The sequence below is a fragment of the Equus asinus genome, chromosome 20 (genome assembly GCF_041296235.1).
Source record: "Equus asinus isolate D_3611 breed Donkey chromosome 20, EquAss-T2T_v2, whole genome shotgun sequence".
Lineage (NCBI taxonomy): Eukaryota > Metazoa > Chordata > Mammalia > Perissodactyla > Equidae > Equus > Equus asinus.
This window is the reverse complement of record NC_091809.1, coordinates 88,305,383-88,377,471: the sequence shown is the minus strand read 5'-3', so window position 1 is coordinate 88,377,471 and position 72,089 is coordinate 88,305,383. Positions and strand designations below refer to the sequence as shown.

The 72,089-nt window shown below is 38.9% G+C and overlaps 5 protein-coding genes and 1 pseudogene across 5 annotated transcripts; 2 read left to right on the top strand and 4 right to left on the bottom strand.

Moving 5' to 3' along the window:
• Positions 1–6,341: 6,341 nt before the first annotated feature.
• LOC106830383 (olfactory receptor 51I2) lies at positions 6,342–7,280 on the bottom strand. Its single transcript, XM_014839962.3, has one exon. It carries the CDS (start codon positions 7,278–7,280, stop codon positions 6,342–6,344), a length of 939 nt encoding a protein of 312 aa, XP_014695448.3.
• Positions 7,281–23,019: 15,739 nt separating this feature from the next.
• LOC106830173 (olfactory receptor 51I1) lies at positions 23,020–23,964 on the top strand. Its single transcript, XM_014839593.3, has one exon. The coding sequence runs from the start codon at positions 23,020–23,022 to the stop codon at positions 23,962–23,964; it is 945 nt and encodes a 314-aa protein (XP_014695079.3).
• Positions 23,965–31,858: 7,894 nt separating this feature from the next.
• On the top strand, positions 31,859–32,809 carry LOC106830172 (olfactory receptor 51I2-like). Its single transcript, XM_014839591.3, has one exon. The coding sequence runs from the start codon at positions 31,859–31,861 to the stop codon at positions 32,807–32,809; it is 951 nt and encodes a 316-aa protein (XP_014695077.3).
• Positions 32,810–40,307: 7,498 nt separating this feature from the next.
• On the bottom strand, positions 40,308–41,251 carry LOC106830171 (olfactory receptor 51Q1-like; annotated as a pseudogene).
• A 7,103-nt stretch (positions 41,252–48,354) lies between these two features.
• Positions 48,355–49,302, bottom strand: LOC106830170 (olfactory receptor 51Q1-like). The gene has a single exon (XM_014839590.2). The coding sequence runs from the start codon at positions 49,300–49,302 to the stop codon at positions 48,355–48,357; it is 948 nt and encodes a 315-aa protein (XP_014695076.1).
• Positions 49,303–61,036: 11,734 nt separating this feature from the next.
• LOC106830168 (olfactory receptor 51J1) lies at positions 61,037–61,990 on the bottom strand. Its single transcript, XM_014839589.3, has one exon. It carries the CDS (start codon positions 61,988–61,990, stop codon positions 61,037–61,039), a length of 954 nt encoding a protein of 317 aa, XP_014695075.3.
• Between the last annotated feature and the right edge of the window lie 10,099 nt (positions 61,991–72,089).

Below are 72,089 nucleotides of genomic sequence, written 5' to 3'. Positions count from 1 at the left end.
CCCCTTTATTTTTCCCAATATACTAGTATCATCTATGATTTCAAGTAAATCTCAAAGCAGACAAAAACTAAAAAAAAACATGGATGCATATGAATGATGTTATGACTGGGGATTGTGTTATTTGAGATCATAGGTATCACTCAATACTTTTTAGATGAATAATAGTTTTGAATATCTTTAAACATTAAAAATTAAAGAAACACAACAGCTATGACCAATATTACACTTTGGAATAAGAGCATCCCTGAGTCCTATAAATGGAACACACATGTTTGCTGTGCTGACTCTACAATATAAATCATGTAACACCTGAAATTCAGAGATTTAAAAGTAGGAGAAAAATTTTTTGGGAAAAAAGAATATGTTGCCATCCCTTGGGCATGACTGGGATGAGGATTAGCTTTCTCTAGGGAGATGGTAAGCACTCTAAATAGAAGGCTAATATGTACTAGTAGTTGATGGTGGAGAAAGTTGCCTTCAGCAGCATTGACAGTTTAGCCAATGATCTGCTGGAATGTGGACTTTCCTGGCCTGTAGTGAGCAACCAAGTAGAGAGACTTCAGCATACGCTGGAGCAGAGGAGAGGTGGTAGATGAAGGTTATCAGGAAATTCACAAAGCATAATCCCTGGAGAGTAATAACGATAAAGGGAGAGGAACTCTCTGCAAATTCATACAAAGCTCACACAAGATAGACCACACAGGCCTGAAGACACCTGATTGAGGTAAGCAGAATAGTGTAGGGACCTTCACAGGCAGTGGACAGGTTATGGCATAGTTCAATTCTGATAGATGATTGGGGAAAACAGACACTGGGGCAGAAAGTTATTTTTTTAAAGAAACACCCTTTTCTGTATTTTCTTCATTACATAATTTTCTAAAATAAATCTACAGAGACCCAATGACATGATCATTCTCCACACATAGCATCAGTATAGATTCCAATCTTAACAAACCTGTCATGAATGCCAAATTAACAAACCATTACCAAAAACAGTAGACTAAAAACCTAGAGATAACATTTTCAACAATACTAGGTGACACAGAAATCTCAAGTATCCTAGAAAAAGGTGGGTGTAGTCAAACGACTGAGGGCAATGAGATTAGAAATTGTATGGTGGGGGTCAATGCAGTAAAGGTGAATAACAAACCTTAATCCAACAAGAAATAAAAACCCTAAAAAACTGTACTCACCAGCTCTCAATAGGAGAAACTATACCCTAAGCAGAAACCTGAGCAGATGGCTTTGAGGTTGACTGGTGAAATTGGGAACAATCCCTACAACGTCCAAGTCCTCATGTGCTTAAGAGGATCCAGCAGTGCTGTGATGGCCCTAAGCATTTGAGAATCTCAGAAATGTTCAGCAAATAAGCTTTCCAAAAGGATGTAACCTCAGCCTGAAGGAAACCACATAAAACAGATAAAGATCACTTGAGTAAGAGAGAAAAAAGGTTTTGATGATGGGTTTTCACCATCATTTCACTTTTCAGGCTGTAGAGGAAGCAGATGCAAGGAAGTGCTACAGCAGCTAAAGCAAACTCCTCAGGCCTGTAGAGCCCCATGGCTGGAACAGAGGGCGGGAGCAAAACATCCTCTAGAAACAGACTTCCTCTGAGACTCTCAAGTGGCCTCAAAGAGAGGTGCTGCTTTACCTTTTGCACAACAACAGAGGGAGCCCAAGAGCCAAGAGGCTGGCCATGCTACCCTGTTGTCCCCTCCCAGTCCAAAGAATACTCCTCCCAGTCACCCTGGAAAAGCACCCTTCCCTTATATGGGGACAAACATTGAATATAAGCTCACTCTATGCGCAGTTATGAGTAAAAGTGAAAGAAAACAATCAAGGAAAAATATTAACCCACAGCCCTGAGAGTCATGCTTACAATGGGAATCTTCCTTCTTCTAAAAAAAAAAAACTTTTTATATTCTAGTGCTTCAGTATCTACACCTGAATATTACAAACCACATTGCTGACCTTAGTATTTTTTAGGCTTTTTTTAAAAAAAATTATGTGTATCTCTTAGTCTCAACTACAGAATTGAGAAGTCACAGAATAAGGCAAGAGAACAGGAAGAGTGAGTACCACTGCATCACTGAAAGTATTTCTCTCATCATTCTGTGCAGTTTTCCCTTATTTCTTTGTTTAACAAACACACATGGAATGACTAATGTGAGCCTAGCTTTGTGCTCAGCACCAGAGATGCAGAGACGGATGGGGCCTGGTTCCTGATAACAAAGAGCGTGTGATGTAGGGAGATGTTTCATTGCATCTGTCTAACTAGTTGAATATGGATATACTGAGCTAAGTTCAGAAAAAATAAGGGATCACTGCACAAAATGGTGCTGGAAATTTCTTTCAGTGACACAAAAGTACTCACTTTCTAGCTCTTAGTTGGATAAGAACCACTGAGGCACAAGCACACATACACTGAATATCACCTGTTTATATTGACTGTAGATGATAGAGAAATATTATGAAGAGGCAGAAAATTAAAAGCTCTTATTTTCTTAATATAGAAAAAATAATCCATTATGTACACGTGTCTATATATGTATATGTTTTACTGCTGCCTAATAAATATTGATGAATTTCCTAATAGTATTGCAAAACAAAAAAAGCTTTTCCTCTCTGAAATTAATTGTATTTGTTTAAACTGGGAAAATAAGTATTTAACTGATGCACTGACATCTAACTAAATGGTAAATTATGATCTTGATTATAATATTTTTGTGTGGGCTGAAGAGTAAGAGGGTTCTTTAAGAATCATGTTAAAAATATACCGTGATTGCTTTAAAAATAGTGCCAAATTTTTCAGTTTATACCTAAATTGTGTCTTATTTCTCTCCTTCCTCCTAATAACCATATAGTTGTTTTCCACATTATTTGTAAAAACTTTCTTGTAGACATTTGGATTCCAAAGGTGGTGCCGTGTTTCCTGTTGAATGTAACCATCAATCTCCATACCTTGTGAATAACAGACATGAGACGTATTTCCAATCTAGGGCCTGTTACCCAGTTACACAAAGTTTTGAATATACATGTTTAGCAGGAAGTTCTTTGTTGGAGTTTCAGATTTATTTTGCTTGCCTCTTCTACATTTAGTAGAAGACTTCTTCACAAATTGCTGCCACTTGGATTTTTGTGTTAAATCGCACAATAGATATTTTCACACTGCCATGTCACATATAGAAAAAGCCACTTTGCACTCTATCAGTTCTAAGCTGTTTAACATTTACAGAAGAATTTGTCTCAGTCAGAGACGTTGCGCTTGGCTGTTAAGACTAATGATTAAAGTTGACTCAAAGCCATTGTTGCTTATAGTCTGTCTTTCATTGTGAAAATACAGATTATCATCTAGGAAACTTGTTCTCCTAGCGTGTAATATAGGATGTTTGTCTTAAATATATAGCCTCATGGTTCTCAGCGTTAATTCTATCCTGCCACACTTCTGTGAACATTGACCATGTTCCAGCACTAACACTCCTGCATTGCACTGCAGCCGTTGAAAACGTGGTGTAGCTTAATAAGGAGGAATTTAAAAGGAATATGCACTTAGTAAACACATTCTAGGAGACTTTGACATACCCCTTCCATCCTTTTTCAGATCAGTTTTTCTCATAAATGCTAATGACAAAATTCCATAATCAGTGGAAACCTAACATCATGCCTGCCACATTATAGTTTTCAATAAATATTGTTGAATGAATAAATAAATAAACGAGTTGTTATATTTTTTATAAGCAAACTAACAAAAAGCAAAGCTTATATGAAAAATAGATTGCCACGGGAATTATATTCAGTCTCCCAAAAAAACTTCGTATTTTTTTAGACGTGGGCTTGAGTAAAAGAGAGTGACTATATGTCTCTGCTAGGAGGAATGGAGCTTCAGAAACACTTCAGGGAGAAATTTTCCTTAGCACTGTGACTGACAGTAAATAATGTAGGATCAAATTTGTCTAATAACCAGTTCTTTTTTTTTTTGCATTTCTATTAGTGGAAATCAGTTTTTCATCTAAATTTTTAATAAACCCTGCCACAGACAGATGTTTTGGATGAGTGATACATGACTGCAGAAATTTATAGAAGTTTTGTTTGGGGATTATACTTTCCATTGAGGAGTGTTGTAGGCTTATGCAAATATCAATAAAATATCAAATGTTTAGGTGGTGTCAGCTGACTTCGGAGTTACGTACGTAGAAAACAGACTAAATTAAATAATCACTTAATGGATAATTTACCTCTTTTATTTATTTTGTTACATGTATTTGATAAACAAGTTTTCCATGGATAGTGGAAGAAAAGAAAAAGGAGAAATAAAACACTTTATAATATAAATATGAACACAAACCACATATACCTTCCCCTTCGAACAAATCCATGGGACCAAATCTTGGTTTCTGACATTCATGTCAAGTGACTGCTTGCTTGGCAGTCCTCCTCTTCCTCTGCAGAGGGTAAATCCTTGGCAGTGACTCTTGATTAGTTGAGGTTAGGAGATTAATAATTTACAAAGTAATTACCAACTTTATAAGCTCTTTATTGTTTCTATAAAACCTGAAAGCATTTATAAGCACAAGTCTATAAAATATGGGTTTGTGCTTTTCATTCCATATTAAATTCTAGTTTTATTGACTTTTCTATGACTCTTACTATAAGGCACAGAGATCCAGAATTCTATGCCACCATGACTCTTATTCTAGTTTCTTCTCTTTCTAACTTCATTGACCCACACCACATGGGCCCTGGACCATGAGATATGCACTCATGACAAAGCAAAACAAAAGCATGACCTTTGTTATGTAAAGATCTTTTTCCATAAACTCCAAAATAGTTCCCTTGCAAGCTTAGCTGAACCATATTCAGTATTTCATTTTCTTAAGTTAGAGGCAGACCTTAGGGACCTAAAACAAAAGAAGTATAAAAATTTATTTTCTCCTTTTTTCTAGGCCAAAATGCAAATATTTTACTGTTTCAATAAGGAAAAATGTTGAGTTCAAAGAAAAGCTTGAGTCTTTTGTTGTACTTATAGACATTTTTGGAAACCTAGATTTCAAATACTTACTTTATCTCCATTCAGAAATAGTTCCCTCCCTCTGGCACCTGACAATTCTCCTTGATATTTCCTCAATAGAGTTTCGTACAGGGAGAAACGCTTGATAACTTTATGCTCTGATACTATGAGGTCTGGTGCAGTTTCCCTGGTGAGTTAGGTTAGACTTTGTAGGGAATCTCTTTTATTTTAGTCTAGATGTAAGCTCAGACTTAGTCTGAGAGCACCGAAATCAGGCCAAAGAATTTCCTATTGTAGCCTACCTCTCTGGTATCAGAGAAGGAATATACAAGGCAAATCAGTCTAAGTGAAAGTCTGAAAGAACCATTTTCTAGTTTCTAAATCATAAATGCTCTTCTCTGCCTATTTCAGGCATTTTTGGAGTTGGAAATCCTAAAAGGACACAATTGCTGGCATTTGTTATCATGTCAATGTATGCAATAAAATAAAAATCCCAAGAAGGAAAGAGAAAGAGAAATTATGCATCTAATACAATGTCAAAAAAAAAAGTTTATGGTTCAGCAGTTTAACATGGTTTTCTTTGGGGGAGGATTGAGTGGTGGGCAGATAAAAGAAGCAGAAAAGAATCTGTAATTTCTTCTGGACATGAGTTTTCCAAGGTCATATTTGTTCATACAGCTTATGGCAAGTTCTGAAAGTATATCACATTTCACTTTGTGAAGTTAAAACAACTCAAGAATGTTTGGGAATGAAAATGGTAGTGAAAGGATAGCAATGGTAATGCTAATAATGATGCCAGTTAGACAGAGAGGCGGTATTTGTAGCGGTTGGGGACAAATACTGACCAATATTGAATCTCATCCGGATCACATATTATCTATGTTAATCTGAACAATTTGCTTTATTATCTTTACCTCATAAGATTGTTATGAAGATTAAACAAATTAATGCACATAAATAATTTAAAACAGAACCAGGAATTTTTAGGGACTCAATGTATTATTATTATTAAATTAGTAATATTTATTATTATAGAAAATGATTCCTGGCTTAAATTAACTCTTCTCTATAAAATTCTAATTACTCATTTACCTCCAACATTTGTCTTCTAATAATGCCATTGATGTTTGCTGAATGTACTAATCATTTGCTTTAAGTTTTGCAGCTCCATTTCCTGATCTTTTACTTTTTTCCCAGTATGTATTTCTATCTTATTCTTGGTAATGATCTGATGATGATGATGATGGTAAAAATGATGACAATGATGATGATGACACCATGGATAATAGCATATGGCTACAATAACATCAGGTTTTAAAGCCAAATATGAAAGTCATATCTTGATGCGGTGAAACATGCGGACAATGGCTCGGCGGATCTCCTTTGTCTTGGCGCTATAAATGAGAGGGTTGAGCACAGGAGGTACAAAGAGGTAAATATTGGACATGAGGACATGTATGTAGTGTGGGACATGCTTCCCAAAGCGGTGCACTGTGGAGACCCCAATCATTGGCACATAAAATGCAAGTACAGCCAAGATATGAGACACACATGTGTTGAGAGCTTTGAGACGTTCGTCACGAGAAGCAATAGCCAAGACTGAGTGCAGAATGAGCACATAGGAGATGAAGATAAAAAACAGGTCCATGACAAAGGTGGATACAAGAACAAAGAGTCCGTAGATGCTGTTGATAGTGATATCAGCACAGGCCAGCTTCATCATGTCTGGGTGCAGGCAGTAGGAGTGGGAAAGAACATTGGATCTGCAGATAGGCAGCCTTTTGATGAGGAAGGGAAGAGGAAAGAGGGTGATGAAGCTGCGAGAAGTCACAGCTAAACCCATTCCAGCAATGACTTGATTGGTGAGCACAGTGGCATAGCGCAAGGGATCACAAATGGCCACATAGCGGTCAAAGCTCATGGCCAGCAGAATACCCGACTCCATCATGGAGAAGGAATGAATGAGAAACATCTGGATTAGGCAGGCATCAAAAGCAATGTTTCGAGCATCAACACAGAAGGTTCTGAGCACAGTGGGCAGTGTGGCCATGGACATGGCCACATCACTGAAGGATAGCATGGACAGGAAGTAGTACATGGGCTCATGGAGACTCGCTTCCACTCGCACAGCCTGCAGGATCACTGTGTTGCCCCCCAGGGCCACAGCATACATCAGACAGAGGGGCCCTGCTAGCCAAGAGTGAGAGCTCTCCAAACCAGGGATACCAGTCAGGAGGAAGGAGGCAGGGTGAGTGACATTGAACAATCCCATGGCAGGAGGAACCCAAGGCACTTTTTAGGGTCAGACCTTCTCAACTGAAGACTTCTGAGAGTTGTACTTACTAGAGGACAAGAAACCAGGGAGTAAGAGATGCAGCAGGTGGTGCCTACACAGTTGGAAAGTGATATATTCATGAAATTACTGGTTTGAGGAAAATGCAGGCAAACTTCTCTTCTTCGTATTTTAATTATCAGGCCCTGGGCTGGGCTAATATTTCCCGCTGTTTTATGGAAGGAAGAAATTGACAAAAGCTTCAAGCATACAAATTAGTTACAAAGAAAATGTTTAAACTATATTATCCACAGTTTTAATGTGTTTTAGAAGCATCATTGAAGGGAAATGTGTTAAGTACAATTCATAGATATTATGAAACAACATGAGGAATTTGAGTTAATCAGTAACTTTTGGAAGTGCTTAAATATTTACTTAAAAATGTTGCTTAATTCAGATGTGTCACTGATTACTGACAGAATTTCCCAGAGCTGGTTTGAGTTATGGTGTGTGCTTGGTCAGGGAGCGGAAGGGGCAGTGGGCTGTGGAGGAAATTGACTGCCTGCGGACATCAGCCTTTCATTGGCAGAGTTGCTGCAAAAAAGCAACAAAGAAATCATATGTTTGTGCAAAGGCACAAAGCTGGGGTTTTTTTGGGAAAAAATATGAATTCTTCCCTAAATATGCTGTAGGTACACTAACACTCAGCCTGTGGGATAGTATTGTTCCAAATACAGACTTTCACACCCTTACACAATCATATGTACTCAGAATATCCATTATTCACCTAGACACATTCGTGTATCTTCAAACCAGCCTCATTCTGGATCCTCTTCATATGCTTCCTAACCCTCACCCACACCTCTTTCTCTCTTTCTCTCACAATCTTACTCATTATTCAAATATATTTGACACCCTCTCTTGAACTTTATACTCTTTAACATGCACATGACCGGTCATGCTCGTACTCTCATCCACATGGACATATGTACAGCAGTATATATGCCTAACACTCAGGTGTACACGTAGATTTGTATACACACACAACACTCTACCTACATATCTATAGACTCCTACTTTCCCACTGTCATTAACCCATTCACCCACGTAGGCACTATCTTTCCTGGATGGATTGCATTTACCTCCATTTTCCTAGAGTGGCACTAAACATATTACTTACTCAATTCCTAGAGGCTAACCCACAACGATTTCTTTGTGAGAATGACTATATTTTTTGATTTCCTATCATCCTGATGTTTTTGAAATCCTTTCCTTCCCTCCTAATGAATGAAGACAGAGAAGGCTAGAAGACTTTTCATCCAGCAGACATGTTTCAGGCTTATAAGGTACCCTCCCTGGGAAAGGAACTCCAGAAATATATATCACTATTTTCCCTCTCCTTCCTCTCCAACCTCTTACAAAGCAAGGTCATAACATAATCTCAGAGTCCTTTCTGATGGGAATGGAGGAGGAAGGGAACCTGGGAGCCATAGGTGTCTGAAGGCCACAGAGATGCTGGAAGGTTAGGTAATGCAGAATGATCACTCTGGGACCCTTCTTGGATTTTCTCGGGCTGTATAGAACTCAGATCTTCCTGTGGTTCCCAGAAAGGCTGTGGCCACTTCTCTGTGTGATTGATTATATCCTTTCTGCTCTTAGAGATCAATCTCTGCATGCCCACCTCCCCTCCAGAACTGTGATTCCTTGGGATCCATGACTTACCAACATAGTTTGTCTTTTGTTTCCCCCACCTGACTATAATTCCCATTCTTCATACAGAGCTTCATACAAGATAATCAGAAAAAAAAAAAGAGGAGAATTGAGCTAATGTAGAGGGGAAAGAAACAGACTTCAATGAAAGCAGGGTTTTGCATAGGGCAGGGCCAAAGTCCTTGTGGGTATGAGGAACTAAGTTTTAGTATTTATGGAAGAAAGATAGCCTGACAGTTCCAGGACCACACTTTTTACCATATCCATTGACCACTGACCTTGTGGGTTTTCTGGATGCAGATGAAGGAAAGACTACAATGAGAAAACCAATATTTATTGAGCACAATCTATGTGCCAGATACTCTGCAAGGAATTTTTCATTCATTTACTCATTTAATCCTTGACAGATGTGGAAATTGAAGCTCACCAACGGAGGTTGCCTCATAAACTCTGGCAAGTAGATAATAAAACTTCAACTTAAATAAAGATCTAAAACTCTCTAATATCTTACTGAGGTCTTTGAGGCATCATTAAGGTGTTGGGGAGGAGCTTGAAAGGAAAATAGAGGTACATCTTTCTGGAGAGAGATTTCTCAGGTACCCTTGAACAAAGGGAGTGGCTAAAGGCAGATTCATGTGGAATAAATGATGCAGAAAGTACCTGTCTCCAATTTCTTCTTCCCCTGGAACGCAGAATCTTTCCTTTAACTTAAGCTGTATAGGAACCAGGGTGATTTAGGGGAATGGGTCCCGGGCTGGGGGTCAGTAATCTTTGGCTTCTATCCTGGCTCTGGCATGCCCTGGCTATGTGAGCTTGGGAAAACCTATTTATCTTTCTAGACCTCTGTGTCCTTTACTTTTAAACTGTCTTTAAGGACATTTTTTAAAGATCCTTTATGCTCTGATGTTTTTTTTAATTTTACTTTTTGATTTCTGGTCAAGCAAAGAATGCCTATGAAGATCTCCAAGCATCCTGAAAGAAGGCAAAAATGGGGTAGAGATGAGGTTGAAGGGATGCATACAGAGGCCTATTTAATGGCCATAGATTTTAACCTCCATCATGAGTAGAAAAAGATTAGAAATGCTTCGCTATTCAAGGTTCATCTAAAGTTTATGGCTGATTTCGCCCACTTTTTCAATCTCCTGGGGACCTTTACATATTTTATCTCAGAATTTATAAGATAAGAGCAAATTAGAACATGAGTGCTGGCTCAGCTGTAAATTTGAGTCATGGAATAAGTTGTTACTACTTTGTTCCTGGAATTCTGAACCTTCTTGTTCTCTGAGTTCTGATTTACTCCCTGAACTTGCAACAACGTTAATGAATCGTGGAAACATTGATTCAAAGGAAATTGCTCTGGAAAGTGAGCTATCTAGAGAAATACAGTGAATTACTCAGTTATTGGCAGTGCTAGAACGAGAACCCAAATCCAGGGACTTTTCCTCCTACTCTGCTCAGTCTACTAAGATGCTGCTGTCTGATATCCTCTACCCAGGCTCTCCCTCTTCACCTCGCCCTACCCCTTTCTCAGTTTAGCTCTTTCTTAGAGCTGGCTTCAGGAGAGTGGGCGAGCTCACCCCGATAGAGTTTCAGAACTCACCAGAAGACAGGCAGATGAGAGATGCTCGCACTCACAGAACAATACGTCCTTCTCTCAATCTGCTCAAATGAATGCATGTTGCTGCTTTTATATCTCACTCTAAGCCCCATGAGAGAGAGGAGTGATACTGACTGTGTTTGAAAATGTATGGGGAAGGTTTTCGACTCTTGAGGCCCTTAATGACTCCTGAGAATAAAGCATGTGCTCTTTCAGCTAAAATTAACTCAGTAATTATTTATAACTCAGAAATTGCCAGACCAATTCTCTACCCAATGCAAGACACCATCTGGTGATGGATGGGCAGGCATACCAGAGAGGAGCTCATTATCTTTTAAAAGATCCCAGGATTATGTAATATGGTAATCGAGCCTAGCAAATAAAGTATAATCAGAAAATAACTAACTGTACTTTTCTAACCCCTTTAAATATATGGAATAGGGCTAGTCTTTTCTTTACCCCATGGATGAAAACTCCGTTCCCTAAGATTTCTGGTCACATTTAGATAATAAAACACCCTCTGGTGAGTAATTAGAATGCCCAGCCTCATGTAATAGTCAAACTTTCCAGTGTTTAGTGTTACAGCCTTTCCTCTTTTCTCATTCCTCACTTGCTAACCATGGTTTCAGGCTCCTCCTCCACGAAAGAGAGAGAAGGGGAAGTGGAAGATTCTTAATTCATTAGCGGTTCAGTTAACTACTATGATGTTTACTAGATGCGTTAAGTGTTTACAGCTGACTCTCTTTCATTGGGTGTTTTCATAGATTATTCAACGAACCTTCTCCCCATCTTTTACTTCTCCACTTGATTTAAACTAATGTGTCCTACTCCATATGGCTGCTTATGACTCCATCCACAACCCAAATCCTCTTTGCAGAATCATACATTCTTCTGGACAGGATCTAAGACAACATATGCCAGCTCTCTCTGTGTATCCCATCCAGGAAACAGCCAGCTTTCCTATATTGCAACAAATGCCCCACCTCAAAATAGGAATAGTCTCTCATTCAATTCTGCTATGAGAACAGCAAAGTAACTTTTATACCTCCATTTAGATTTCCAGGCGTAGGTAAGGAACCCATCTGCTGTCTCTCTCTTTCCCCAAATTTCAGGGGACATATGTTTCCTCTCTTTTGGCTCAAGGTAACATGAGATGCACTTCCCTAACCCTTTCCTTGGTGGGGGTGTGGGGTAGGAGACTTAGCTCTTTCCTATGGATCTCTTCAGAAATCTTTATTTAAATCCTCTAATTCATAATTTTGATACCTTTAATTAGGGCAGAATTTCTCAACCTCAGCACTATTAGCATTTTGGTCTGGGTAATTCTTTATTGTGGTGTGATGTCCTGTGCATCATAGGATATCTAGCAGCATCTCTGGTCTTTACCCAATAGATGTTCCACCTCAGTTATAACAACCAAAAATGCCTGGGGACATTGCCAAGTGTCCCCTAGGGGACAAAAGCACCACTGGTTGAGAACCACTGAATTCAGAGGAGGAGTTTAAAATTCAGCCAACCGGTTCTCTAAAAACTAATTCAAAATTTCCCCATGGTTGTCCATTCAGAATATAGTATTCATTGTCTTCATGCCTTAGCCATGTTGAGATATGAAGAATCCATTTTAAAATTCTATTCCAAGACATCTCAAACTCCTAGCAGATTGAAATTTCTCCTCTCAAAAGGCCATTGTCTGAGCTGCAGTATGCAATTTGGGGTTTGTGTATTCTCTGTCACCAAACCATTCCCTCTTCAAGGATTGCAAACTGTTGAATGTATACAAAACCCTTTCTTGCTTCTCTTTCCAGTGATCTCTTGTCACTCCAAGCCTTACAGCATTTGTACCTGTATCACTGAACTTCTTGCAGTTTCTCAAACAAATGCTCTATTTCATGACTCTATTCTTCTGCAATTTTGTCCACATCATTTCCTCTGCAGGGAATTCTGCCACCTAAAACTCTTCCTGGTGAATCCTACAGCTGTAAGATTCATTATAAGCTTTATCTGCTATGCGATTCTTTTCCTAATCTCTTGAGCTTTTTCGTGACACCTTGAGTTCTTGACATTTCTCCCTTACAGAGTTTATCAAATACTATTGGAATGTTGCACAATCTTAAGTAAATTATGAATGCTGTGTATTTTTCATTGCATTCTCCCCACTACCTAGCTCAGTGTCTGGGACTTGGTTGATTCTTAGAATGAATGGATGAATAAAATTTTGTCAGCCTCAGAAACCATGTCTTATCCAGGGCCTGGGAGAGCTTCGTTGATGTAGCTACTTAGCAATTGCTTTTGTAACCGAGTGACCCATTCCAAATGTGAGTGTACGTATTTAGGGAAATGGCGAAAGATGTTCCCACAAATAAGCAGTCATCACATGTAGCCTAAGACAGTGTCATCTACAATCTTGCCATTCACTGGTTTTCAAAGTTCCTTTAAAAAGAAGTTGAGAAATATTTCCTGAGGTGAGGAAATAATACGGAGTGTATGATCAGCTGTTTTCAGAATGTTACATGGGATTTGGGCTCTTGTAACCCAAAGATTTTCACCTTTGTTCTGGCACCAATGGGTTCCTCCCAAATATTTCCTTCTTCTCTACTTTACCTGGAATGTTACAGATATTGTCAATGAATTTATTCACAGTTTTCTCAGGCTATTGTCACAAAACCCAATATGGGGACTATGAAGAAGAAAGAGTTCTAGTTACTCTCACCTCCACCTTGTGTACATTAGGTGTTCAATAACATTTGTGAATAATAAAATGAATAAATAAGTGAATTAGCCAAACATCATTGTTAAATATGCAGTCTGTACCTAGATTTGATTAAACTTTTCAGACTCTGGAATATGAATCCTGTGTCCCTATTAGCTATCAATTGATGTATAACAAATTACAAAAAATCCACAGCTTAAAAAAACAAACACAATATTTCATTAAACTATGAACTCTCTGACTTATTCATTAAGGACCAAAGGGTCCAGAAACAGCTTAATCAGTGGTCCTGGCCACGAGTCACTCATGAGGTTACAGTCAAGATGTTGGCTACAGCTGCAGTCTATGAAGACTTGTCTAGTCTGGAGTATCCCTCAACACACCGCAGCTCACATGGCTATTGGCAGGAGGTTTCAGTTCATAGCCATGTAGCCCTCTCCATTGGATTGTTCATGACATAGCTCCCTCTAGAATGAATGATCTGAGAGATAGATGGTACAATGCTACACTCCCTTTTTTTCTTTTTCTTTCATACCTAGTCTTTGCCTCACACATGGTCATTTTCTCCTTATCCTATTAGTTAGATGTGTGACTAAGTCCACCCACACTCAATCGGAGGGGATTGCCCAGGGGGATGAATACCTGTAGTTGGGGATCTTAGGGGGGCAGTAGAGAATTCAATGTTAAAGCATGTGCTGCTGATTATCAGAGTAATTTCTAGGAGTTTAAAGAAATTATTATCACCTCAAAGCTGAGAAGAAAAGATTAGGGAAACGTTCCATGGAGGAAGTGATTATAAATCACGTGGTGATCAAACCACTACTCATCTTCCCTTTATCTTTCTCCTTCTCCCTCCTATTGCTTATACTCCCCTTTCTTCCAGACCTTCCACTTATTTCTTCTCATTTTCTCGTCTTCTCCTCCCTACCTCTCTTCTTCCTCCCTTCTTTTCTCCACATTCACTTCCACATATCCCTCATTATCTTCTTCCAGAGTAAGAGCTTTGCCAGAAGTGGTTCCTTCTGCTCGACATAATCAAACCTTATGCTTTCATTCATGCTGACCCTTGTCTCCTTCACGCTGCACAAACAAAACAGAGCAAAACAAGACCCTGATTCTAAACTGCTCAAGTGAAATCTCCTGTTTATTCTGTCAATATATATGGAGTTTTTACTAAGTCTCAAGGCACTATGTAAAGCATTGTGGCAAACCTGAGAACATAACAATATTTTCGTAGTTTTAATTTTATTTTCTTCATCCCACTTTTCACTTTGAAATTATCTTATTACTTATTCTTGTCTGTCATCCCACTAAAATATAAACCTTGTAGGGGAGGAGGATATTTCCTCTCCCCAAATGTGGGTTCGTCTGGCTGGAGAACGAATTAAATTCACATGAGACAGAATAGCAAGAGAAAATTAAACAAAGCTTTATGAGGAACCATGGCCCAAAGGAAGAAAGGGCACTGAAGAAGTGGGGTGCACAGAGTGGTTATATAGCCCCCAAACAGGGTGTTTCACATATGATTGAAAAGTCCCTTTTACAATAGTCACGAGGCTGCTCTGTCAGCACAGTGCTTGATGGAAACGACAGATAGGTCTGCTGTCCCAGTGAACGCCGCGGGGTGGCAGGTGTATTGCCTCAGGCTGGGGGGGGGCGCTCACAGATGAGGCCACAATCGGTTCCCAGCCTAAAGAAAGATGCTTAATCTTTAAGGAGATGCCAACGTTGGGAGGGGGAGGGAAGTCAGTTACAGGAGGTTACCAGAGAAGCACAATAAAATGCAGATTTAAGTCCTTGCCTTTGGTATTGATTAAGAGTTTCTAGAGAGAATGCCATCTTTCTTCTTCCTGGTGCGGAGAGGGAGGCACATTTTACAGGTAGAAATTTACCTTACAAATGTAAACGTGTCCTAACAAAGGGCAAGTTCCATTCCTCAGAGCCTCCTTCGTTGTCCCAGTTTATCAAAAGCAATCAGCCTCAAATAATCCTGATGCCAAAGAGACATATCTTGGGGTGGCCAATTTCAGGTCCCCACAACCTCATCAGAATGGACTTGACTATTTTGTTTAGAGTTGTGTCTACGTAATTTAAAATATTGTAGGACACCTAGTAGGTACTCAATAAGCATTTATTAAATCAATGAACTCATGATCCCTACTGTTTTTGACAAAAATATTGTGAACAGGTTTCTTTCTTAAACATCTTTGACATTTTAGTGCCCTCTCTGTTCAAATGTTTCTGTTTATTTGTATAATAGAAGCTCAGGTACTCCCACAATATGCCTTATTTTCTTGTTAATAGACTTTTCACATTGATTGCAATGGGTTCCGTTCTCCCAGAGTAAGATACCACTGTTCTTGGTCATCACTATGTCTCCAGGTCCTAACATAGTGCTTGGAATGTAGCATTTAGTGATTGTCTATTGAATTCATATGTATTAGTCACAATCTAACATAGGAAACAAAAAACCGAGTCCATTTATAGTCTATTTAGAATGTAAGAACCACATCCATTCCTTTAATTGAGAAAAAATGATGTAAAATGTTATTAACCAAGTGTTAGAGAATGCAGAGACAAAACGGGGATACAAAGGTGTCATTGGAGGTAGTAAATTGTGGAAGCAGCTTCTAACCCTAGTACCAGGGGAACAAAGGGAGGGGTTTGGAATTATTAAATCTTACAAGAATGGAGGAGGAGCATTACAGAGCTGAAACTCAGACTTTTGAAGAGTGCGCACTGTTTAGGTGGTGCTGGGGTCTGAAGAGATCACACAAGACACCCTATAAGACTGGAACTTACTCCGCTTAGACTTCCCTGGCTTGTTCTGAAGTCTTTAAGAGGTCACAGTAAGACTGGTTTTGGGAATGATGGAAGGCTTCAAAATAGAAACAACTAACGTCACTGGAAGTAACCACTGGTGCTTAGGTAAAGAAGTGTTGCCGGAGGGCCGGCCCTGTCGCACAGTGGTTAAGTGCACACGTTCCTGCTTCTTGGCAGCCTGGCATTAGCCGGTTTGGATCCCGGGAGCGGACATGTCACCGCTTGGCACGCCATGCTGTGGTAGGCGTCGCACATATAAGGTAGAGGAAGATGGGCACAGATGTTAGCTCAGGGCTAGGCTTCCTCAGCAAAAAGAGGAAGACCTGCAGTAGTTAGCTCAGTGCTAATCTTCCTCAAAAAGAAAAAAAAAAAAAAGAAGTGTTGCTGTGGTAACACTGACATCAACAAAAATCAAGGCTTCTCTCCTACTCTAGTTTCCTAGCATGCCCTATTTGAAGATTTTTGGAAGTGGTTGGCAAAGGAGAAATGCAGTTGCAGAGGCCCAACCCCAGCATCACAAAGGATAATATAAAAGTTGAAATTGAGACTGAGAGACAATAACATAATAACCAGTAAAATAAAACAATGAAATTAATCCAGGAATTGTTACAGCTTTCAAAAGAGCTGAGAAACTGACCAGCAGATGCTAAAACAACCTAGAGATTTGCAATGCAGGAAGCCACCGCCACCTCTAGGCTGGAGAGTCAAAAGTTATGTTGCCTAAGCTGGAGGGAAAGTGATCTTAACCAGCAGAAGCTGGAGCCGTGGAAGAGATGCAAACCCATGCCAGAGATTCTGCTGTAGGCAGGAACGTGGAGTGACTGAAACACTCTTTGTCTGTCAGTGCTTCCCAACAGCTGAACCCATCTGGAAATCAGCTGACACTGGAGTTTAGGATATTCTTCAATTAATGATTGGACCCCTGTGATACGGAGAAGAGCTACAGAAGAGTGAGAAGTGGATCTGAGGGTAAACAGCCCTATCCTTGGTACAGAATAAAGCATAATTCATTCATTCACTAGCACTGTAAGATACATGACCTCCCATGAACTTTCATTTTCATAGTCAGCCACGTGTGAGGTATCAACTTGCTGTCATCCCTGAAAGATGAGAGTAATTGACTTCTTGAGTTCTGAGGAGTAGAAATTCTGTTTATAAAATGATCTCTCTCAAAGCCAGACAGCCAGATTTCTCTGGGAACTACTTTAAGATTGGCACACAATCGAAACCTACTTATATTCTTAAAACCTTACCTAATCAATTAGAACTGATGACTCTTTCCTCATAACATTGTACATTTCTGCTGTGAAAGCAGTGATTGCACCCTATTATAGTTGGCTCTGCATGGTTCTGTAGCCTTCAATGGAGAGAGAGCAATCTAGGGGAAGAATCAGATGCCGTTAGGATGGGGCACAAGTATGGCAGGGAATGATTATTTGTTAAACCTAAGCGGTTGACCATGGGACAAAACAAGCTACAGCTGAGAAATTTGATTATTGTCTTTAACCATCTGAAAAGATATCACTTATGAGAAATACGTAAAATGTATCCCATAACACATACTAATAATGAGTTTATACAAAAGATGATCAGGATTGACTTAAACTAGGACTTGAGATTGTTTTGCTTTGGGTTGAATTTCCATTGCAGTTTGGAATGTGTTTTGTGCTTTCAGAAGAATGATCTGTGTCTTGCTCCAAGTGTTTTTCTTCGTTAAAAAATTCTCAACATTTTGTCATGAAAAATTTCAAACACGCAGAAAACTTGAAGTTTTAAAGTGGACATCAGTATACCCACCACATATATTACAACATTAATATATTAGGGACCAGCCCTGGGGCTGAGTGGTTAAGTTGGTGCATTCTACTTCGGTGGCCCACAGTTTCGCTGGTTTGGATGCTGGGCGCGGACACGGCACCGCTCATCAGGCCATGCTGAGGTGGCGTCCCACTTAGCACAACCAGAGGCACTCACAACTAGAATATACAACTATGTACTGGGGGCTTTGGAGAGAAGAAGAAGGAGAAAAAATATTTTGTTATACATGCTTTGTCATATATTTACCTATGTATCCCTCCCTCTATCCATCAATCAATCCATTTATCTTATTGATGCATTTCAAAGTAAGGTGCAACATCAATACTCTGCCCCCTGAATATTTCAACATTCATATCATTAACTGAAGTTTAATATTTTGTGTAGTTCTTTGATTTCTTTCAAACGTATAATGCACAGGTCTGACAATTACGTTAGATAAGTTTTGGGCAAATGCATTGATTTTGTTGTGAAATATGTTTATGACATATTTCTAGGTGACATCTGGAGGTGTATTTGTCTGGACTATTGAACGGATCAGTTTCTCAATATTTATCTTCTTTTCAAGCATAGGTGCTGTGTCCTTATTGCTCTGGATAACATCAGTGCTGAGAATAATACCTGAAGCAGAATAGTGCTGAAAAATGTGTTTTCTTCCATTTTTTGTTGGTTTTTAGTTGAACTGAACTAAGTCTGTAATCTTTAGCCTCCATATATTGGTGGAGTAAAAGGAATGCTTACATAAGAAGCATGTTTATGGATGCTGACAAGCATTTGTAAAAAAATTAGGCAATGCAGTTAAACTCCACATATGAATCTGTGAATAGATGTGGTGATATGAATTTGTTGGACATTTTGTTGATCTGTTGGTGAGAATGTTGATATGTGTTAGAAACATATACTTTTGGCTATGTGAGTATTGAGTATATTTGGAAGGTATTTGATTGTTTCTTCAAGTATGTGTATGACTCGCCACCTATTTCTAAAATTACGTCTGTAGTCTACATTGGTCTTTATAATCATTGTAAGAATACACAGATTACAGTCTGTGTTTATGTGTCAAGACATGTGATTAGTGACTAAAACATTGGGCAGTTGATGAGGTATTTGCGTTTATCTATTTGTATGTGTATGAATCTAAAAGATGCAATGGGAATGTTAGTAAATAAAGAGCTGAATGTGTCTAGGGGTGTATCTGTGGGAGCCTCAGAATGTTATAACTATGTATGTTTGTGTGCATACATGTGTTTTCATCCTCTGATCAAGGAAGGATTAACAGAGTAATGGATATGGGTGACGACATCAGGGTTGATGGGGCCAAGAACAGGATTCTCTTGGGAGCAATTCTCATATGGTCAAGCTCCCTGTTCCTTGATATTACCTTCTCCATTATTTCCAGTTTCCCTCCTCACACCACAAACAAAACACCTTCAGATTCTGGGATATTCATAAATTTGTGAGTCATAGGAGAGTGAGCTGATGCTGCTGTACTGACAGGACTCACAGACCAGTACATCCAGCTACAGGGAAAAGAAGCATCTGTGAGTGCCCCTCCTTCAGATTGCCCACCTGGCTCCTTATCTAAAAGTCATCCCAAACTTTAGCACTCTCACTGCAGCCTCAGCCCGACTCTGACCCTCACATTTCCCCTCCTACATGAGCCAAATCTGTTGCTTTCTAAAACCTAGGATCACAGACCCTGAAGTAAGGTTCCCATCTGAATCAAAACCCTTATACCAAACCACATACCCTTAGATTAAGGGGCTGATGCATCAGATATAGATTTTGTCTTGAGAGCATTCCATACTTTTTCTCCTGCAATTTGAATTATTGTCTCATATACTTAACTGTTTGAGGTGGAGCTGGAGAGAAAAGTCACAGAATCCAACGAAAGGAAGCGATTTAACAAGACGGTCTTCTATCGTAGCTGGATTTTTAGTGTTGAGTATGTCATGGGAATATAATTGGCTGGGATATTACTGTGGGTCTGTTATAGATAAAAATACTGATGTATCTGTGACACTGTGGTTTTATATGTGTGTGTATGTTTATAGATATGTGTTCTGGAGGGTATAAACATGAGAGGATATTTGAAACATAGTGTTTAACACCACTGAGTAGCTATGAATCTTTAAATTCTGTGGTTGTGATAGTGCTTTGTGAGACCAAGGGAGTGTGTGATAGTTTCTGTTTGCCGTCGTATAGTACTTGTGAATATCTGAGTATCTAAGTGTATGTAGGAGTGTAAAAATGTATATTTTATGGCAGCTTTGTGCAACTGTGTGTGTGTCCATGCTCATGCACATCTTATGCAAAAGAACAGGATCTGTCTCCATCTTCTTGACCTTTTTTTTAGTCACATTTAGCAGGCATTAACTGACATATCTATGGTCCTAACAACAAAAAATGTTTAATGGGTGGCGGCAGAGCATGTTTTCTTGGAAGAGAAGTTTTCCAAGTTGATTTCTAGACTGAGGAAAATGGATGAAATATGCCCTTTCAGATTACCTAAATTTAGATACCAAGGGTTAACGGTAGTGGGATAAACCCACTTCGTGAGAGAGTTCTTAGTATCTGTTGGTGCTCTTAAGAGTCTTTCCATTTCTTCAGAATCTAGAAATACTATTGAAATGAAGGTGATAAAAAAACCAGATATGGACAGGCTGGATCTAAGAAGACTTCTTGGAGACGTTGACTTTACAACTGGACTGGGAATAAGAGAGTTTAGAGGGAGCTTAGGAAAAAGAAATTGTATTGATTATGTGTTCCTTTGAATTCTCAGGTAGAGGAGAGAGAAAAAAAAAGAATAGACAAATTATTTCTCACGGCCCATGTACTTTCAGGATTATTACTTCTATCTGGGCATTCTCTAGGCTTTAGGCACCATCTAATTTCTAGGAAGGCTAGGAAGAAGATGCAAATCCTAGAAAAGTCAAAAGAAGAAAGGAGACATTATGCACAAGTTCCAAAATGGGGTTTTATTTTTTTAATTTTAACTATAGCTATTTTGCAGCTTTGTTGCAATATTATTGAAGTAAACATCTGTAAGTTTAAGGTATACACAGTTATGATTTGATACACATGTATATTTCAAAATGATCACCACAATAGAGTTAGTAAACACATCCATTCTCTTACTTAATTATATTTTGTGTGTGTGTGGTGATAACACTTAAGATCTACTCTCAAGGATTTTCAAGTATGTCTTGTAATATTGTTAGCTATAGCCACTATGGTGTAATTAGATCCCCAGAACTTATTCATCTTATTGCTGGAAGCTTGTACCCTTTCATGAACATCTTCCCATTCTCCACTCCCTGCCCCCAGCCCTTGGCAACTACCATTCTACTCTACAGAATAGAGCATTAATTTGGGGATATCTGGTACCATGGAAATACAGTTACAGAGATATTTTGGATAAATGCTGAGAAGTCTTTTTTATGATATGGTATTTCACTTTGCACCATTCTGACTGTTGATTACTTTTCTTGGAGTTAGGCTGATGATGTTTAAGGACAAAGACAGAGAAAGAAAATTCAGTAAAGAAGGTAGGGATGGAGATGGCAAAGTAGGAGGAAAATCGGGGAGAAATTGGGCCTCTGAAGGAAGAAAGCCTTTCTAAAAAGGTGAATTACCCAAAATTTTAACTCTGGTAGGGAGGTTAAATGGATGGAGAGAGGGAATGTTTTCATTAGATTTAGCGACAAAGAGGTCATTAGTGACCATAAAGAAATAAATTTCAGTTAGGAGAGGGTAGCATGGAAGCCAGATATAGTAAATTGAGCAGTGATAGAAGGTAAGTCAATAGGTTGAATCCTGACTTTGAGGATCTCAGAATGGAGTTGGAAAAACAGACACATAAACAATCTCCCCTTTCTTGGCATCCAGAGAGAAAGTATTTTAAGAAGTTTGACTAAGAATTGGGGAAGGGTAATAGTGTTGCAGAGAGAGCGGGAAGGTTCTGTTTGTATGATGAGATGGTCTTGCACATGCTTACTGCCTGAAGGGAAAGGGACAGAAAGGGAAAGGCTACAGATACAAAACAATGGACTAGTAGAAGAGGTCTCTGAAGGTGAGAGCAAGACATGGAATCCTAAAAGTAGAAGGCCTGGTCTTGGAGAAGGCGAGGCATCTCTTTCTCAAAAACCATGTTGTAAGAATAGATAATGGTGTGAATAAATTTAAAATTTAGGTAGTGGGAAGTAATCAATCTCTTTTTTTTCCCAATAAAACACTTACTTCTTCAGTTTTTATCCAGCTGTACACCCATTTTGATTATAGAAATTATCAAATGTGGGGTTTACTGTGTGAATGGAAGAGAAGCAAAGAAAAGGTAAAGATACTCATCTTAGCGGGAGAGTAGGTGTTGAAAAAAGTGAGGAAGAAGCGCTATTAGATAGACCAGAAGAAAATGGAAGAATTATTGAGACTCTGAAAGCAAGCGCATGGGCATGAGAAGGACAAGATAGAAGGCTATGCTCAGAGTGTAAAAAGTTGGAATCTGAGATTTCAGAAGTGTAACAGTTTTGGTGACAACAAGTTCAGGGGTAGCCATGAGATTGAGAGGCTGAGGTGAAGTCTGAGTAAGGGTTATTGAAGCTATAATTTTACAGCTGTAGAGGTTTCATCTGTGCCATCTACCAAGGGGTTCCCTAAGAAATGGGCAGTGTTTCCTTTCCCATGTCTATCTTAATTTTTATTTTTCCCCAAATTCCCAGAATATTGCTTCTCGGCTGAGAAGAGGAAGTGAAGGGATACCGCACATTAAGGTGAAGATTAGGGAACTTTGTCCATGTTGTCTCCTACCTTGTTGCTTTGCCACATTATGGGCACTTGATTGATCATCACACCTTCACAGAGTTTCTACTATGCCCTAGACTGGGCACTGGTGATGCAGAAATGAGTAGAGCCTATTTGCTAGCCTCAAAGAGCTCGTAGTCTAATGGGGAACAAAGGAACATAGACAAATACTTTCAATCTCTGACCTTTTGTATTAGAGACAGGATGTCTGAAAGAAAGTGAGGAACTCCCCCAACACATCCTCTTGGGCTCATCTTTCATCTGTATTCTCCCACCTGCCTGCCATGTTGGGCCTCAATGGTACCCCATTCCAGCCAGCCACGCTCCAGCTGACAGGCATTCCTGGATTGCAGACAGGCCAAGCCTGGGTTGCCCTGATTTTCTGCATCCTCTACCTGATCTCTGTCGTAGGCAACCTCAGCATCCTCACTCTGGTGGTTCAGGAGCCTGCTCTGCACCAGCCCATGTACTACTTCCTCTTTATGCTTTCTCTCAATGATCTGGGAGTTTCCTTCTCTACACTTCCCACTGTGCTTGCTACCTTCTGCTTCAACTACCGTCATGTTGCCTTTGATGCCTGCTTGGTTCAGATGTTCTTCATCCACACTTTCTCTTTTATGGAATCAGGCATTCTGCTGGCCATGAGCTTTGATTGTTTTGTAGCTATTTGTGACCCACTACGTTATGCCGCTGTGCTCACCAACAGCCGTATCTTGGCTATGGGTCTGGGCATCCTTGCCAAGAGTTTCGCTACTCTCTTCCCTTTCCCCTTTCTGGTGAAACGACTGCCCTTCTGCAAGGGCAATGTTTTGCATCACTCGTACTGCCTCCATCCAGATCTCATGAAAGTAGCCTGTGGAGACATCCAAGTTAACAATATCTATGGGCTTTTCGTTGTTGTTTTCACCTATGGCATAGACTCCACTTTCATCCTGCTTTCCTATACATTGATCTTGAGAGCTGTGCTAGCCATTGCATCCTGGGAACAGAGACTCAAGGCGCTCAACACCTGCATGTCACACATCTGTGCAGTGCTGGCCTTTTATGTGCCCATAATTGCTGTCTCCATGATCCACCGCTTCTGGAAAAGTGCCCCAGCTGTAGTTCATGTCATGATGTCCAATGTCTACCTATTTGTACCCCCCACGCTCAACCCCATCATCTACAGTGTGAAGACAAAGGAGATACGCAGAGGAATCCTCAAGGTCTTCTTTAAATCCCAATGCTGAGGAAGACTGGAGAGAACTCCTTTGGAGGAAGAACTAGGAGTTGTACCAACTTTAGGAATGCTAAAACAAGAAGGAGAAGAAGCCCAAATCTTGATTGTTGAGAATATGGAACTAATAAAAGAACATCTGTGTTAATAAAATGATATAAATATGTGTTGAAAATTTACTGTGTGAAAACCCTTTGCTAGTTGCTGAGAATATTATAGTCATGAGTAAGATATATTATTCAGCAAAGAGATAGACATATCCAGGGGAAAATATGAAAAAGAGCAACAGATGCCCTGAAAAAATGTTTGGCATATATGGCGACAATGGAAGTTCCTCAGAGCAGGTAGGCTTGAACATAAATAATTCTACTACCACCCAGACTTAAGGAAATGATGAACATTAGAGACAAACACAATTCTTTGGAGGCTTGGTGCATCCACATGTGAGAGAGAGGACTCCTTTGGTTTGTGGAAATGGAAACAGATTTGGGTGTATGTTTGTGAAGTAGCTTATGAAGGATGAGAGGAGTAAGGGTACTTGGCACAGGGTGGCAGGGAGAAGGGAAGGTAATTATCTTGGCATAAATAACCACCTGAGAAGAAACATTTAGGCAAGAAAGTTTAGAATCTTACTACTCCAAGAGTGGTCCGATGAACGACAGCATTTGTGTATCCGGTAGGTTGTTAGAAAAACAGAATCAAACCCCATACGAGAACTGGAGAATGTGAACTGCATTTAATAAGACCCTTGGGTGAAGAAAGCTTGCAAAGCACAGTACTTGTCTTTTGGAACACCTCTCAGGTAATGCTGATCTGATGTGTGACAAAAATAACAAGACTCACGAATAACAAGAGTCTAGAGAGGTGGTTCTCAAAGTGTGATTCCCAGACCAGCATCATTATCATCTTTTAGGAACTTGTTAGGCAGGCAAATTCTCAGGCCCTTCCTCTGATCTCCTGAACCAGAAACTCAGGGGGTGTGAGGTCCAGGAATCTGTCTTTTAAAAAGTCCTCCAAGCAATTCTGATACATGTGAAAGACTGAGAACCTTAAACCTAGAATATCAGTTGACAACATTTGGGAGAATCGCAAACAGTTTTGTTTAGACAAAGGGGAAGTTTCACACTGAGAAGCTTGGGAAGCACAATCTTGAGAGATTGCCTAAGTCAGATTGTGGGTGGTTTCAAATCTGGGGAAACTGAGTGCATGACAACTAGGCATATGACTTTGATCGTAAAGGGAAAGCAGACTTCTAGCCTATCATCGCCACGAGGTGGTGCAGATGGAACACACAAATAGCTTCACAGAAGAATTTGATGAACATTCTCCAACTACTCCACAGTCACTCTGATGCCCCCTGCTGCATCATGTGAGTTCCTTCCTTTGCCCCCAATTCCCACCCTCTGCCATCCCAATCTACCTAAAATCCAAAATTCAGGTAAGCTCCAATTTTAAGGCTGCCCTCTAGGCCAGTAGAACTGACAGGGGAAAAAAGTCAGTTGATTGTCACAATAATATGTGGGATCCTGCCAGAGTTCTTTGTCAATTCGACTCCCATGCATAAAAGTTGCCTGATCAAGATCTCTTTTGAGACTTCTTTTTGTTTTCTACAAAGTCTATTAACTTATTTCTGAAGAATAGATCCCTTCTTTAGATAAGATATGTTTAAACTGGTTTTATTCTTCTACACCAAACATGGACCTGCAGACTGTGCCTACATTTGCTTTGCTCCATCATGAAGTTTTGCTTACAATCCACAGGACAAATTTATTTCCCTTTTTAAGCTCTGCAGGGAAAAGTGCTTCATAATTTCCCCATAGATGACTTTTAGCACTTACAATAAATCCCTTTTGTTGCAATTTGCTCAAATGTTCGGTTTGGCATTGTCACTCTCAGAGTGAAAGTACTTTGGGTTTCGCTTGACTTTTCCTCTTATTTAATGGAGGAGAAACTGGATCTTGAAAAGAGCTTTTCAAAAGTCAAAAAAGAGATAATGGCAGTCAAAGGTAAAATCCTGCACCTTAGCACAGCATTTGGTACCCAGTACATGTGAATTAAATGAACAATTAAATGACTAATTAAATGAATGAAGAAACTGGTCAGGATCCATGCTTACTCCTCTTTATGCTGCTCTTAATGACACAGCTAGAGTCACTTTGCTCTATGACTTTTCAAAGCCCTACCCCTAATTATGCACAATCTGAGACATTATTTAGGTCCCCTTCTTTTCCCAAGACTCTCTGACCTTATTCATAAAGTTGTTGTCTGCATTATCCTGAATTTAAATTCCTGGTTCTCAACTCGTTAATTCTAACCCAACCAATTCTACAATAATGGAAAGCAGAAATGGTTGTCAAACTGCCTCTCTGAGGTACTTCAAAGTTCCATATGGGGAAGGAAGATTTTTCTCTCTCCATCTTCTGTTTGCTTTCCCCCACTCATCCCACCACTTGATAGAAAAGGGAGAGAGCTATCCCGCACGCCTTCCCTCAAGACACCCTTATTCTATTTGAAACTGAAACAAAGAAGAGGTAAAACAAAACACTTAAGGGGAAGACTGGGTATTTGGGAAAAGAATCTGTTTGGGGGATATGAAATTGGGCTCTGCATAAAAACTTACGATGCAGATAATTTTCATATATGGTTCAATCACATTAAAAAATGTCACTTTCTTCTTCTCGTTTGAATCTCTACCCCCTGTAGATAGGTACCAGTCTCTTTACAGGTAAGTGGTGGGTTGAAGGAATGCTAATCTCCTAAAATCATGAAGCTAGTAGATGGCAAGGTTGGGACTCAAACCTACGTCTGTGTGACTTTAAACCCCATGATCACTCAGTACCTTGGGATGTCTATCCTAGAGGAGACCTCAACATTGTAGAACTTGGTGTAAGGTTGAGTGAGAGGTGATAAGAGCGGGAATAGAGCAGAGAACAGTAATGACAAGTGGATGGAGGCAGCCATGGTCATATCCTCTTTTGCTTAAATCCTTGGGATGATTCTGGGTCCTAAGCTCTCTTCTCTGGGCTCTGTGTCCAGGAATTTGCCTATTGGGCTCGAAGATTTTGGTTCTGCCTTGGATATGGATTTCCAGCCCAGAATTTGGGGATCTAGACTCTGTGTTCTGGGCTCAGAGTTCCAGTTTTGAGACTGGATAATTGAGGTGGCGGGGGGGGATGCTACCATGGAGCTTGGAGGAAATTGTCTCCATCCTCCTCATCACAAGGAAGGAGTTGGAATTTTATTTCCTCTGTGGAGAGAGGGCAGTATCTCCAGATGATGTTTTTTCCTTTTCCTTCTGCTCCCAAGGTAAGATCTAATCGCCCTCTTTTTCCCATCACAGCATTACACTCAGGCAAAACAGGACACCAGAGGCGCTGACCCTTGGGAATTCTCATTTGCAGACATAAAGTCCGCCTCCTTTCTTGGCTAGTGCCTGCCTGAAGCCCATTCTGGAGCCATTGTGAGTCCTGGCCTTCTGTCTTTCAATCCATTGCACTTCACAAAGCCTTCTCAGGCGAGTTTGAATCTATTTGTGTCTTCTAGTATTTGCACAAGAAGAGTGTTTTGTCTACAGTTCTGTTTGTGCCTCTGTGTGGTTCTCTCAGTCTCTCTGCTGTCTCTACATCTTTGAGTAAATCTTGTTAATGCATGTGTGTGTTTGTGTATTAGCTGTGATTTGTTCGACCTATGACAGACAGGTTTAAGACCAAAAAATCCCTAAGTCTGATTTTCATGTAGGTTTTCTACAGAAAAGTAATATTCATTCAAAAGCCCTTGTGTGCTCCCAAACACCTTCAGAAAGGGCTGCCAGAGACTGCCTTAGCCATGAAAGACACATGATGATCATACAACAGGCGCTAAGAGCTTGCCTCTGTTCTGTCCCACACAGATCCACAGCCATGATTTTCTCAGTCACAGAAAAAGAGAGACCCTGACCATCTGGGACATCAGGCCTGAGGACAGAAGGAGAGATGAAAGGACCTTTAATCCCAACTCAGCTGATGCTGGAATTCTCCCTCCAGCATTCCAAACAAGGGTTATTCAGTCTTTGCTTAAACATCTTCACTGAGCAGAGACATATTATCTTGTTGTGCAGCTTTAACTCTTAGAAAAATCTTCCTTACCTGAGCCCCAAACTGTCTTCCTATGCTCTCCACCTATCACTCTCCTCCTCTTACAACCATCCCCACCAATCTCTTCTACAGTCTCCTCTTCTCAAAACAAAGTTTCACTGGTTCCTTCAATGCTCTTTACATGACTTGATACCCTTTGCCTCTGAGTGAGTCCCAGTTGGTTTAACTCTGATCTAGAGTCTGTAACCTGGAACTGAACATACTTCAGTTATGGTCCTGAGTGGTACGTTCATGCTTTTCTTAATTCACAAATTCTTGAGCCTGCCTGTGTGTCAGAATCATGAAGTTCTGGTGAGGCAAGGATGAACTCAACAAAAGTCTAATACTAGAAGAGCCCAAACTATGACAGGGAGAACAGAGGTATAAAAGTAATTTTAATAAAATAGGAAAAGTCTACATAAAATATTGTAAAGTCATAGATAAGAAAATTATTATTAATGCTTAAATAGTGCTCGAAAAAGTTTCAGATAAAATGAACGTTTTGAGTAAAAATAATAGTAGGGGTTCAAAAAACTAACAAGGAAGAGAAAGACAGTGCAAGCAGAAAATAAAGTGTAGAATTGTAAATGTACATTTTAGAATGTATTATCGTTTGAATAAAATACCTCTGTTAACAAAGCCTAAAACTCATTAATTTGTTGTAAGCTGCAGTCACACTGTTAATTCATATTAGAGTTAATATCCATGATACACTCTGACAGGAGGATTTTAAGGAATTAAAAATCAGGTACTTCGAATAGCTAAAGGAATTTAGCATAAGTAATCTGAAGAAGTGAAGATTACAGGGTATTATGATTGAAACATTGAGGCACTGTTTATCCATCCAATTATTTGTTTATCTGGTTAAAGAGCTTGCTAAGCATCTGCTATGTACTTGACTGCACAAGTATTGGGTATCTAGACATCAAACATTTTTTTTTAAATGTAGTTAATACCATGCTTATTTTGATGGAGTTTACGATCTTGTAAGGGCTACAGGCATTGAACAAATAATTACACAAGTAAATATATATTTACAAATTAAGATGTGTTTTGCAAGAAAATAACAGATACCATGAAGAAAAATGTTCAGGTGAAACCTGAAAAAGATTCCTTCATTATTATTTCCTGCTGAAGATGAGATTTTACCAGTGGCAGGCAGTCTCAGGTGAGATAAGTCAAGGCCTACAGGTGAGATGATTAGACAAGGTCTCAAAGCCTCCTACCAGGCTCTCCTCTCCCTTTTGGTGCACGCCCAGGGAGGTGATATGCAATGCTAGGCCCAAACCTAGGCTATATCTGTGGGAACTACCTTGGAATAGCATGAGCAAACCCAAGTTTATTTGAAGGAGCTCCAGGATGCTGAGGAATGTAGTAGATGATGAAACAGAAGGGGATGTTTAAGTTGCAGGTTAGAAGTGGACTAGGAAGGTTGTCTGGAAAAAAAAGAGGAAAGCTTAGGGAGCTCTTGAAAATTACTATTATGTCTAAAACACCGTCACCGTAAAGTGATTGGAATGTCACAAAATGGGTCTGGAGTGATTCTCAACATTGGGTTCACCTGGAAGCTTTAAAACTTATTGATAACTTGATACACATCCAGAGATTCTAATTTAATTGGTATGGGATCTTGCCTGGGCACTGGGATTTTTAAGTTCCTCATGTGATTCTAACATGTAGCTGAGTTTGAGAACCACTGATCTACAAGGCAGAACCAAGAGATACCAGTGGGTAAAAGGCACAAGCAAGTATATTTCACCTGTCATGGAAAGTGTAAACCTTGATGGAAATACAGAGATAGAATGCATGGAATTTCAGTAGGGCTGGTGCATAAAGAGAGGACTTGAGCATGAAGAGAGTAGGAGAATGCAGGCTCTGGGGTCATCCTCTCTACTAGTTTGTGTGTCTCCATGGTTATAGCTCTTTGTATTCTTTTAGCTGTATATTTTCCTAACTGTCCATCCATTCCACTGGAGCATTCCAATTGAACTCTTTAGCTATACTGATCATTTTAAATCAACAGTGGGTAACTGAAGGATAAAGAATTGATAAAGAATCAGTGCATCATATATCCAAGTCAGCTGAGTGAATAAACTGATGATTTGAGACAACTCAGCTTTTATACCAATTTTAACTGCACTTTCCTATTTCACTGTTTTTGTTTTGTTTTGTTTTGTTTTGTTTTTGGTGAGGAAGATTGGCCCTGAGCTAACATCTGTTGTCAATCTTCCTCTTTTGTTTTCTTCTCTCCAAAGCCCCAAAACATAGTTGTATATCCTCGTTTAGGTCATTCTAGTTCTTCTATGTGGGATACCACCACAGCATTGCTTGATGAACAGTGTGTAGGTCCACGCCCAGGATCCAAACCAGTGAACCCCAGGCCTCCGAAACAGAGCACATGAACATAGCTACTGGGCCATGGGGTAGGCCCCTATTTCACTGTTTTTTTTTAAATTCAGTTTACAAATTTAATTTATTATATTCCATTATGTGAAGTTACCTTACATTACATTACTTTATATTATATTATGATTATTTTCATCTTCCGACTGGGGGTAAACTGTTTATCTCTGATCTCTTGGCCAATATTGGAGTCCTTATCTCTGTATCATTGATATCTCCATGGATTCTAGATCAAATATGCTATTTTGAAGCCATTACATCTTTACTTAATGGCCTTTCTGAACTCTGTTTTTGAACTCACAGGTCACTTTTGTATTAGTATAATTTTCACCTGGAATTTCCATATCCTTCACCACTCTATTCATGTTTCTCTCTTTTTCAACATTCTAAAACCACTGTCTCTCTTTCACTCAAAATGTTTCTTTCCCTGGAGTGGAGTGGGGACACACAGAGACTACCATTTTCCCAGGTGTCCTTGTTTGCTCAGATGCCCATTGGCAAAACTATAACTCAATTTGTTCTTATGACTCCATCTTACGTTAGACTGGGGTTTACTCCTATTTCCATAGTGAAATGGAAACATCACTACAAGGAGAGTCTGTGGATCTAAGCTATAACCTTGGCTCTGCAGAAATTGATTCTTAGGCTTTTGGTATATTACTTGCTCTTCCTCTCTGGGTCTTAGTTATCTCCCTAAGGATAAAATAGTTTATTTTTATTCAGTGTTTCATATGCCATACAATATCTTGCTTACCTTTTCAACAACCATATGAGGCAGATCTATTTTCACCCTTAATTTACAAAGGGACACACTGAGACTTGGAAAGGTTAAGTTACCTGTTCAAGGTCACACTGAGAGTAAAATATAAATTGAACATTGAACTAAGGTCCGCCAGAATCCATTTGCAGAGCTCTAAAACACTGAACATATGGTGTTAATTTTCTAATTTATTTCTTACATCCAAATAACTGAATCACATTATTATCTTCACTTTATAAGTTAATTAAAAAAACTTTGGATCAGAGTATAAATAAGTTGCCCATATCACACATCTAAAAACTGGCTATGGATTTTGACCTGATTCTGATTTATTCTAGTGTTTCTGCTCTTAATTTTTAAGCTATGTTGTCTCTCATAAGGCTAAGGAGTCTCAAATGTCTCTTTTAAGTGTAAAATTTTAGGATTCTGGTTGCCAGGGAATAGGAGGTGAGACAAGAATGTCCATTATATTTTTACTCAGAATGATGTAAATGACTCCAATTTCCCCCATCTCCTTCCATCTCACTTCTTCAGCCTTCAACGTGAGTTGCTAAAGCAGAACACCCTGTAGACGGGAGCTAACTTTGGTTTTTTCAAATGGCAGGTCCAGACTGAGCTCTGTTGTCGGTGACATGGGAGCTGAGAAAAATGAAAGTCTTGACCTCCTATCCGTCTTCCTGACTGGCATCCCGGGATTGGAGGCCCAACATGGCTGGCTCTCCATTCTCTTCTTCACCACGTACACTGTAGCCATTGTGGGCAACAGCCTCATCATGGCAGCAGTGCAGGCAGACCCCGCCCTACATGAATCCATGTACTTGTTCCTCTCCATGTTGTCTGTCACTGAGGTGGGTGTTTCTGTGTCTAAACTGCCCACTGTCATGGGCATTCTCTGGTTTGATGCCCGCCAGATTGACTTTGATGGCTGCCTGTCCCAGATGTTCTTCATTCATACCTTCTCTTGCATGGAGTCAGGGGTCCTGTTGGCCATGAGTTATGACCGCTTTGTAGCCATCTACAATCCACTACGCTATATAGCCATCCTGACCCCACCCCGTATCATCTCCATGGGACTGGGCATTTCACTGAAGAGTGTGACACTCATGGCCCCTCTTCCAATCCTTTTGAGGCAACTACCCTATTGCCACATTAATGTCCTCTCCCACTCCTACTGCCTCCACTCAGACCTGATCCAGCTGCCTTGTGCTGATACTAAGCTCAATAGCATCCTGGGTTTGGCCATTGTCCTGGCCACTTTTGGACTAGACTCACTGCTCATCATGGTCTCTTATATCCTGATTCTTCACACAGTGTTGGGCATCGCTTCTAGGGAGGGACGGCAGAAGGCTCTCAATACATGTGTGTCACACATCTATGCAGTGCTTGTGTACTATGTGCCTATGATTGGTGTCTCTGTGATGCATCGCGCTGCCAAGCATGCCTCACCTCTGGTTCACACGCTCATGTCTAGCATCTACCTCTTTGTGCCTCCTGTGCTCAACCCCATCATCTACAGCATCAAGACAAAGCCAATCCAACAGGGAATTGCCACACTGTTTTCTTGCAAGAGACAATTGCTCTAAATCACTCCAAAGGTCAAGGACTTTGAGTCAGTCCATAAACTCTGATGGTGTTTCTGCTGTGGGCAAAGCTCTACACCAGGCATTTTGAGGAGGAATAGGAACAAGGAATTCAAAGCATTGTCACAGGCTTGAATCTGGATCACAAAAGTTATCTCTAGCCCTTCCCATCCCACATCATATCAATGTATGCGTGTCTCTGTATGTGCACATGTGCATGTCATCTCTAACAGATATGATCAACTTGAGTGAATACTTCATGAACTTCTCTTTTCTTTTTCCCTTCAAAACTCCTAGCAAAAAACCTGGCAAATAGCAAAGTAATAGTAAAAAATAGTAAAGGCTTGAGACTTAATGATATTTGAATTTAAACAAAACAAATTTCTGTTTTGAAGGGGTATGCAGGGATTAAGAGTCTCCTCCAATAAAAGAAGATCATCCTAGAAACAGCATTTTGAGTAAAGTGAACATACTTTCTGGTATGCCTCAGATAATCATGGTTTATACTTATTTTCCTCAGCACCATCATTAATAGCACTCTCTTCCCTCTCAGAAATGTCCTTGTTTAAACAATAAATTAGATGGCAAACCTACCTATGATGTGATCCTCTTCCTGTAATGCAAGGAACCAGACTCTCCCCACAGCCCAGCAATCCACGGGCTCTACCCCCAGAATTTATGTACAGGGAGATGCTGAGAATGAGAAACAGCTGACTAAATGGCCTCAACTTAGGCAAAAAATAGAATATAGACAACCTCCTAATTCCCAGCTCTCAGATCCTAAGAATCTGGGCAAATGCGCCAAATTCTGCTTTAGTAGAATCTCAGGCTCTGTCTTAGGGCAAAATAGGTCTCATGTCACTGTGCATGGATATTGCTGTTCCCCTTTCCTCGCATCCCTTCAGCCCTCAGTAACCTCGCTGTGCTATGTGGCAGGTATATTTTCATCTTATTTCTTAACCTCAACTGTCCTCCAGCTCTGTCAGGCACTTCCAGGAACATCTTCTCATTTCTCCAGGGGAACATGTACTCAATATGGAGACCACTAGATTGGACGCCCATCAATGACAGCTTCTATAAAGCCAAAGTGTTTGTCCTGGAGAACTCCTGGTCAAATCTCACTAACAAATATCAGGGAAGATGATTTCTTCCACGGTGGTTCCCAAAGATTCCTGAATGAATATGGGTGTCTTTCACTAAAGAGTGGCTAATTACTTTCTTCATTTATTCAAATAATATTTTTGAGCACGTATTACATGTAAATGATAGATATATAATATTTTATTTTCATCTGCATCATAAAGAATAAATCTAAAAACTTAACAATGGATGTTGCAGTAATTTCTTGGGAAAGGTCCAATATTGCATTCTAAGTTTTAAATGACATCAGCAGATGGACATACAATGCAAGCAACAAATCTAAAGCATGAATATGCATAAACAGACTTCAGATATGTGATCAAATCTCATTTTTAGCAAGATTACTTTTGCAGTCACTTCTTTTATAATAGAAATCATTACTTCTGGGGACATGATTGCCTAGCAGAAATACTCAGAGAGATGTCCATATCATTCTTAATAGAGTATTTTTCACAGTTGTTCAGGAATCCAGGACTTAGAAAAATCCAAAATGATAGTTGGATGATTTTTTTTAAAAAATTACATTAAAACATTATCTCATAAATTTTTTGGCTATCTTCTGACTATTTCAAGGACTGTGACTTTGAGGAACAATTTCCAAAGGACAAAAGCACAGATATTTTGCAGCCTTGTAAGGCTGAGGTTAAAGCTACACGGTATAGTATGGTGGCAACTAGCTACACACGGCTACTGAGTCCTTGAAATGTGGCTAATTTGAATTGACATGTATTGTCATGACATGTGACCAGATTTTGAAGACATCACATGAAAAAAAATGGATGTAAAATATGTTATTTTTTAACATAGGTTACATGTTGAATTAATAACATTTTAGATATATTGTGTTAAACAACATACACTTTGAAAATTATTTTTACCCATTTCTTTTACTTTTTAACGTTGCTACTAGAAAATTATAAGTACCATATGCTTGTATTATATATCTATTGGACAGCACTAAGTTAGAAGTTAAATTGTGCAAGTCAATAAGAAATGATAGTGAAATAGAGTAATGAATTTGAAGTTGTCTACCAGTATTTCTTTGTTTAATGAATTCCATAGGTTTGGGGTCATGAAATTTCCAACTTGAATGGCAGAGAAAATAATATCTTATTTGTTTAGAGGACTTGAAATATGTATATACTTTTTTATTAATATTTATTTTTTTAATCTGAAAACAGTAACAAAACATGATCAGCTTTAGTACGTGGACAGATATCACTCTGCATTTTTAAAGAATTTAGGCATGTATAAATAGAAGACCTCTTTAGAAGGGAAAAATTAAAGCACAAATAAAACCTCCCAGTTTTGACTTTGTAACTTTCCAGTAGCAGTAGTTAAAGTGATTTTAGGTCATTCGTTTCAAGATATATGACAGTACATTAAAAGTGGGTGATCTTTCTCCCCAGTAACATTTCTCACATAACAATGTGCTAAAGTTACAAATACTGATATGCACAAACAGCTAATTAGTAAGAAAAGTATGTACAGTACTGTAGCATAATGAATGTGGTAGCTGCAATATCTTAATATTAACCAACTTTTAGTATACACGATACTGCTATATTTTTCTGCCAATTCACAGGTTAAAAGTTGTTACTGAAGCCCTCTGTTTTGCACATATTGCCTGATGTTTAATATACAATGCAGATATCACATTCAGTATATACATATATATATTTATATATATATATGTTTTATACATATATATATTTACTGGAAGACACTCAAACTGTGACTAGAACCTAGCTTCCAAGATTAGAGGCAAAGAAATACAAATATATATCAGAGTAGAAATCCATAATCATAAAAATGCACCACTAAAAATGCTCATATTAAGACAAACAGCATGCAAAAAGTTTCAATATTTTGTACATAAAGGCAGAAGGATTGTACAAGTGTTCAAATTCACCTAGTATTCCTGGTAAGGGTGAATTGTTAGAGAAATCAGACTAGTTTAGCATTTTTATTAAAAATTTTTTGTCTTTTTTTCCCTGATATTATTCCTGTATGGAATATAATGCTAGAATAACATTTTAATTTATGGAAATCTTCAGTTAATTTTATTATTGAAAATTAGGTTCAATATTTCCTATACTGATTTTATTTGTTAGATAAGTTAAAATTGTTTCCAAAAACATTTACGTTCATGTGAATGCGTGTGATTGCTGTTACTGGATTGTCATCTCTTGTAGGCCCTCTCAGCCGACAGAGAAAAGAAATATGTCTGAATACTAACCTGTGTACATACAAACTTCTATAAGCATTTCTGCATTTAACCATCTGCATCAACATAATGCTAAACGTGACTTCATCCTGATGTCTCCAGCTCCAGCCCATGGATCATTTATAACTCCTACACTTGCTTTTCTGTAACCTCCCAATCTAGCAGTGAGAAAACTGGCTCCCAGCATCTGCCGTCCATTTACTTAATTCTTCAATTCCAGCACAAATGTGTAATGTTTGTGGAACTATTAATCTACACCCACATGAGAAATTACTTTATCACTAGACTATAGCACTTTATTATACTTCCTTTTGCCTGTAGCCTTGAAGATTCCACCCATTTCTCAGGTTACGTAGGTCAGCAAACTTTCCCCCCATCTCTTTCAGTGTGATCATTTCATATACTTGTAATAGATTATATTCTTTTGTCATATTCTGCATTCCATCCTGGGATCCCCCAATGTCCTAAATGATTTTTTTAAGTTTACAGACATTATAATTCACTCTGTGCTGCTGTAAATTTCTATGGGTTTGAGCAAATGCATAGTGTCATGTAAGCACCATTACATATTACAGAAGGATTTCACCACTCTAAAAACTCCTCTATGTTTCACCAATTCAACACTCCACAACCCCAAATCCTTGATTAGCACTGATTAGCTTATTCTCTATAATTTTGCCTTTTCCAGAATTTCACATAAATGGAATCATACATTTGTTAGATTTTTAGTACTGGATTTTGCACTTAGCAATATTTAGAATTAATCTATGCCCTTATTGATAGCTCATTCCTTTTTAATTTCTGAATACTATTCCATTGTATGGATGTGCCACTATGTGTTTATCCATTTCCCTACCAAAGGACATCCTGGTTGCTTCAAGTTTTCCGTCTCTTTTCCTTTTATGTTCATTATTTGCAAAAAGGTTCTTAGGTGCCTATATGGAATTGGGTTCCTTCTCCTGTAGCAACAGCCTGGGCTATCTTCTACTTGAACTATTGTAACCCATTTAACATCTCCCAAAAATTGATATCCAATCCAATGTCCTCTTATATATCTCATTTAAAATAACTTACAAAGGGTCCGTAAGATGACTTTCTAAATTTTATGAAATACAAACACATGTCCGTAATAAAATGTGACTAGTATGGTTATTCACATTCTAGGCACTGAATAACATGCAGAAATAATTATGAATAAAAAAGTTTCCAAAACACCAAATCTATTTTGAAATCTAAACATATCATGCCATTAAAGGCATAAAGTCCATACAAATACACACATGCACACACACAAAAAGAAATCATAAACAGTTTTATCTAGGGAAAGGAAACAGATAGAAAAGGTTGAAGAACAAAGGATAAGGGCTGACTTCTTGATTTAATCTTCTTTTGATTTCTAGCTAAATTTCGGCTGTTGTCTGGAGTTCATGACCTGTGACCATAAAGATTCAATTGACAGATAGCTATCATCAAGATATAATTTAAAAGGCAGAGATAACTCTCAGCACCTGCTGAAAAGGCCATCTGCAGATGTGTGACTGATGCCAGCCTGTCAGCCTTGCATCAAAGCGTACCTTGTCTTTAGTTGCTTAGCCTACATTTTGTAACCAGGTCAGACCATCCATTGGTCATTGAACAACTTCTTTGTCCAAGAATCCCTCTTTGTGTTTCTAAACTCTAGTCCCTTCATAACAAATATTTCTGCTTTCTTCTCTTACAGCTGACCTTAATTTTACAGTTACAGAAATACAGGCCATGGCTTCTTGGTTGTATTAATTTCTTAAGACTGCTGTACCAAAGTACCATGGCCTGGGTGCCTTAAACAACAGAAATTTATTTTCTCACAATTCTCTAGGCCTCCCACAATTTCTCCAAATGCTGATTTCTTTGAGGCCTCTCTCCCCTGGCTTATAGATGGCTGTCTTCTCCCTGTGTTGTATCGTGGTCTTCCCTTTCTGCTTGTGCATATCTGCATTGTAATCTCCTTTGCTCATAAGGACATCAATAGTATTGGATTGGGCCCATGCAAATACTAAGACACCGGGAGTTAGGACTCCAACATACGAATTTGCGAGGGACACAATTCAGCCCATGACACTGGTAGATCTTATTGTCCTGAAGCTAATCTTTATCTGTCACCTTTACTCTCAGTACTCCCTCCCCAATCCAGGGAAGTCTTTAGAGGGTCAGTGAGAACATCTGTCCATGTGGACAATTACCATTTAGCCACCCTAATTTGTGTTCCCACAAAGGTTGAAAAAATAGGTGTCGCCACAGATAATCCCATTCATAATCTGCAGTGTAACTTTTTGGAAGGAAGAAGGAGGAAAAAATTCACACAAACTGAGCATCTATTAAGCCCAGGAGTAATGCAAGACTATGTCTGTTACATGCTGTGTTTCATTTAAAACTCTCAAAAGCCTTATGAGATGGATTTTATTATCAGAGAATTTAATAAGCTGGTCAACAAGTGACAGAATTGGTAACAACAAAAGAGATTCTTAGTGATATCATGTGCTCACCTCAAAAACTGGAATAGGGGCCGGCCTGGTGGCACAGCAGTTGAGTGCGCACGTTCTGCTTTGGCAGCCCCGGGTTCGTGGGTTCGGATCCCCGGTGCAGACATGGCACCACTTGGCACGCCATGCTGTGGTAGGTGTCCCACATATAAAGTAGAGGAAGATGGGCATGGATGTTAGCTCAGGCCCAGGCTTCCTCAGAAAAAAGAGGAAGATTAGAAGCAGTTAGCTCAGGCTAATCTTCCTCAAAAACAAACAAACAAAAACCTGGAATAATCCCAAGATATTTTCCCTTCATGATGTTTTGGGAGATTCTCAAGCCCATACCCTCTATTGAAAGAAAAGTCTCCTTTGATCCATATTCCTCCCATTTCCTTGACTTTCTTAACATTTGGAAGGCCTGGTCCTAATTTCCCCACTCTGAAACTGTGCTTGCCTGCCATTCTTCAATTTATTTTCCTACACCAACTGATCCTTGTTTCTTTGGAGAAGCATGCTAACTTCTAGGCTGGTAAAGAAATGGGAAAATAAGTAAGGAAAAGAATAGTGGAAGAGAAAGACATCTTTTCCCTGCTTACTTTCTGCCTTTCACTTCCCAATTCTCCCTTCCACTAGGCTTGCAGTGAAGACCAGCCTATTTTGATTCAAATCTAAGCTGCTTCTAATAATGGCCATCAGCACTATGAATTCAGTAATCAGAAGCTGTGACCAAAATTATGGCTTCCCATCAAAGTGATATTTCTGAGAGAAGTCCCTGGTTTCCAAAAAATAATATTTACAATCATTAAGGCCATATCCTTTCTATGGAAGCTTTTCTAGTTCAACGTCTATGATGCAAAAGGGAACCTGCCCATAAAAATTTGAGCCACATTAGGGACATTAAGTTTTTAAAAAATCCCAGTCTGTTGTGTTAAGAAGCAAGAATTCTTATTTCCACAAATATTATCTACAGACTTACTTGAAGTCTTAATTCTAAGTACTAAGGACTTTTAGCAGGGCAGGAACCTTATTATGGCCATGGAGAATCTAACCATCCCACTCCAATCTTTAGACTCTTTGCACATATTCCTTTGGTCTGCCAAAATCAAGCTGGGTGATTAGGTAAGCCTGAATAGCTGAGAAACTTGATATGTATCCATCCTCCCTTAGAGATTTACTACTTTTTTTCAAGAGAAAGTCAGAGCACATCTACCCAGTAGGTGAGCCAGGGTAATGGAGCTAGAGTTCACCTGAATGCCTAAGTGGAGCTGCCTAAGAGAATGGGTGCTGGCAACAAGAACCAAGGGTTTCCTTCAAACTTCTTTAACCAAGCCCGTGGGAGAGAAGAGTATCCAGAAAGGAAGACAAAACTTAAACAGACCTTTACTCAATGAAGTTCATGCTACTGGCTGGCAAATGTGCTAGAATTTAATCAACTCCAATCTACAGCTCTTTTGCATAGAATATTTGCTACTAGCACCGCCCAGACAAAAATTTGCTAAAAGCCAAGACCATGTCATACTCCCTTAAAAATATAATGGGGTTTGATTTTACAGTTTCCATTTCCCAATTCTGACTATAGTCTTCCCATAAGCCTATGACTCTACCTCCTGAGTCATTTAACACATCTTTTCTTTCATCTTAAATGCATGTTTCTTTGGGAAAGAAGGTGGATAATTCCCTGGTGGATCTGCTTAGTCCTTACACTGTAAATGATGAGTTCATCACAGGAGTTGCCAACAGGTAGATATTGGCCATGATAGTGTGGAGAGGCATACTTGGCAAATGGAAGAGTCATAGATACCCCCACCATGGGAATATAGAGAACCAGAACAGACTGAATGTGAGACAGGCAATTATTGAAGGAGTGGAGCCTCCCAACCACAGAAGCTAGTCCCAGGGCATGTCTCAGAATCATTGCATAGAACAGCACAACAAGCAGACGGTGCATCACAATAATGAGCAAAACCAGAGCAAATCCATACCAGCTGTTGACTCAGATGTCAGCACACATCAGGTGAATCATATTCTGGTGGAGGCAGTAGGAGTAAGAGAGAAGGTGGGAGCAGCAGAAAGGCAGGCACTTGAGTAGGAAAAGGGATGGAGGAACAGCTAGAACACATCAGCAAATGATGTCAAACCCGATCCTGCCAATGACTTCATTGGTGAGGATGGGGACATAAGGGATGGGGCAGCAGATGGCCACATAGTGGTCAGAGGACACGGCCAACAACACAGAAGATTCCATAAAGGTGAATGTATGAGTAAAAAATACCTGTGAAAATCAAGCTTCAAAGCTGATTCCCCAGCATTGAACCAGAGGACCTGCAGGACTATGGGTAGAGCGGTGAGGTTGAGACCCAGGTCAGTCAGGGCCAGCATGGAAAGAAATAGGTACATGGACTAGTGGAGGGATGGCTCTGTGCAGATGACTGTGAGAATGGTGGTAGTTCCTGTGACGGAGATTGTGTAGAAAGCGTAGAAGGGGATGGAGGTCCAGCTGTGGGAGGCTTCAAATGCAGGGATGCCAGTGAGGATGAAGTAGAAGCGGTCCTGGGTGGTGTCAGTCAGCTTGGACATGAACAAGGAATGTAGCTTCATGATCAGGGGCTTTGCTCAGAGAGAACCAGAAACGTTTGAAATAATCCTTGTCTTGATCTCATTTGATCCAAATTCTATCCAAATAACAGTTCAGAGTTGTTGAGTGGAACAAAGGAATGATTCAAGAATACAATGGTTGTTGGGCCTGCCCCGTGGCCAAGTGATTAAGTTCATGTGCTCTGCTTCCACAGCCCAGGGTTTCACCAGTTGGGATCCTGGTCACAGACCTAGCCTGCTCATCGGGCCATGATGAGGCGGTGTCCCACATGCCACAACTAGAAGACCCACAACTAAAAATATACAACTATGTACTGGGGGTCTTTGAGGGAAGAAAATCTCAAAAAATCTAAAAAAAAAAATCTTAAAAAAAAGAGAATACAATGGTTGCTCTTCTTTAGCCTGTTTCTGAGAAGATTGCTTCCATACAACTCATATTCTCTTGATAACTCTATACACATTAACTCATGAGCAACTCATTTTAATTATTTTATGCTTCTATCTCCCCACACCCATTCAGTTCTTAGTGCCCTGGAATCTGCCTTTCATCCAAATCACATTACTGGTACTATTCTCACAAAGACTTACAATGAAGCTCTAACTGCAAATGTGATAACTAATATCTAGTCCTCATCATCTTTTATTCAGTTTCTTCTTTTGAAATTTCCTTTGACTATTATAACAGTATTTTCACCTGTTTCCCTTGTTCTAAATTCATCACTGTCTCTTTCTCTACCTCTTATTAAATTCATCATGTACTAAGGTCATTATTCCTTGTGTTCAGTCCTTATTTCTAATTGTCTTCTTATTCTCATTAGCTGATGCCATCTGATACCATAGATTTCATTTGTGCAACATCAAAATATAACTGGAAGCAAAGGGCTGGGTGCATAGGAGAGGAGTGAGAGTAGAGCCAGGTGAGGACAACCACATTTATCGATCGCTGCCTATGTGTAGGCACTGCTCTAAGTGGATTATCAGTATTAATTCTTTCATCTTCTAACAATAGTCATCACCCCTCCTTCTTTTCCCTGAACATTCACAAAAGAGTCTTACGTGTAGTTTCTCCTATCTGATGATGCTGTCTTCACTATCTGCAGCCTCTGTTTTTTCTGTTTGGCTCATGGGGTAAATATGTTATAAACTCTTGCAAATCTCTAGGCTGCAAGGTGGGGAGGTGTGGCAGGGCACTTCAGGATTACTTGAAGAGGCATCCTGAGACCTGGGGTCCCACTGGGAAGCCAGTGGAAGTCAGCTCTTTTGGTGACACCCTTTGCTGCCCCTGGTATCCTCATAGAGCAACAAGTCAGGAAACTGTATTGAATTCCTGTTCTGACAGCTTGTTGCGCATGATTTGAACCACGTGCTTATGCTTGGAATGTATACTCTCAGAAACTTCTTTCTGAGAAACTCTCCTCTGAAAGCAGTCTGACACTGGGGCAGAGTTAGAAGGGATAGGAGAGCTGCAGGTAAAGGAATGTTGTACACCAGTTTCAAGGAGTACTCACCTTATAGTGAACCTCCGGAAATAATGAGAGAAACTTTTCCAATACAAGTATAAAATAAGTAAATGATGAAAGCCATATCAAAACTAAAGTAGAAAGGAAAAATTTTCAATTATTAGTTAGTTATTTGGTGACTGGCTCCATGATTCACACACAACTAAATTCCAAGTGGATAAATTAGATGGAAATCACTAACAAAAAATAGAGAAAGCAATATATGCTTTTAAATTTCTCATTGTGGAGGACTCTCTTAGCAGTAATGCAAAAACATCACAAGGGGAAAGATGAGTGCATGTGAACACAAAAAATTAATTTTTTCTCTATATGAGAACGATGAAATTTAAAATAAACTTCCAAAAACTTCTATAAAAATGTGCCATAGAAGTAATTGATATCTTAAATATAAAAAAGTAAATGTATCAATATTTATCAATACTAATCTCACAATAGGTTAATAGGAAAGACTATAACAATGTTTACAACCAAAGGAGAAATACAACTATAAACAGGTGTATTAAAATATGTTTTACAATACAATATATATTACAATACCACCTTAAGCAAGAATTCAGTAATAAAAAGTTAAATCATATAACCAGTGTTGTTAACCTTTCAAAATAGCAGAGGCCTTTTCATGACAACATGTGTTGCAGATAAAGGCTTCACAATGGAGAAACATTCGTATTTTGCTGAAGGAAGTGAAACGTGCAATGATTACTGGAAAACAATTTGACCATAGTCATTATTTTAAATCATTCACATGCTTTGAGTCATAGAATTCACTTCTGGAACAGAATGATAAAGAAATCATTTTAAATGTGAATAAAACTTTATGCTAAAAATAGTTACTTAGCCTTATTTGCAATAACATAAAAGTAGAAAGAGACCAAGTGATAAAAACATTAAAATGTGTGTCTATGTATATATATGTAAAAATATACATGTATACATGTATATTCTATACATATCATGATCATTGAAATAATAAACATTACACAACCACATTTGTTTTCCAGAGATTATAATTTATATGTCTTTATGTCTCACTTATATTTTATAGTTTCAATTATTTTTCTGTGTTTCAGTTTGACTATTTCTATTGACTTGTTTCCCAGTTCACTGATCAGCCTTCTGCTGCATTTAAGTTTCTGTTAAATACACTTATTCATTTCTTTATTTTAGGTATTGTCTTTTCAGCTCTAGAATTTCCATTTGACTATTTTCATATAGACTCCAATTTTTTGGTGAATTTCTCCATTACATATTGCATCAACTTTCTCCATCTTTTCCTCTATTTCTTGAAAATTCTAATCAGATTAACTCTGGTTGTTTTAAAGTCCTTCTCTGTTCTGTTAACTCCAACATATGGATCACCTTTTGTCCTGCTTGCTTCCTCCTTTTCCCAGGAGTTTCTCTGTGTCTGGAAAAACACCAAATGATCACCGTTTTCCCCCTGCAGGGAACTGACACATACCTCCAGGGAAAGATGGCTCTAGAAGTCAGCTCACTTCTCTAATCCTCTCCACTCTCTATAATGTTGCCACTGTTTCACATTTTGCTGATGCCTTTGCAAAAATACTCCCACAATTATTTTTAAAAATGCTTTTTCTGGTTGTTCTCAGCTGGAGTATTGCTGTCATACAGGCTACATCATCCAGCTCAGAAGTCAGGCAACACTTTCAAAGGTGAAAACTACCAGGAACACAACTATAATTGAATAAGTTTGGTTTATTTTTTATTTATTGTCCTAAATAAATTAATTATTGTACTAATTTTTTTACAGCTTTATTGAGGTGTAATTGAAATACAAATACTTGCACATATTTAACCTATATAATTTGATGTTTGGACATATGTGTACATCCATGACATCACCACAACCTTCTATCATCTCCAAAAGTTTCCTTGTGCCTCTCCGTTTTTCAAAGATTTTGTGTTTCTTTTGTTTTTGTTTTTGAGGAAGATTAGCCCTGAGCTAACTGCTGCCAATCCTCCTCTTTTCGCTGAGGAAGACTGGCCCGGAGCTAACAGCCGTTCCCATCTTCCTCTACTTTATACGTGGGACACCTACCACAGCATGGCATGCCAAGCGGGGCTATGTGTGCACCCTGGATCCGAACTGGTGACCCCCAGGCCACCAAAGCAGAATGTGCCACTTAACCGCTGCATCACCGTGTCGGCCCCAAGACTTTGTTTTTCAAAAGCAGTTTTAGACATATAACAAAATTGAGAAGGAGATACAGAGATTTCCCATATTTTCTCTGCTTCTGCACATGCATAGCCTCCACCATCAGCACTCGCCAGAATGGTACACTTTTACCAAGGATGAACCTACTTCGACACATCACAATCACCCAGAGCCCATAGTTCACATTAGCTTTCACTCTTGATGTTGAACATTCTATGGGTTTGGACAAATGTGTAATGACATATGTCCATCGTTATAATTTCATACAGAATTTTCACTGACCTAAAAATCTCCTCTGCTCTGCCTAGTCATACCTCCCCTTTGTAGTTTTACTTTTAAGATTGCTGCGGCTTGAAGAGTATACTGGAGACGTGACAAGACTGAATGCAGGACTACTGGTTAAGACACTGAAATATTTCAGGCCACAGATGATGGTCATTTGGATAAGATTAGAAGTAATAAAAATGGAGAAAAATAAAAGATATTGAAAATGATTAAGGAGACAGAATAAACAAGACCTGTCAACTCTTTGAATGGGAAACTGTGGTGACTGAGAAAAGTAGAGTCAATAGTTTATTAATTTGGGGGCCGGCACAGTGGTACAGAGGTTAAATTCACATGTTCTGCTTCGGTGGCCCAAGGTTTGCCAGTTCGCCTCCCAGGTACGGACCTAGCACTGCTTGTCAAGCCACGCTGTGGCAGGTGTCCCACATTTAAAGTAGAGGAAGGTGGGCATGGATGTTAGCTCAGGACCAGTTTTCCTCAGCAAAAAAAAAAAAAAAAGAGGAGGATTGGCAACAGATGTTAGCTCAGGGCTAATCTTCCTCAAACAAAAAAGAGTTTATTAATTTAGCAGCACATATTAGTCAGACATTTAGTATAAGCTAAGATCTATGCTTGTCTCTGCAGATACACTGATAGACAAGTTTCCAGGTTTCTAATTTTGGGGTATGTGGGAAGTTGCGCTTACTGAGGTATGGAATACTACCAGAAAGTGTGTGTATTGTGTGTGGTGGGGAGTTGGGGGGGGTGGTAGTGAGAGGGTGTGACTAATACTGAGGGTAGTAGGTAATTAGTATAGTTTTAGACAGACTGAGTTTGAGATGGTGGTACGCCATCTTAACAGATATCAAAATTGGGTATATAATTCTAGAGATCGAGACAATGTGAAGCTATGGATACGGATTTGGGAGTTATATATGTACATAAGGGTATTGATGCTATGAGAATCAATGAGGCTGCCGAGAGAGAAAGGAGATAGAGGGAGAAGACAAAGGGCCAGGCACATTCCTGAAAATTGTGCCACTTGATAGCCGTGTGACGATGGGAAGTTCACTTCCTCTCTGAGCCTAAAACTCCTAATTTTCACAATTTATATAATATTTCATTTGCCTGGGGCTATTGCCATAACTTAATTCTGTATCTTGGAGCACCTCAGTTAGCAGTGGTTGCTTTCCTCTCTCATTAATAATAACAATAACAATAATAGTGATAATAATAGTATTAGCAGTATTAAAAAACAAGGAGGTGCAAAGACAGATACTATGTTGTTTGAGGGTTGGTTTTATTCAAGCCTATTCTGATTATATCCTTTTGGAAAAAGGGAAAGTCAGAACCATGAGAAATATGTAAGAATTATATATATTTTGGAAGGTTTTATTTAGGTGATGACAGCAGATTGTACTCAGCAGCAGATTCTTGTTATTGTAATGTATGTTTATGTTCTTTGATCCACAAATTAAATTATGTAGTAAGGAAAAGACATATTTGCTAATAACTTACTTTTGAAAATAAATAATTAAGGGTGAGCTATTGCCTTTGATCTCACAACTTGGGAGAAGATGGATCAGCAGACCTTGGGCAATCACGTGGAGCCCATCCTCAGTGAGTTGCACTCTAAGACCAGATAGAACGTCCTGGCATCCCCCTTGAATATGGTGCTGAAGTTGGGACTGTTAAAAGAGTAAAATTTTCCCAGAAGGATTATTAACCCATATGCATTTCTGAGACTGACTTCCGTTTTCTCCTGAATTGTTTTTTTTGCTGAGAACAATGTACAGGATCTTGTTTACAGGGTCTGAGAGGTGAGAAGTGGGAGGTGTAGCAGAAGAGATACTGCTGATCTCCCAGGTGAGTGAGTGGGCATCCCCCGGACCTTTTATATACACACTCATGTGAACAACAATTAAAAATATCATGGAAATGGCATTAGTGAAGGGAAGAAAATAACATTTAAGAACAATCTGTACTCTAAACAGTGGTGTTTCTTTAGTTACATAGTTTTAGTTACGTAGTCCTCATTCTTTGCCGGTCATTGATACTTTTCACAGTTTTATTGAGTGCACCCTCCTCTTAACTTCATGTTCTTTTATCAAAAGTGTCCCTGAAACCCTAATGCAGTTTACGTGTTTTCTATTTAATATTTATTAAAACCAGCTACAGAGGTATAATTGTGCACATTTTACTGTGCACAGTAAATGAAAAGGCTGTGCCTGCAAAAAGTTTAGCAACTTTTTCAGCTCATTTATTAACAAGTCATGATGAAAAATCAGTTACCCAACAAAATAGGGGTACAGTTTGAACCTGTTTAGAAAGCAAGTTTAATTTTAAATAATTCTTAGTTGTTTCTAAATATTCACAGTTTAACATTCAAGCTCATTTTACGTATATCTTCCGGCGATGTCTGTCTTGTAGCTCCTATCTATGTCTGCCATCTTCTTTTGGCAGGAGTTTCCATCTCTCTGAATGCTGCTTCCACCACTGAGTTTAGGTGAACTCTGCATTGAAAATTGGTTCAACAGTTTCTCAAACTCTCAGGCTACTTCCATTCTGACTCCTGACATTTGACGTTCATATCTTTTCCAGGTAGCACGGATACCAGCAATGGTCTTTCTCTCTTCAGTTTGACATCCTAGTTTATGAAGGTTCTCTTTCGTTACTGCAGATTAAGATTACATGAGCCCCCTGTGTTTAATTAAAAGTTGACATTTGCTATAGAAATTATTTGTAAGAGCATGAACATGTTACAGCTTCAATAAATATGTTTATCCAATAATGAACATTTTGAGTTTATAAAGCAGAATCTTATACTTTACCATATGATTAATAACAACACCACTGTGAAGAAAGCAGAACAAGGATTATATTTTTAATTATATTTTAAATACTTTTCCTCAAAGTCATATGGCTAGTGAAGTGTAGAGTTTTAAGAACTTTAGGTCTTTCGATTCTAGTCCAGGAATAATGATTTTTCTAAATTTACATTGGAAGCTTCTTATACAACACCCGTTCCTTCCCCCATCTATGTTACTTACAGTTTTGATGGCTGTAGTCCCTGCTCCTGACTCCATGTTATTAGATAAAATTACTACAGTAAAATTAAATCCCAGTAGTTAGTGCACTTTCCTCAGGAAGAGGAGATGGAAGATTGCATGGCGGATTTGCTTAGTCTTTACACTGTAAATAATAGGGTTCATCACAGGAGGCGCCAACAGGTAGATATTGGCCATGATAACATGGACCAGTGGAGAAGCATGCTTGGCAAATCGATGAGTCATAGACACCCCAACCATGGGAATATAGAGGACCAGAACAGCCAGAACATGGGACAGACAGTTATTGAGAGCTCGGAGCCGCTCAGTCCAGGTGGCTGTGCTCAGGATACTTTTCAGAATGAGTGTGTAGGACAGCACAATGAGGAGAGGGTCCAACACAATAATCAGCAAAACTAGAGCAAATCCATACCAGCTGTTGATCCGGATGTCAGCACAGACCAGGCGAATCATATCCTGGTGGAGGCAGTAGGAGTGAGAAAGAAGGCGGGAGCCACAGAAGGGCAGGCGCTTCAGTAGGAAAAGGGATGGAAGAACAGCTAGAACACAGCGACAAATCATGGCTGATGCGATTCTGCCAATGACTTCATTGGTGAGGATAGTGGCATAATGAAGGGGGCGGCAAATGGCCACATAGCGGTCAAAGGACATGGCCAGCAGGACTGAAGATTCCATGAAGGAGAATCCATGGAGGAAGAAGAACTGGACAAAACAGGCCTCAAAGCTGATCTTCCGAATGCTGAACCAGAGGAGCTGCATGACTGTGGGCATGGTTGTGAGGGTGAGACCCAGGTCAGTCAGGGCCAGCATGGAGAGAAATAGGTACATGGGCTGGTGGAGGGAGGGCTCTGTGCGGATGGCAGAGAGAATGGTGGTGTTGCCTATGATGGAAATGATGTAGAGACCACAGAAGGGGATGGAGATCCAGATGTGGGAGGCCTCAAACCCAGGGATGCCTGTGAGGATGAAGTAGAAAGAGTCCTGGGTGGTGTTCGTCACCTCAGACATGCTTGATGAATGCAAAACCAGAATCTGCGTGTTCAACAGTAAGAATTCCATCAGTGTGCCGCTGCCATAGAGTCATTATCTATTCAATCTGTGGTCCAAATATGTGCCTGGGATTGTTTTTCAAACACCACTGAGCAATACACTAGCCAGAACACTAATAAACAGAAATTTGGACACTTCTGCTATAAATTTCTATTTAAAATTACCATATTAGTTTAACTTTCATGACCACTACTACACACTAAAATTTAACTTTATGCTTCCTGCAAACCTTGTAATATATTTCCCACCAGTTCTTGTATGTGTATATATATATATGTGTATGCATGTATATATATATATACACACACACACATATACATATACCTTGCACCTATAAATTTACTAACTGAAACTTCTTTCATCAATATTTCAAATAACTTTCTAACAACCAAATCCAGAGATATATTTTAGTTCGTATTCTACTTGACACACAGGAAAATAAGATTCTGCTCCCTACTTGCTTCTATTCAATTGAATGGAAATATTATTGAGAGAAGGAAGCATTGTGATGATGCCCAGGTGGCTTATTTGAGCACCTATGTGGATTATAGTGACAACCACTTTTATCTGGAGCATTACTAGGAGGAGATTCTGGGGAAAGATCACAGGTTCGGTTTGTGCATGTTGAGTTTGATGTTCACAGGAGCCAGCCAGGAAAATCACCAGCTAAGCAAATGGATCTGAGGCGGAAGAGGACAGAGAACAAGCCTGTGAGGAGTTGTGGGAGTCTTTGGTGTATTGATGGTAGCTGAGAACTCTGGAGTTGATGTGATAACATACGTGAGAATTTAGGGTGAGAAAGGAAGGAGGCTGAGGATAGATCTATAAGAAAACCTAAAATTTGGCAGCTGGGTAGATGTGGAAGTAAAAGCCGAGAAGACTGTGGATTGCTCAGAGAAGTGGGTAGAAAATAAGAAAAATGAGTGTCACAGAGGCCAGGAAGGTAAAAGGTGCCGTCGCCACAGTGTAGGGCTGCTCAGATGCTCAGTAAAGTGAGTACTGGAATGCATCTATTTAACTTAGGGATGTAAATGTTAGTAGTAACCTTTTGGAACGACATTTCAGTAGAATGATAGAAGAAGCCAAATTAAAATGGTCTAAGCAGTGAAATAGTTTCAAGGAATGGAGACTGTGGCTGTAGATCTTATATTCTAAAGGTGGTGTTATACTGCCCTCTATGGGTGAATGCAGACTTTCATTCTTTAAAACAAGGAGTATAACTGAAATGAATGATTATCAATTTTTGGAGTGTTCTGAGAATGAAAGCTGTGAACCTTATTGTCAGGAAAAACACAAAGCTTTTAATGAGTTTCTGGAATTCATATTGTCTAACCATATTCCCCCGAAAGCGTCCATAGTTACCAAACTAAGAATTCCTGGAAAATCATTAGACTCAATAATTTAGAAAATAATACAAAATAAAACTAGAGGAAATAGGAAAAAAAAGATGAATTAAAGATAATTTTTGTTGTTGTTGAGGAAGATTGTCTCTGAGCTAACATCTGTTCCAGTCTTCCTCTATTGTGGACGTGGGACACCACCACAGCATGGCTTGATGAGTGGTGTGTATGTCCGTGCCCAGTATCCGAACCCACAAACCCCGGGTAGCTGAAGTGGAGCGTGCCCTTAACCACTACACCACCGGCTGGCCCTAAGCTTTTTAATTAAAGAAATAAAAAAAGATAAACCGCATTTAAAAATTATTTCTTTGAAAGAATCAATGTAATTTGAAACTCTAGCAAATATGATCAAGAAAAAGAAATATAAGCAAACATGTAGAAATGAAATGTAATGATACAGCCAAAACTGTAGAGAAATTCTGGAGACCAATGAGAGGTCACCAATACAATAGTAAATAATAGAAATTTGAAGTTTCTTTGGGACTTAGACTACAAACCAAAATAAAAGAGGCCTGAGCATAGGTTTTTACAACTTCCTAACACTGAGTCCTAATGGACTTGATTAGCAGGTCTGAAGTATTAAAAACTTCTAAAATATTTTAAAGAGGATGCTAATCATTTGTAGAAACATAAAGGATAGAAACTCCTAGAGACAAAGGTGCTCATCCAATCGCTGTGTAGGTAGCAGGGCCTATTCACTTTTCCAGGAAACAGTAACTATGTGATGGCCTCATGACACCATCTAGCTCCATACTGTTCAATATTTAATCATTGACTGCATTCTTGCCCTGATCTCAGCACTCTTGACCATAATTTGCCTCACTATATCATTGTTTTGTTGTTTTTGATATTAGGCACACATTTTTACATCTCTTTGCTTCCTTACCCCAGTTTCCTTTAGCTTGGTTCATGTGAATATTAACAGGGAGATATATTTGATTTTTACAGGATCATGGTTATGAGCTAACAAAGCTAAGACTCAAAAAAAAAATTATCGCAAAGAAAAATTTACTAAGAGTAAAATAATGCCATACTGAGAAAATTCTTGAGAACCAAGACATCAGGCTTTCTGTGTGACTTTCAAATAGTGTCTTTCAAGCTTCAGTATTTTAAACTTCAGTATGTTCTCTACAAGTCAAATGTCTCATAGTGCTGTGGTTGAATACAACAGGTAATCCATGTGTTGTGATTATTGCTATGAATGGCAGAGCATAGGAGACAGCAGCAGTGACAGCAGCAGCAGTGTTCACAGAGAACTCAGTATGTGTCAGGTCTCTTCTTAGAGCTTTGCTTATTTTAACTCACATAACAATTGAATATTTGATGTCTATCACTTTAAATTATGAGGCACATGTGATACCGATGAAGGAGCAATTTTTTATTTTTGAAAAGCCAGGGAAGTCTTAACAGAGGAATTGTTTTATCAGGTGCTTAGTAGTTAGAGTAGAAACTCGAAAGGGGGTGAGGAGGGCTTTAAGATGGGAGATAAGAGTATTCCAAACAAAGCAAATGGTGATAGTATCTGACATATGCAGGAAATGATGTCCCCTAGTCCTCTATAGGCTCTGAGTGGGGCCCCCATTGCAGGGGTGGTGGGAACTGTGTCAGAAAGATGGTGAGAACAGAGTAAGGGCTTGAGAGGATGATAGTAGGGCCATCAAAGACTTTGAGTCATGGAGAGACACCATCACACTTTTAGTTGAGAGAGAGTGTGTAGGAAGACACAAAACAGGATAGAATTAGGGGGAAATCATATTTTGCTGAAGAGAAGCTGGTGATAAATATATGACCGATAAATATACAATAAATATGTATTTATCATAAATATATGAGAAATGTGTGTGTCTATGAGTGTATGAGTGTTTATGGGCATATGTGGGGTGGAGGGAGTGGACAACAACGAAGACATGCTGGATGCATCATTCGAAAGTGTGTCACAGAATAGAGAATTTAAAGGCTTATGCTTGGCCTTTTTGATCCCAGGACAGACCTAAAGCAAATGAGTACGTGTTAAAAAACAAACAAACAAAAAACAAAGTCAAAGCTTATTATCAGTAAAAACTTGATAATCATTTTTCTCTGCTATAAGGCAGGTATTTCTATTCTCTCAAGCAACCCTATCTCTCCAGGTAAAATTCCTAGGGACTCTCTACCAGGTGCTGATGGTGAAGACTCCTGCATTAGGTGTTGGGGTAGTTTACGGAGATCTTTAGATTTCTTCCAGCCCTGCTTCTTTGCTTCTATGACTTGTCCTTTTGCGTTAAGATATGGACTCAGTAACTGGCAAACAGTGAGAACATTTCTTTACCTTCTTTACCTTCACATTAGCTTCTAAACTCACAAACCCTTACTTCAGGGCAATTTAATCCCTGAGCACCTGCCTAGTTCATTCTGGCTTCTGCTCGTACCTCATTCAGATGCTTTCATGCTCTCTTGAACCCACCTATTTCTAAGATACTTGCTCAGCCATTTGCAAGGCAGAGAGGAGGGCAAGTTAAAATAGGAACAGAGGAGATACCACTCAGAAAAGGCCAATTCTCTGGGCAGGATTTGTTGATCCATTAACACTTATTAACATGCACTGAAAACTCTTCAACTTTGATGACCACAAGTTTGGTATAAAAGAGAATAATGCCATCAGGGCTACTTTTTGAACTCAGTTGGAGGACAATGATAATTCTCCCAATGAACTACTTCATTTCATGTTCCCTACTGAAACACCCCTCCATCCCAGTCCCGTCTCCTGTCAACGTGTCTCTGAAATGGGTTGACTTCATTGCCGCCCTTGTCTCCATGGAGTAGCTCCTGTTATCAGCCCTCAGACATCCCCTCCTCTTATTACTGCTTGTCCACGGAGCATTCCAGCCTCACCTTTGTGCTTTCTTGTTCCTTCACTCCTCTCTGTGGCTTCTATTCTCTGCTCTGTGGGTGAGTGTGGTTATCTGCTCTTGAAGATCCCATGTTGAATACAAGAGGTGTGTGGAGAAACCTCTAGAAGCGTCTTATAGGAATATGAAGATTGTGTTCTGAGACCTGAGTCCCCCTGGGACAGAATCAGGAAAAATAATGGTAATCATAATAGCAGCTAACATGTACTGAGTGCTAAACGTTTACCAATAATTGATCTAGCTGACTCATGGAAATGTGCAGATTTTGTTAGGTGACGTGGAAAAGACATAGCCCATATTCTGGCAGACATTTTCTCAGTGATCATTAGTTCTCTTCTGCTTATTATAGTAGCTTACGTGGTTTTGAGAGGGACTATTATGTTGGAACAGAGTTGCAACATAGAGTTGCAAACTCAGACTTGATAAAGCTTTAAGATTTGGAGGAAGTTATCCCAGATCTCTTGATAGACTCAAAAGTCAGAAAGTCAAAATGGGATTTCCTCTGGTTTTCTTTTTTTTGAGGAAGATTAGCCCTGAGCTAAGATCTGCTGCCAATCCTCCACTTTTTGCTGAGGAAGACTGGCCCTGAGCTAACATCCATGCCCATCTTGCTCCATTTTATATGTGGGATGCCTACCACAGCATGGCTTGCCAAGCGGTGCCATGTCCACACCTGGGACCCGAACCAGAGAACCCTGGCCCTAATATATACATTTAATGAAATTTAGACTCTATGTATGCCTAACATTGTCAATAATACTTAAGTTAAAATGTGGATACAAAATTAATCATTATTGATATGAAAAACGGAAAAGAAGGAGAAAAATGGTAACTTAAAGCATAATCAATTTTTCATTTATTTGGAGATCAAAGAGATTTTGAGTAACTTTCGACTTTATAAACTATGCATGTTTAAACTTTACACATAAAAATAAAAGTACAGTTTGCGACTCTAAAAGAAATAGGGAAAATAATAAACACATTTAAATGTTAGAAAACAGAAAATTAAAGAATGTATATCAAAATATAGAAAATAGTTAAACACGTGGATTAACTTCAGGTGTTAACAATAATGCAAGTACAAACCCATAGTGACATATAATGGGTGAAGAAACAATAACATGAGAAAGTTTTAAAAAATGGAATAAAGAAAGCATACAGATGAGTGGTAACTAATTTTGCAGAGCAAGGAGATATGGAACCTGATTGACTGCAGAGCAACAGTGAACAGGAAGCCCTGCAATTCCACTAACTTAGAACTTTTTATGAACTTGAGGCATTTGGAACTCAGGAAGCCCCGATGTATAGGACTCTAAACTGGAGATTTCGTGAAAATCAATGTGAGGATAAGTTAGAAACAAAGATTCGCCCCTCCTCCCCACATAGACAGATGATTATTACACTCTAAAAATGCCAGATTCCATTTTTATATACATTTTTATTGGGATATAATATTTATAGATAAAATACCCACTTTATAACTGTACAGCTGAATGATTACCTCAAAATGAATAGATCCTGTGTCCCAATGCAGATCAAGAAATAAAACATTACTAGACCCCAGTGATCAATTTTGTAGGAGTCCCACATGCACTTGAAAAGAATGTGTAGTATGTAGTTGCTGATTTCTTCTTCTTTAATTGTTAACTAGATCAAAGTTTTAAATACTGTTTTTCAAATCTTTTAAATCTGTTTTATTTTTGTTTTTTGGCTTACTTATTATGTCAGTTACTATGAAAAGTACAATAAAATCTACTACTATGACTATGCATTTATCTACTTATTTTGTGGTTCTGACAACTTTTACTCTATATATTTTGTTCTGTGTTTAAAATTTAGAAATTTTTTATCCATCTTGCATATTTTTATTATGTAACGTCCCTCTTTGTCACTAGTAATGCTTTTGCTTCGAAGCTTACTTTATCTGATTTTAGCATAGCTATTCCTGGTTTCTTTTAGTTGGTGACTACATGGAATATCTGTTTAAACATCTTTACTTAAAATGTTTCTGTGCCCTTATATGCCTTATATGTTTCATTCTATATGTCAATATTTGGCGCTTTTTTTTTTTTGGTGAGGAAGATTGGACCTGAGCTAAACATCTGTGCCAATCTTCCTCTATTTTGTATTTGGGACGCCACCATAGCATGGCTTGATGAGCAGTGTGTAAGTCCACGGCCTGGATCCAAACCCTTGAACCCAGGGCTGCCAAAGCAGAGCATGCAAACTTAACCGGTATGCCACCAAGTTGGCCCCACAATATTTGGCATTTAGTTTGAGTATTATCCATTTATTTTTAATAAATTAAATGATTTGAATGCATTTAAATTTGCCATCTTACTATTTTTTAAAATGTGTCATACTCTTTTCTCATATCTTGCTTTATTTTAGATTTACTATGTTCCAATCCCCCCAAATTCATATGTTGAAGCCCTAACTCCCAATGTGACGGTATTGGGAAGTGGGTCTTTTGGGAGGTAACTAGGTTTAGATGAGGTCATGAGGGTGAGACCCCTGTTATGGGGTTACTGTCCTTATGAAAAGTGGCGTAGAGATGAGAGTTCTCTCTCCACCATGTGAGCATGCAGGGAGAAGGTGGCTATGTGGGAGCCTTTTAGTGATCTGTATTTTACTTTAGGTAATTTAAGAATACGAAACATTGTATTTTTTTCATACTGTTGATCTTTATGTGTATTTGCCCAGGTATTGTTCTTTATTGCTTCTTGCAGCCCAATACTCTATTGAATGAATGACCTTTAAATTACCTTTAGTGATGTATTTTCTCTGTTTGTCTGTATTTTTGAATGATATAATTTCTGTGTATCGAACACTTGCTGGCATTTATTTTCTTTCAGAAGTTGGTGACATCACTCCATTGTCTTTTTTTTTTCCATTATTTTTTGTTAGGACATCAGAAAAAGAGCTATTACTCTTTTTATTGAAAAATCAATGGATTGATGGTAATACCCTTTTTCCTCTAATTTTAACATGTTCTGTTTAATTTTTCCTTTTCAGCTGTATGACTTTGAAGTGCCTAGGAGTTTGTTTTGTTTTGTTTTATATTGATCCTCCTTGTAGTCTATTGTGTTTCTTGAATATTTGGCTTACGCTTTATGTCAGTTTTGGAAAATATTTATGTTATTACATTCAAATATTGCTTTTTGCTCCAGGACACTCTCCTTCTGGATCTCCAGATACATGTATATTTGACCTTTCCAGCTCATGTCATGTATTCTTTAAGATTTTTATTCATGTTTTAATTTACTTATTTATTTATCCATCTGTCTATCTATTTATTTATTATGCTTTATCCTTTCACCTCTCTAGATACCCAAAATTATCTATAGTCTGGATATAACCAAAGTTATTTTTCAAATACTTTGATTCTTTCTTCAGTTGTGCCTAATATGATTAAACCCACCCATTTAGTCTTTAATTTCAGTAATTTTTTAGTATCTCCATTTTGTTTTTAATAGTTTCAGATTTGTTGCTTAAATTCTATACTTTGCGATGTAAATTTTGGCTATATTAATTAAAATTATTATTATTACTATTTATTTATTTTTTGCTGAGGAAGATTAGCCCTGAGCTAACATCTGTGCAATTTTCCTCTACTTTATATGTGGGTCGCTGCCAGCCCATGGCTGACAAGTGTTGTAGGTCCACGCCCAGGGTCTGAATCCATTAACCTGGGTCACCAAAGCAGAATGCACTGAACTTAACCACTATGCCATGGGACCGGCCCCTCTAAATTATTATTCTTATTTTTTTGAGGAAGATTAGCTCTGAACTAACTACTGCCAATCCTCCTCTTTTTGTTGAGGAAGACGGGCCCTGAGCTAACATCCATGTCCATCTTCCTCTACTTTATATGTGGGACGCCTACCACAGCATGGCTTTTGCCAAGCTGTGCCATGTCTGCACCCAAGATGTGAATCAGCAAACCCCGGACCACCGAGAAGCGGAACGTGTGAACTTAACCACTGCGCCATCATGCTGGCCCTCTAAATTGTTGCAATGTCTGTGTATACTAAACCCAATAGCCCTGTCTTCTTTGGATCTAATACTTTTTCCTCTTTTTCTTGAGTTTTGTTCAATTCTTATATTTTGCATTCCTGGTTAGATTTTAACGAATGTCATGAGAAATTATGAGGATGATTCAAGATCCTTGCTAATATTTTCCTGCAGAAATTATTTCATTTTACTTCTGATTAGAGTGACCAACCATGTTAATTTGTGGCTGAGGGGTCTCCCAGTGTGTAGTATTTTCTGAGATAAAGCTAAGAAAGTCTGGAAAAACTGGGGTGGTTGATCCCCCTAATTCTTACAGACAGAGTTGGAAAATTAGGTAGTGAGTTGATTTTAAAAATCTATGTTAGGCTAGTGTATTTCTAATTTTCCCTTACTCCAAGGTGTAAGTTTTCTGAAATCCAAATAAATGCCTAGGTATTTACCAGTCCCCATCATCCAAGGGGATCCCTGTGGTCCAGTTTTTGTCCCTCTATACTCCAGCCCCTTGAGAATGCTATAAGCTCTTCTCAATTTGTCAGCTATTTCTTTTGAAGTAACAAATCGCTTAAGGGGAAAAATGGCACCAAATATCAGGCTCACTTCTCTATGCTTTCTTTGTCTTTGGAGTCTTGGCCTTTGCATCCTCATTGCATTGGATGCTCGCTGAAGTCATTTACAAAATATTTCTCTAACTTTTCTAATTCTTCTTGGTAGGAGGACTGGTCTGAAACAAAATAATATTCCTTTGATTAATATGGAAATGCCTATAACATTTCATGCATTTTTCTCGTGTTTTAAATCATAATGTACTTTATTAGTATAATGATGAATCTGAATATAATGATGTATCATTTTGTCCTTTTGAGGATATAAAAGATCAAGGTAGGTCCGGCCCTGTGGCTGAGAGGTTAAGTTCATGCACCCTGCTGCAGCAGCCCAGAGTTTTGTTGGTTCGGATTCTGGGCGTGGACATGACACCGCTCGTCAGGCCATGGTAAGGCAGCATCACACATGCCACAACTAGAAGGACCTGCAACTAACACATACAAAAATGTATCGGGGGGGGGGGGTCGGAGAGATAAAGCAGAAAAAAAAAGGTAGCTTCAAAAGGTCTAAATTATAAGTTAGGATAGTAAATATAATGACAGAAAAAGAGCCAAACCTGATGGTTTTCCTTAGAGTCATATTGGATTCCGCTTATTATTCAATTTCATAGACACTCAGAGACTTCTTTTCACTGTGTGGTTTTCTAGGATTTTGTCTGATCTAGGGTCTATCTCTGAGATTGGACTTCATGAAATTAGAGTGATAAAGATGGGAAAGAATGAAGCTAGAAGGTGGCTCGTGTATGGAGTCCTTTCTAGGATGGAGCTAAAAGGTATCCATTAAATTAGCCATGAGCTGACAAACAGTACATTTATAATCTCAATGTCTTGGTGCCCTTAAGTATAGGAGTAAACATATTTAGGAAGCCTGAAGATTTACCATGCAATCTTAGACAGAAAATGAAAGTTGGTACCTAAGATTCTCATTTTATTTCAAGCCACCTGACAACCTGGTCCCATCATTTCTTCTTGTACTTATCTAGCTATAGGATGTCCTTCTGCAGACATTCTAAAGATATCCCTTCTTGTCCTCTCCTCTCAAGGAATCACCACTGTCTCATTCCCCTGGTCATCTATGGGATGGCCCTTCCTGTGGGTTTACCTACTTGGTTTCACTTGATATTTCTAAGTTTTCTGCAAAGTTCTTTCAACTCTCATTGGGCTATAAATCTAGGGTATACTTATAGGTAACTTAAGATCCCTAGTTCTTAATAGGGCACCTGGAAACCTGGAGGTAGAGTCATGGAATTAACTTTTACAAAAGATCTTTTGCTGCTTTGGCATCTCTACAAAGCACAATGCAAGCAAACAATTTAAAATTTTTTAAAAATCACATTCAAGAGCTTTACTTATGTAGGAGAGTGTTATAAGGTTTGTTTTAAATTGGTTCTGGGGCTGGCCCCGTGGCTGAGTGGCTAAGTTCGTGTGCTCCACTTCAGTGTCCCAGGGTCTTACCAGTTCGGATCCTGAGCGCGGACATGGCACTGCTCAACAGGCCATGCTGAGGTGGCATCCCACATAACACAACCAGAAGGACCTACATGTAGAATATACAACTTTGTACTGGGGGGCTTTAGGGAGAAGATGAAGAAGGAAAAATAAAAGGTGATTGGCAACAGATGTTAGCACAGGTACCAATCTTTATTAAAAAAAAGAATAAATTGATTCTAAGCATCACTCCAGGAAGTACAATGTAAAGCAGAGACAAAGATAGAACAAAAACTATTTTTAAGCTCCTTGAAAGAAGAGACCTTGTCTCTTTTGTCACCACTTTATCTCCAGGGCCTAGATTTGTGCTTGACCCATTGATTGTACCCAGTTAATGCTACTTGATTGACCACTAAGAGAATACAAGGAGCTGCAGTTCTTGCCTACTTGACAGTATAGTTTAGGAGTTAACAGCTTAGACTCTGCAGTTTGACCCAATTGGATTCCAATGCTAGCTCTTGGATGTATAGTTTTGAGCAAGATGCTTACTATATCTGAGCACCAGTTTTTTTATCTGAAAAATAATAAGGATTGCATTAATCCTACCTCATAGAGCTGTTGTGGGAAGTGATTGAAATAATAAATATAAAGTACTTAGTATACATTTGCTTTTTGAAAGTCTTGGTTCCTTTCCTTGGAATTATAAATGTAAAATTTTTACGTTATTTTAAATGTCTGAAAAGGAATATCTATCACACAGAAAATATTAATGTCCACAAAGGAAATGCTTGCTGTTTTGAAAATTTCTGCATGTTGGGTGGGAGATCTTTAGAATTTTGCAAAATGAACAATATTTGTAATCTTTGGGACTCCCAACATGGGCCCTCGAGGAGGCTGAGTGAATACCACATCAGAGCTGGTACTGGAAGCCTCCTTTGAGTTAGCTAGTGTGTCCTCCTGCTATTGAGGTACCAACAACTCAGGAGAAGGTAATTCATTTTACTTCCACTTCCCCTAGAATGGAGGCTCAATAGATTTCTCAGGACACCTGTCAACTCCTGATTACCTTTCCATATGGAAAGTGCTATGTTTTCATCAACAATTCTTCCTGCATTTCGACTCCAGCTATGTAAAGTAATGGAAAACCTCATGTCACACAACATGTTTTAAAATAACTTGAATTCTTTACAGTGTTGTCATGCATAATCCATCCTCACTTGTACCCCGACTCCAGTTCACTGCCAAATTACAGAGAACTTCCTATTAAATAACAAATTTTAAGATAACATCATTTCCATTACATGCAAGCTAGGACCACCTGTGATTATAGAAAAATATCCCTTCCTACTTTGTCCTTTGTCTAAACTCTGGTTCTTTTCTCTGACAGTATTCGGGCAATGCCATGACGGATCTCTTTGGTCTTAATGCTGTAGACAATAGGGTTGACAAGAGGTGAAAAGAAAAGGTATGCACTGGCCATCATAGCACGCAACAAAGGGGACACATGGTGTCCAAAGCGGTGCACCAGAGATAAGCCAATCATAGGCACATAGTAAGTGAGCACAGCACAGATATGTGAGCCACATGTGTTGAGCGCCTTCTTTCGCCCCTGCCCAGTGGCGATATGCAATACAGTGTGGAGAATGCACCCATAGGATATCACAATGAGTAGGGAATCCAGCCCAAAAGTGGAGGTAACAATGAAAAGCCCATAGATATTGTTGATAGAAATGTCCTCACAAGGTAGATGGATAAGGTTGGGGTGGAGGCAATAAGAATGGGAGAGGGCATTATGGCCACAGAAGGGCAGGCGCCTTAGGAGCATGGGCAATGGGGCCATGAGCATAATGCTTTTCAATCCAATGATAACTCCTGTGCCAAGGACACGGGGCAAGGTTAGGATGGCTGTATAGCGCAGTGGGCTGTAGATGGCCACAAATCGGTCCACAGACATGGCCAGCAACACAGCTGATTCCATAATGGAGAAAGAATGGATAGAGAACATCTGAAGAAGGCATGCATCAAAACTAATTTCATTGGTGCCAAAAAGAAAGATGCCTAGCACTGTAGGCAGAGTGGATGCAGAGACACCAACCTCAGCCAGTGCCAACATGGCAAGAAAGAGGTACATGGGCTGGTGTAGGGCAGCATCTGTTCTGATGACATGAAGAATGGTGCCATTCCCAAGGAAGATGATAATGTACATCAAACAGAAAGGGATGGATATCCAGATGTGCTCTGCCTCCAGGCCTGGGATGCCAACCAGAATGAACATTGTAGGTAAGAATTCCAAAGAGCTATTAGAGTGCTTCATGTTGAAGCCTCATCCCACGGAATCAGTGCTCCCCTGAAAATTAGAAACAAACTAGGTTAATGTCATTTTAATGGAGAAAGATCCCTGGACACTGAGGAAGGGGGAGAAGAAAACAAAGCTCATAGATTCAGATGGCCAAAGGTCTCCTGCCTGAAAATTGACAAAGGATCACCATCAGGAAATTCCCAGTATTAAGGAGGTTACAGTCTCCATCAAAGTAAAGTTCAAGACTAATAGAAAATTATCCCTCTAAATTGCAGTTCACCTTGGATCTGCTAAGGAAAAAAATGGCTGCCTTGTCTTGGTATGGAGATGCCTGACTCTAGAAAGCCTCTGGGGAGACAAGCACGTGTACGCAATGTCAACATATGATATGAACTAATGTCAGAAATAGGTGAACAGAGATGATATTGGTAAATATATAGATATAAGGCAAAGAGTACACTATACAAAAACAACTAAAAATACATGATGAGTGAATATAGATATATGAATAATCGAAGTCCAAAGCAAGGCTGAGAGGTGATTAGAGCCTAGAGCCTAGAGCAAGTGACTGGAAAATTAAACTAGAAAAGAATGGAGCTTAGACCCACACTGGGTTTGGATGTTCTGGGCTTTGAAAAGACTAGGAAGCAACTGGAAAGATTATGTGTAAAGGACAGAATGAGGCAGGAACCAAGGTTGGTGGATTTGTATGCAGACTTTAAGGCTCATGAAAATATTCTGTCATGATGATATTCACAACCTCTTGACTCTCAGTTCCTGAAAACAACCTACCTGATCCACTGGGACTTCTTTCTGATTCAGACACACCTCTGAATATACTGCAACAACATGGGACCATAGACAAACTTTTAAGGAAGGTTTTCCTGAACAGGAAAGGAAGGCAACAGAGGGTAGCAGAAAACCATCTCCCTAAATTGGGTGTGTTTTAAGCTGAGCACTGTCTGGGCCAGCACAGGAGTAACAATAGAATCCTGGACTGACAGGGTAGGAAGGATCTCTACAGGTATTTTTAAACTCATTCACCCAAACACACACACACACACACACACACACACACACACACACATCTGCTCATATACTTGCACATGCACATATTTCCACCCTTGCTGAAGTCTCGTCAGCATCTTCTGTGATGCGACCTCTCTATTCAGCCAGTGCTGAACTTACAGGGAATTCGCTATTACATGTTGATTATTATTAAGTTCTTCTTTGCAGGTTAAGGAGATACTCATTCAAAAACTGCCCTGATTAGAAATAAATATATCAATGGGTGAATCACAATTCATTAGCTTACAATGATGATGGAGTCAACTACTACTAGTTATATAATATTTTATGAGAGAAGGGCATACAGACAGAGCTAACTTCATACAGATTCCATTAGACAACTGGATTTATAACAAGTTTTTAAATAAGAAAGGGGCAAAACTAGCTTTCTTTTCAGAATCAAAAAGCCGAACAAATGTGAAAATTATGGCACTTAACTTTCACAAATTTGAGCCTCCACCAATCAGGCCACCAGGCTTTACATTTCTAACAGTCCTTTTACATACACTGCATCTGCTCTATCTTACTTCAAGTTTTATCTTCATTCCCAATTATGCCGATTGCATTGTTACTCAAAAAGAAAAAGTCTTCCCAGTTATTGTCAGAAACGATTTGGCTTACTCCCTCCACTACTCAGCAAACTACAGAGAGGATGCCCATCTGTAACCAATCATCGCTTCTTTATGCCATGCACCATACAAGACCCTGGCCCTACTCAAACAAATCTCTGCAACTTTCAATCACAGGTCAAAGAACACATCTTCTCCCACAAATGTTCAAATACAGTCATCACATGCATTGGAGTCCTCTCTCTAATCTGGTTCAATTATGTTACATGCTACAAAAGAAAAGTTCAGGATACAACAGGAGGAATCTACATGGAAAAACTTAATTTATTCCTAAAAATCAGGAAAATCATTCCTTGGAAAGTGATATTTCAACTGAGACCTGAGGAATTAGTAGAATTTTTCCAAGCTAAATTGAGAAGTTGGGTGTAGACTCATGCAGAAAACAATTACCATGGAAATGGGTATGTAAGATTACACTTTGACAGGAACTAAAAAAAAACATGGAGAAAGCAAAAATTGTCTATGGATATTAAAATTGATTTTTTCATAATTTTTCCTATCATGTTTTCATGATAGGAAAAATTGAAAAAAAAAAGAGAAAGAGAAAGGCTATAGCCTGCCTAAATAAAACATCCCTGTGTACCTATTATAGTCTGATGGAGTTTACCTCAGCAAATATTTGCTTAGGAAAAACCTTGTTTTGGAAGCAGTGCTAACATTTAGGGTAGAGAAATTCAGGGACAAATTATGACCTCAAAAAACGTTCACACACGTCACAACTTGCCATGGCTGAGGGACTTGGAGGACGCTTCTGTTCCTCATTTGTTATGGGGAACATATGTGTTCGTCTCACCTCCCAAAGCCCAACATCTTTCTTAACTCTTTAAATGGACCGAATATTGGTTTGCCTTTGGGTTGAGCAGCTGTTCCTCCTGTGTTTGTCCTCACCACACCCTTGATCTTATTGCACCCTGGTTCTTGCCTAAACCACCCCCGATGGCCTAATATCTGAAGGGACAAATCTTGAGGGATACTTGAAATTCGCTTCTCCCCTCCCTGTTATCAGCAATCTCTCTACCTCTCCATGCTCTTTTCTGTTTTTTGATTTTTTTTCTGTTTTTCTTTTTTTTTTGCTTTTTTACATCCTTCCCATCTTCAACTTCCAAAGTCTCCCCAGTCAATCAGGGCTCAGGGCTCCTTCACAATGATCTAAACGGCAATCATTCCCCTGAGTTTAGGGCTTGTATTTCAAAAACATTTCACATTGAGAAAGGAAAAAAATGGACTATTTAGTTTCTATCACACTGTAATAAGACACAAAAAATCAGTAGAAAGAAGAGAATGTGACACAGTATATACTATATCTCTGGAAGTGGATGGAATTGGAGGCGAATGCTATGTGCAGTATAACTGTGCCTACTTGAGCTTTGTGAAGTTCTCTTTCATTATTTTTAAAGATGGAGATGCTAATACCTGCCTCAGTGAGTGACTCTGAATATTTAACATGAGCCTTTAGCAACCAGTGAAAACCAGTATCCCCCTACTCCCTCTGTCTCCTCTCTCAGGCATTCTCAGAAGGGATCATTCAAATTCAGATTGTCCTCAAATTTGTATTAGTAATGATCTTTCCTTGTCATTGCCTCACTGATACTCAGACCACAACTGTGAGGGAAACAAGGACACAAGGATTTTCCACATAACAGATGAGCATAAAAACAACACAAATGCATTGCGTGACTAACTCAAGGTATTATGATGGCAAAAATATTTCTAGAATCCATGGCATTCGCTGATGTTTTCATTTTGTTCTTCACCTGCCATCATGTTTAGGAAAATCTTCTTTTCATTCCATCACACAGCTTCTGGAAGCTAGGATTGTGACTATTGACTAGGGAAAAATCTAGAGGGCTAATTGTGGGGTAGAGTTGGGACTCCTTTGAAAGCTGCTTCAGGAGTCAGAGCTGGGAGATCATGGGCTTGAGCACTCACCACAAGCAGAACTAACCTCTGAGCATCAAGTGAGACTGTGGAAGCTCACTTCAGCATGTCCCTGCCTTCTTGGCATTAACATCTTCTTGGTCCTGGGACTGGAATGCTGCCTCTCTCTTTGTAACCTGATCAACTCCAGGAAGTGAAGGAATAGAGGGGGACTGAGAGTCTCTGATGAACAATTACCCAGGTAATTACATCACCCCTTCTCAATGTCCAGGGACCTGCAAGGAAAAGAAGCAAGGGTATAGGGTCAGTATCTCTGTGTAATGAGTGCAATAATAGTATGTACCTTCTATGAGAATGAAAAAATTGATATATACGAATTGCTTAGAAAAGTGTCTGGTTCATAAAAAATGCACTAGAATGGTTAGCAAATACTGTAACTATTATAGGACAGTTGCTTCCTGGAGAAATAATATATTAATCCACTATGGGCATCAACTATCACTTTTATAAAATTGCATTTAAGAAGTAGTGAGCAGGGCACAGAATTGTTAGTATCCAGAGAACATCAAGAGTGTTTAATACCAGGACATGACAGAATCCAAGGGGTTAAACTATTGTAAGAGAAGTTTAAAGATTGAATTGGAAGCAGAGGAGGGGGAGACTGATCAGAAGGTATGATGAGTAAGGCTTTGAAGCATAAGGTGACTAGAGAGATCTAGCAAAAAGTGAGCATTTCCAGAACTCAATGTTAAAGAGAAATTAAAATTGCTACAACAAGCAGTTCTGATTATTTGTGGGTTACCATGTTGTTGGCTAATTTTCTGACCGATAAGAAAGAGAAAGAGAGAGAAAAAGAACACATTTGGCTTGAAAATCCACCATGATCCACTTATAGGACTTTTAAAAATTCTTTTGAAATATACTTTTTGTGCTGCTGGTTTAACAAGAAAGAAGAAAGCTTTGCATCATCAGTGAGGAGATGTTTTAAATGATAGGTTATGTGGGTAGATTGGATCCAGACATACGTGAAGCCAGCAATGAGCTGAGATACTTGAAGAGAATGGAGGGATTAAGTGAGACATGGCCTTAATACACTCAGATAAATCTAGTGTGAATAAGACAACTTCACCAGAATTGAAGATCAGAAGCTGTGACGTAAGCTCATTGAATGGATGATGCATATGGACGCTGAGCTGAATTTGGGATGTTGGTATATTTTTCCCTGGATGTCAGTGACAGTTTCAAACATTTAGCAAAAATATGCAAATAAAGGAGATCGTCATTTTCCATTATAAACTGAGATTATATTCTGGGAGAGCTTTGGTCAAACTTTGCTTTGTTAATTTTCAATACCCTTAACATACGTTATGCATTTAATGATCTTCTCTCTCTTTCAACAAATATATGAAAATTAGAGTTTGTGTTTCTTATCTATTGTTCTCAAGTAAGTTGAACCAAGGATACCTCACACCTTTCTCAGAAAGACGCAGTTCACATTGCAACTAATGGAACAGTAAATATTTACAATCTTTCCATGAGAAATAGTTGCCCAGAAACTTTTTTTCAGCTCTGCAGCTCTTGCTGAGGCGAATATACATTATATGGGGATATTGAGATGGAATCGTGTTTTAAAAAACAAAGGATATACTTTTTTGCTACTGAAAAATCGGGAAGTTTATAATTTGTATTTCAAATAAGACTAGGAATATTGGAACAGCAAACATTGTATACTTTTGGAATTCTACGTCACGTGAGGTTTTTCCATAACAAATGGAAGCTAGCAAAATCCCAATATCCCATATACGGAAACACACACTACACTTATTTTAGTTTATCGCAGATGCATTTGCATTGTGTGTACAACTTAATTTTACATAAATTTTATGCATTTGAAGATAATCATTTAGCTATGCATTATCTTTCCTAGTTAGCCCAAATAAGTTATCTATCTATCTATCTATCTTTAAGATATAAGCTTCTTCAGGGAAAAAACGCTGTTTAATTTTTCTTGTGTTTTTGAAATCCTTCAGTTTACTTTTTGACAACAATGAAAATGCCAGCAGTGGGACTATAGTGAGATATCTCATCTGTCTTAGAGAGGGAAATCAGTTCTTTCGTAAAGTTGGAACATTGAGCTTAACACGTGATAGGTCAAATCAAAACAAAACTGAACTAAATTAAAACTAAAACAACAACAACAGAAAACAATTTAAAATAATCCACAATGTTAACATCTAGCTAAGTGATATTTGTGTTAGATTTAGTAGGTTATTCCTGCCCCTGAAGAATTTATGATTTCTTATTGTATTCTAGAACTTGTGTTAGTATATATTTCCCTCATTTTTTAAAACACTTTAACCATGTCTTGACAAGTCAGTAACATTTTTCATATGTGTTTCATATAATGTACAATATTTCTGAAAGGCCCACAAATTGGAGTTTGTTCTTGGAGGACAGGGGAACTTGCCCTTTCAAGCCAGGTCAATAAAATAACAAAGTTATCATATGGATATCACCACTGCCAATCACCTCTGCATCAGCTGAATTTTAAAGGAGGTTAGAATAGCTCATTTCCCTTGACAAATAAAAATGGCAAGTAATAGGATATTTTGGAGTATATGAGGAAGCCATTTTGTGTAAACCTAATTCGGCCTGACCTTGTCTTTCCAAAAGAGCCTGACCGAGGCCATTGAGCATGCCTTGTATATCTGCTTTAGTTATTCCCTATGGCAAGAGCAAAGGCCCTTGAGGTAAAGGTACAACTTCCCTCCCCCTCCTTAAAGATTAAGCATCTTTCTTTAGGCTGGGAACCGATTGCAGCACTCATCTGTGACCATCTGGCCACCCCCGCAGCATTCACTGAGACAGCAGACCTATCTGCCATTTCCATCAATCACTGTGCTGACAGAGCAGCCTCGTGACTATTGTAAAAGGGACATTTCAATCATATGTGAAACATACTCTTTGAGGGTATATAACCACCCTGTATACTCCCACTTCTTTGGAGTGCTCTGTTCCTTTGTGGAAAGACACTCCCGGGTTATAATCCTCAGATTTAAGCTCAGAATAAACTCACCCAAATTTCATTTATAGATTGGTTATGGATTATTTTCGTCGACACTCTCCTCTTTAATGCAGATGCTCAGAGGTGGGCCAAACTCTGTGTTTGTTGCTAAAAATTGAAGCATGTAATGTGGTGGAACATATAGAACTTTTATAAGTAGAGGACTGGAAATAATGTGATTTTGCAATTTTATTTACTAGATATTAAGTAGAGAATTGTGAGATAGGACAAAAACACCTATTTAAATGTTGTTTAGGGCTTCTGATATACGCAATTTTCTATCTATTAAAAATTATATTAGGGCCAGCCCAGTGGCATAGTGACTAAGTTCACGTGCTCTGCTTCAGCGGCCCAGGGTTTGCCAGTTTGGATTGCCTGCATGGACCTACATACAGCTTGTCAAACCATGCTGTGGCAGGTGTCCCATGTATAGAGGAATGTGGGCAGAGATGTCAGCTCAGGGTCAATCTTCCTCAGCAAAAAGAGTAGCATTGGCAGTGGATGTTAGCTCAGAGCTAATCTTCCTCAAAATAGACAAATAAATAAAATTAAATAAAAAAATTAAATTACACATTGGGCATAGCTTAGAGGGAAATCACCCCTGATTCTTGGCAAGCACAGAATTTAATGAATCCTGACTATTACCTAGTAAGTGTTTCTTTGGAACAGAGAAAATGCCTTTGGTTTTCATTCTAACTGGTATTATAGATATGTCTTGGAATGAGAAAAAGATCAAGGATACAAAGCCTGTGGGGGCTGGCCCGGTTGCGCAGTGGTTAAGTTCGCACTTTCTGCTTCTCTGCGGCCTTGGGTTCACCGGTTCGGAACCCGGGTGTGGACAGGGCACCGCTTGGCATGCCACGTATAAAGTAGAGGAAGATGGGCACGGATGTTAGATCAGGGCCAGGCTTCCTCAGCAAAAAGAGGAGGACTGGCAGTAGTTAGCTCAGGGCTAATCTTCCTCGGAAACAAAGAAAAAAAAGGATACAGAGCTTGTTTAAAGCCATTGGCTGGTTGGAAGATGAATAAAGAGGCTCAATTCCATAATCTCACTCATGACCACTTCTGAAAGCAACCACGAATCAAAGACAAAAAGTAATGCTAGACTCTTCTAGTGTCTAAATCAAAACCAATTTTAATAATGAGTTTGATAATGTTAGAAGACATTTCCCTTGTTTTGCATACCATTACAATAAAAAGGTTTTCTACATCTAACCCAAATATTCTTAGTATGACAGTTTTCTTATCTTTCATTTTCCAAGAAAAGAAAATTTTGATGTCATATAGAAAAATTTTCTTTCATAGTTAGAAACTAATTTTACCTAATTCTCAATCTTCAAGGTGAGTAATAAAAACATTTTAATAAATGTTGAATACAGGTATGTAATGTGTCTGAGCAATTCCAAGAATATAGAAAGCTTAAAGTATATAATAATATATGTATCAGATTCAGATTAGAATCATGAAGTGACCTAGTTCTTTATCTAATCAATAGATGAATTGTATTGAAAGAAAAATCACTTTGATTAGAAACAAAATCTAAGTACAGCTTGATGTAGTAAAAAATAATCCATATCTCTTTTTGTTGACCATTAATCTACACTAGCATTTTGGATTCACCTAGTTTGTGCAGAAGGGTAGGCTATTTAAAGGAGAAAGGGATTGGCCTCAGGGTATTAGCTATGCACATACATTGACCCAGCAAATCCCGTTAAATAAATCTATGTATCCTAAAACCTCATGGGACCATGTCATCCCTTCTCCAGTGATACTTGATTTGTTTTTGAGGTGTTTAATGTTAATGATGCTGTTACTCTCTCCATTCAGGAAAAACTCAGCTCAGATTTCTATTCCATTCCACTTTCTCTTTTGCTCTAGTGCCTTCAATCTTTCATGTGAAGGAGGACCTTTTACTCTTACTTCTCCTCCATCTATGATAGCTTATAAATAAGCAATGATGACACAAAGCCATGCTCTAGTATAAATACCAAACTGGAATCACTACAGTCCAGAATGATCCAGGATGCCAGAACCCAACATCCTCTCTACTTTGATATCTCCTAACTCTTTTTTACTGCCACCAAGCAAAACACTATTGCATCTCTCTTGAATTTTGATGCTTTAGGTACTGGGATGGATTGCAGATGGAGAAAGAAAAAAAGGCATAGACAATGGCAGCCTATAGGAGTAGAAACATTGGACTGGCTGTCCAAAGTAGTGCAACTGGAAGAAAATAATCATTGGCACTAAGTACAAGAGCACACAGACATGAAGAGGGCCTTCTGCCCTATCACCACAATGTTAAATATTGTGTCTAGTATTGTGCAAAAAAATCAGTATGTAGGAATCATCATGAGCAATGAGTCCAGCCTGTAGGTAGAGGTGATAACAAACAGTAGATAACAGATGCCAATGGAGAAGTACACATGGATACCTTCCATAAAGATGAGTCCAATCCCTAGACGAATGGTTCAGTTGAGATCTCCACAAATTTATTGGAGTAAGACCATTTTGCAAGACAGGTGTATGAATGAATACTTGAGACAAATTAGAGGTATATAATTATCATTGTTATGAGCCACTAATCAAAATTACATCTTCAGTGAAGAGGGTGGCACAGGAAGGTTGTAAGTTGTAGAAGGGAGAGACATAGTTTTTATTCCTACTGCTCTCTCTGAAGCTTCCTGTTCTGTTCAAGGAGGAACATGTATACACTACAAAATGCTAAACTGAGTTGCACTATGCCTGAGAAAGAGAGAAAAGAGCCGCAGTGTTAGCAGTCATCAGATTCCCTCCCACAAGGAGAGATACTATTGGGTGGGGCAGAGATGAAAGGGAGAATGATGACTTGGCAGAATTGATATATTTATGAAGGAAAAAAGTAGAATTATGAATAATATGGAGATATTCCCATGAGAAAAAGAAAGAAACTACGTGTATGAAAACTTGTAAAATAATAATTAAAAAAATAAGAGAAAGGGAATCTATATTCAAATCAACAGTACGTATTAGTCTTCACTGCATTTTGAGGCCAATTACCAAAGCATCTAAGGAGGAGGAATTTTAAATCATAGATAGATATAAGTGAATTCAAATTTATTTTCATGATCTACCGTCCCTTGTATAATGTGAACAACCTACCTTACAGGGTTGTGAAGATTCATAAAATATACTGAAAGGTTTATAACTTTGATAACAGCCTCACACATCCCCTTCCTATTTTGAAACTTCTTTCCCAAATGTAGTCTTATATTTCACATACTATATCTAAAAGATTATCGTAAATTTTCCATGTATGGTCAAGATTAAAACATGCATATATGTTTTCCCAAAAGTCTCCAAATGTCACTAGGAATGTTTAACTGAAGCACATGTATGGGACTGAGCATGAGTTTTGCATTAACACCATTAATGTTTTACTGAGAAGTTGAAGGGCTTAGTATTTGCCAGGAGCATATTCTTTTGGCTTTAGAAT

What these genes read in the sequence shown, in the direction of transcription:
- LOC106830383 (XM_014839962.3), bottom strand. Translation starts at nt 7,280, where the DNA reads ATGGGATTGTTCAATGTCACTCACCCTGCCTCCTTCCTCCTGACTGGT.
- LOC106830173 (XM_014839593.3), top strand. Translation starts at nt 23,020, where the DNA reads ATGTTGGGCCTCAATGGTACCCCATTCCAGCCAGCCACGCTCCAGCTG.
- LOC106830172 (XM_014839591.3), top strand. Translation starts at nt 31,859, where the DNA reads ATGGGAGCTGAGAAAAATGAAAGTCTTGACCTCCTATCCGTCTTCCTG.
- LOC106830170 (XM_014839590.2), bottom strand. Translation starts at nt 49,302, where the DNA reads ATGTCTGAGGTGACGAACACCACCCAGGACTCTTTCTACTTCATCCTC.
- LOC106830168 (XM_014839589.3), bottom strand. Translation starts at nt 61,990, where the DNA reads ATGAAGCACTCTAATAGCTCTTTGGAATTCTTACCTACAATGTTCATT.